The sequence below is a fragment of the Nicotiana sylvestris genome, chromosome 7 (assembly GCF_000393655.2).
Source record: "Nicotiana sylvestris chromosome 7, ASM39365v2, whole genome shotgun sequence".
NCBI classification, from domain to species: domain Eukaryota; kingdom Viridiplantae; phylum Streptophyta; class Magnoliopsida; order Solanales; family Solanaceae; genus Nicotiana; species Nicotiana sylvestris.
In genome coordinates, this window is record NC_091063.1 from 45,277,672 (window position 1) to 45,349,760 (window position 72,089).

At 36.7% G+C, this 72,089-nt stretch overlaps 1 protein-coding gene and 1 long non-coding RNA gene across 7 annotated transcripts; both read right to left on the bottom strand.

Moving 5' to 3' along the window:
- Positions 1-15,406: 15,406 nt before the first annotated feature.
- Positions 15,407-17,079, bottom strand: LOC104226515 (uncharacterized). The gene has a single exon (XM_009778523.2). The coding sequence runs from the start codon at positions 16,901-16,903 to the stop codon at positions 15,662-15,664; it is 1,242 nt and encodes a 413-aa protein (XP_009776825.1). The 5' UTR covers positions 16,904-17,079; the 3' UTR covers positions 15,407-15,661.
- A 3,843-nt stretch (positions 17,080-20,922) lies between these two features.
- On the bottom strand, positions 20,923-29,085 carry LOC104226514 (uncharacterized). 6 transcript variants are annotated; one of them, XR_710860.2, is made up of 7 exons: positions 28,744-29,041; positions 25,519-25,587; positions 23,887-25,272; positions 22,779-22,881; positions 21,976-22,130; positions 21,588-21,689; positions 20,923-21,123 (listed from the first exon to the last, which is right to left on the bottom strand). It is a non-coding gene; the product is annotated as an uncharacterized lncRNA (long non-coding RNA). The 6 variants fall into 6 exon arrangements; XR_710858.2 differs by having other exon boundaries at positions 25,519-29,085; XR_710862.2 differs by having other exon boundaries at positions 23,887-23,997; positions 24,968-29,085.
- Between the last annotated feature and the right edge of the window lie 43,004 nt (positions 29,086-72,089).

Here is a 72,089-nt window from a genome sequence, read left to right on the forward strand (position 1 = left end):
CGATCGAGGTTCATAGAGTAACTCAGACTTCAGGATCAAATTGTGCCAACAGCTCGGGTGCTCAATGGTTTCAATATGGCAAGTGAAACCACAAAGGGGAAATCATGTTGCCAGTAAACGTGGTCGGAACTATCCAGGAAACAAAGCTCCATATAATCGAAGGTGATATGAGATACAACGCGCTGCTCGGGAGACCTTGGATCCATAATATGAGGGCGGTAACTTCAACGTTTTATCAAGTCTTGAAATTCCCAACACCGGAAGGAATCAACACGGTGTATGGTGAATAGCCTGCAGCCAAAGAGATGTTTTCAATTGATAAGGTAATACCAGTATCGACACTAACATTTGCAAATGGACCAGAATCAAAGGAAAGCAGGAAGTCAAATAACAACCATAGTCGCCAGCCTTGATCAGATCGAAACAGCAGGAAACTTTCGAGGATGATGATTATGCGATACCTCGAACTTTCGTAATTCCCGATGACTCCGATGCCACAGAGTCAATGGTCGAAGAGCTAGAACAAGTCATACTGATCGAGCATCTGCCCGATCGAAAGGTATACCTGAGCACGGGGTTAATTCTGAGCTTAGGAAAAAACTCATTAAATTTCTTATTAAAAATATGGATTATTTTGCTTGGTCCCACCTTGACATAACAGGGATCCCACCGGAGATTACCACTCGTCGATTGAGGTTGGACCCAAAGTTCAGACCGGTAAAGCAAAAGAGAAGGCCACAGTCCGAGGTAAAACATGCATTCATCAAGGACGAGGTAACCAAACTTCTCAAAATAGGATCCATCCGGGAAGTAAAATATCCCGAATGGTTAGAAAACGTAGTCGTAGTCCCCAAGAAGGGGAATAAACTTAGAATGTACGTAGACTACAAAGAGTTAAACAAAGCATGCCCTAAGGACTCCTTTCCTCTATCGAATATCGATCACATGATCGATGCCACGGCTGGCCACGAGATCCTCAGTCTTCTTGATGCCTACTCCAGGTATAACCAAATACAAATGAACTTGGAGGATCAGGAAAAGACTTTTTTATTACTAAGTACGATACTTATTGCTATAATGTAAGCCGTTTGGGCTAAAAAATGTTGGTGATACTTATCAACGCCTAGTAAACCGGATGTTTGAAGAACAAATAGGTAAATCAATAGAGGTTTATATTTATGGCATGCTAGTTAAGTCCCTATGTGCAGAGGACCATTTGACATATTTGCAGGGAACCTTCAACATATTGAGAAAGTACAACATGAAGCTCAACCCCGAGAAATATGCATTCGGGGTCGGTTCAGGCAAGTTTCTCGACTTTATGGTGTCAAATAGGGGAATCGAGATCAATCCCAATAAAATCAAGGCAATCAAAAACATCACAGTCGTGGACAGTGTTAAGGTCGTACAAAGATTAACAGGGCGGATAGCCGCTTTAGGCCGGTTCATCCGAGGTCTTCAGATCGAAGTCACATATTCTTCTCACTGCTCAAAAAGAAGAACAATTTCACTTGGACTCCGGAATGCCAATAGGCATTAGAAGGATTAAAGTGGTATCTTTTGAGCCCACCATTGCTTCATACTCCAAAAGCGAACGAGCAACTCTACTTATATTTGGTAGTTTCGGAAGTTGCGGTAAGTGGTGTCCTAGTTTGAGAAGAGCAAGGTACGCAATTTCCTGTTTACTACGTTAGCCAAACTTTAGGTGAAGCCGAGACTCGGTGCCCACACTTAAAAAAATTAGTGCTTGCTCTAATAAGCGCCTCTAGGAAATTAAAATCATATTTTCAATTTCACCCAATTTGTGTTGTAACCACTTACCCCCTTCGCAACATTTTGCACAAGCCCGAACTCTCGGGTTGACTGGCCAAATGGGTCGTCAAAATTAGTGGGTACGATATCGATTATCAACCCCGAACGGCCATCAAGTCTCAAATCTTAGCAGACTTTGTAGCCGACTTCATGCCAGCCCTCGTACCTGAGGTCGAAAGGGAACTTTTGATAAAGGCGGGTACGTCTTCGGGGGTGTGGACCCTTTTCTCATATTGTGCTTCAAATATGAAGGGGTTCGGTCTAGGCATCATTTTGAAGCCGCCCACAGGCAATACAATTAGATAATCTATCAAAACCCCTAAGTTGACTAACAATGAGGTCGAGTATAAGGCTATGATTGTAGGTCTCGAGCTGGCTAAAAGCCTAGGGGCAGAGGTCATCGAGGCCAAGTGTGATTCCCTACTTGTGGTTAACCAAGTCAACAAGACCTTCGAGGTTCGAGGGGATCTGATGCAGAGGTACTTGGACAAACTGCAGGTAACCCTGTACTAGTTCAAAGAATAGACCCTACAACATACCTCGAGAGCAGAACAGTGAGGACGATGCCCTTGCAAATTTGGGGTCGTCGATCGAAGACGATGAAAGTAGCTTGGGGATTTTCGTACAACTTTTAAAGTCGGTGGTCGAATAAGGCCATGCCGAAATACACTCCACAAGCCTAACTTGGGATTGGAGGAACAAATACATTGAGTATCTAAAGAACGGGAAGCTTCCATCAGACTCTAAGGAATCAAGGACTATGCGAATGAAAGCTGCATGATTCACATTGGCCGATGATGGAACTTTGTACAGAAGGATGTTCGATAGGCCATAGGCAGTATGTTTAGGTCCGGGAGACACCAATTACGTCCTACGAGAAATTCATGAGGGTACTTGAGGGAATCATTTCGATGCCGAATCGCTGGTTCACAAAGTCATCCAAACAGGGTACTGTTAGGTCAACAGGGAAAAAGATACTAATGAGTTCATCCGAAAATGCCACAAATGCCAAAGACATGCACCGTTGATCCACCAGCCCGAGGAACAACTTCATTCAGTCTTATCTCCATGGTCGTTCATGAAATGAGGAATGAATATCATCGACCCTCTGCCATCAGCCTCAGGTAAAGCTAAATTCATTTTATTTATGAATGACTATTTTTCTAAGTGGGTTGAAGCACATGCCTTCGAGAAAGTCAGAGAAAAAGAAGTCATAGACTTCATTTGGGATCACATCATATGCCGATTCGGGATACCCGCCGAGATCGTATGCGATAATGGGAAACAATTCGTCGGCAGCAAAATAACAAAGTTCATCGAAGAGCACGAGATAAAAAGGATCTTGTCGACGCCATATCATCCTAGTGGGAACGGACAGGCCGAATCAACAAACAAGACCATCATTCAGAACCTAAAGAAAAAGTTGAACGACGCTAAGGGGAAATGGAGAGAAATTTTGCCCGAAGTCCTTTGGGCATATCGGACAACGACAAAATCTAGTACGGGGGCAACGCCATTCTCCTTAGTATATGGCACTGAAGCTCTGATCCCGGTCGAAGTTGGGGAACCAAGCGTTAGTTTTCGATACACAACGGAAGAATCAAATCATGAGGCTATAAACACAAGCCTCGAATTGTTAGATGAAAAATAAGAAGTCGCCCTCATTCGAATGGCCGCCCAGAAATAGCAAATCGAAAGATATTACAATTGAAGAGCCAATCTTCGACACTTCAAAATTGGGGACTTAGTTCTGAGAAAAGTCACCATCAACTCTCGAGACAGAAATGAGGGAACACTCAGTCCAAATTGGGAGGGACCGTATCAGGTCCTCGACATCATCGGAAAAGGGTCCTACAAACTTGGCACAATGAACGACGAACAATTGCCAAATAACTGGAACATATCACTCCTCAAACGATATTATTGCTAAGGTATGTTTTTCTCTTTTTTTTTTCATTTGTATTTTATACTAACTTATTGCATGTGTTTGGTCGAAGTTCTCTCTAAAAACGAAGTCCTTAGGTCTGAAAGCACGCGTTGTACTCTTTTTCCCTTCGACCGGTTTTTATCCCAAATGGGGTTTTTAGGCAAGGTTTTTAACGAGGTAACCATTGTTCGTGCTAACTTAGAGCAATTCAACAGTATCTGAGGCTTCTGTATAATCAACCTCGAATATTGGGGGACATCACTCTCGGATGTTATGTTTTTAAGGAAAATACTTCGTGTCGACGGGGTCTCGATAGGTAAATTTTGTAAAGGGCCAAACGGTCAAACCGTGCCCGTGTAGATTTTTCGAGCCCTAATGGCAAAACATGTATGCATGAACGATCTATTGAAAGAAGTATCTTTTCCCTACCAAATGTCACATGCCTTAGTGAAATTTCTACTTTACAATTTCATACTTACGATCTATTGCGGAAACCGGCTCAAGAGCCAATCGCGACTAAAGCTTGAGCAATTAACCCCGTTCTCCGTTACTGCCGTCCGAAAATCGACATAATCAAATTATTAAACTTCGAAATCATAAGACCTTAAAAAGGCAATCCTTGATTTTATAGGCTACGCACCCCACTCGGGGACTGAACCTTCTAACAAGTTCGAAGTATAATTGAGAAACAAACCCAAAGGGCAAATCTCAAAGTTAAAGGCTACGACCGAACTAATACGGTTCAGAGACGTCCGCATTCCGTAACAAAAATTGGCCTTCTAATATTTTCACAAAATCGATTAAAAGGGCTACCCCGATAGAATTACAAATGTTTTTGATAACATCAACCCTCCAAACCCTTAAGAGGTGCCAAATTGCTTAAACTATCGAACAAGCTTATGATAAGGCATAACAAAGTAAAAGATTCCGATAAAACTAACCCTCGAAAATCCCAACTCAAGAGCCTAAGGGCCATTATATTTCTAAGTTCGAAAATCCACCCTCACTCAACTAAAACCTAAGGGTTTTTCTACTTCGAGTTTGAGCCAAACACTCACTCGATTATAAACTATATTGGTCTGACTTCGGTCAAGTTGCCTAAGTTTCGGATCCACAAACAAATTTTTGTAAGACATTAAGTGAGTTGAAATGCTCGCAAAGTACAAAGTGTATCAAAATTTTTACAAGGCAAAAGTTGAGATAAGAAAGGAATGTTTCATATATGCAAAAATATTTACAAAGATCACTCCAGGTCTTACACAAAAAATCCCAAAAAGAAAAAAAATCCTAAATGCCTAATCTTCCTCGGGAGCCTCATCTTCATCCCCTTCACTCTCGGATCCACTCGAGCTCCCGGAATCATCATCATCAGAGGAGAGCAACGCTTTAGCTTTGGCCTCGAGTACTTTCGCGTTCTCGATATCGATGGTAAGGTCAAAGCCATGAGCATGAATCTCATCGAGAGTCTCTCTTTGAGACTGGTATTTGGCATGATAGACAACCCAGTATGATCGAGTCTGGGCAGTGTCAGCCACCTCTTTTGCTCGAACTTGAGCAGCTTTAGCATCAGCTCGATAGACGGCCACGACCGCCTCAGCTTCAACCTTTACTCTTTCTGCCTCAGATGTGGCCTTTTCAAGCTCAGCGGCCAACCGAGCCTCGAGCTCCTCAATTTTCTTGCCTTGGTCCAGGCTTTCCTCCTTCATCCTCTGGAGTTGATATTCGGCCGAAGACAGCTGGGCTCAAGCAGTATCTTTTTTCGAGGAAAGGAGGTCCATGTTTTGCTTCCACCCCAAAGTCTCCACCTCCTTCATCTTGGCCTCCTCACGGAGTTGCTCGATCTTCTCGGCTTTTTGCTGAACATGTATGATCAAAGTGTTAGTCGTCGATACCGAATTATTATGTCAAAGCTTTTAAAGATTTACATTATCTGCTCGATTAGGTCGGTCTGCTCTTTATGAGTTGTTGCCAATTCAGCTTGGAGGTCCCTGATCTCCTCTTCTCTTTGCCTACTAAGAAGTTTGAGGGCATATCTCTCCTCCGTGATTTTGAGATTGGCCTCGCACCGGCTCAACTCTGCTCGGGATTTGCAAATTGCTTCTTGATGGAGTGTCAAGGCCTATGAATAAAGAGAAAAAGTCAGGCAAGAAAAAATAAACGCAAGCACAATATTAATGAGGGGAAATAAAACTTACCCGACTCAGAAGTTGTTGAGCCTCATCGAAGATACTCGATGCGTCGCCCAAGTCGGTAACGATCTTCTACCCCCGTGAAGCAACCATGAAATAAGTTCTCCCCTTCGTGGGCCGTTCCCACATCGGGGGTCTCCATAGCCTGGGCCTCCTGAATTTTCCCCTTAGAAAATGTGGGGATGGGCGGAGAATCACCAATATCAATTGCCCCGAGCAAGGCACTTGGGGCATTCTCTTCTTTTCGGAGGACCTCGAAACCGGACCCTTCAGGCACACCCCCCGATTGTTTGTCACAGTGGGAGACATCTTCAGCCTCCGATGACTTGGGGACTTTGCTTGGACTATCTTCCGAGATCTCCTCGGTCCGAAGCTGAGCCTCCTCAACCATCACCGGCACAACTGCCTTTGAGGCTTCGGTGCTCCCCCTTTTTCGAGCTACTAGCTCGAAGTCAGCATCTTCTTTTTCCTCTTCTTCCTCCATTACTCCCTGAGCCACATCAGCAGGCAGGGCGGTAATGTCTTTCTTCGACTTGCGAGCCTTGCTCTTAAGGGCTTTGGAGTATCGGAGGGCGAGATCATTTTCCTCTTCTTCACCTTCGACTGCTTCGGGACCGGGGGTGAAACCTCCTCCTCCCCGGACGGGGGCCTCATAACAGCATCTTTACCGAGGCCTGCACGAAAGGAATCTGGGTAAGTTTAAGAGGGAAACATTTTAAGGCCATCAAGTACATAAAGGAGAAGGCTTACCATGATTTTTGGCCTCTTATCAGCCCCTTGCTAAGTCGCGCCATGAGCGCTCAGCGTATGAAGAGGTCGAAGCTAGGGTCCGAACCCAGCTCTCGATGTTCGAAATCGCACCGGGCATCCAAGCAACCGCTACATCATAGAAAAGGATGTCAGTAAAAGGAAGCAAATAAAACAAAACAATAAATAAAAAGCTAGAGGAGGGATCGAACTTACGTTACATGTTCCACTTCTCAGGAAATGGCATCTTCTCGGGCGGAATTAGGTCGGAAGTCTTCACTCGGACAAATCGATCCATCCACCCTTTGTCCTTGTCCTCGTCTATACTCGATAACAATACCTTGGTAGCCCGACATTGGAGCTTTATCAGTCCACCTCATAAAAGACGAGGCCTGTACAGTCTGATGAGATGATCGAGGGTGAAAGACGTGCCTTCCTTTTTGTTCACAAAAAGCAGGAACATAAGGATGATCCACCAGAAGGAGGGGTGGATCTGACCTAGGGTTATCTGGTACTGGCGGCGAAAATCGAGGATGACGGGGTCGACAGGGCCCAGCGTGAAAGGGTAAGTGTAAACACTTAGGAACCCCTTCACGTGGGTAGTGATATCTTCCTCAGGGGTCGGGACCACCACCTGTTTCTTGTCCCAATTACAGTCTTTTTTTACCTACTCGAGGTCACTCTCGGTTATCGAGCATATGTATCTCGACATTGATTCGCACCGGCCAGGGACAAAGGAGGTTTTCTCGACTTTGAAGTCAAAAGTGAGATCATACCCTCCCTCAGGAACACACTCCTCAGGGCGCGGGTCCACCAATGTTTTATCACAGGGCGGCCACGACGAAGAGGCCATTTTCTTTTTAAGGAACAATTTTTGATGTCTTCGCCATTTTTTTGTAAAGAAATGAGAAGAGGATAAGGTTTGGTATTTTGAGGAAGGTTTGGTAACGGAACAGAACGGGAAGGCTTAGAAGATGTGGGAAGTTTTGAAGATTTGCAGACAAACTTGAAGAACACAAAGAGATTTTGAAGATTAGCACTAGAAAAATCTAAAGTAAAATTTGAGGAAGTGAGAAGAAGACCTATTTAAGGATTCATGGCGACGGTTCAAAGGCACTAGTGGCCGACCACCAACTGACACTCATTAATGATTTTGGGAACGGTACCAACGGGATGTTTCGGTCGCTTACATCGCTTACATCAAGGATGACGTCATGATGGATCGAGGTACAAAATCGAAGGCTCAATTCGTTTCTTCTCATTACATTCCAAGGAACGAGGGGACTATCTGTATACGGTTAAAATCGGGCCTACCCGATTACGCTATTTGATCGAGGCAAGGGAGCTGCATCGAGGGATAGCCTCGTAATGAATCGGACTAGAGCATGAAGACGAGGTATCGAGTCCGAGGATCGAGGTACCTGTCGAGAGCGAGGCAAACAACGACCAAGATCAAATGTGACACACTTTGAGCAAAGCGTAGTAACGAAAAGGCGACACATCCGCGTCTGGCCGGAGATCATGGCGTAAATGTCGGAACATATCAAATCAAGGGCGGTTATCTAGTTAATCATGGGATTTACTTCCATAGTTAGAATTGTATCTTAAATAGGATTCCTCTACTATATAAAGGGGGTCCTAATCATCTTGTACACAACTTACATTCACTCAGATTAAAGCAATACTATATTCTCTCTTAATTCACGTTCTCTTGTTTATCAGCTTGTTATATTTTAACTGTTCTTGCATAACTAGCTCGAGGGTATTCAAGCTCGAGGGCTCTATAAGTGCTGATTTGCTTTATATTATTATCAATTTCCATTATTTATCTTTACGTTTATTAATTAGTGTTAGGTAAAATCACATATCCTTAAAACCACACTATAAATTTAATTATTATCCAAATTTTAGGGCAAACATATACATTTTTCCGTTGATATAAAGGTGAAATCGTTATTCAAATTTGTAAGTTCAAACTCAAAAAGAAAAAAGAAAAAAAGGGTAGTTATCTGACTCTCCAAAACAAACGGCAAAGTAGCTGACTATAGCAAAATTGAACTGTAGTTAAACTTTTATTACCTGGTCAATAATCAGAAGTAAATTGTTTTTAGTCGGTAAAGGTCAATAGGTACAGGCATACTGAAACTCGTGAACATATTATCACTTTGATTATCAAACGAGGTTAGGACTATTCATTTTAGATTACTAGGAGAATGTTAATTTGTTCATTCATTAACAATCTAGGTTGCGCACTAACTTTGAATTAGTGAGTTACTTATTTATGGGCTAAACATTAGTCTTAGTATATGAATCCATTTGAATCACGCCCTAACTTACTGAGTCCAATTAAATCAATATTACTGGGCAACTCAAGTAAAACTTTGAGAAACTTTCAGAAACCACTATGTTTTAGTGGTTATTAGCTAGTTGTAGCTACCATTTACTATATTACTTCCTATATCTATATTTTTGGGTTTTTAGAGTGTATTCGATGTATTTAAGCTAATGTATTCATGAATACAGTAGCATTTCTAGGCGTGAAACAGGGGATTGCAGCCACATAAATTTTTGTTTGACTGTATTTACAGCGGGAAATAGGGGATTACAGCTATTCTTAACGGAAAGTGAATCAATTAACATACTAGACTCCTAATATAACTCAACAAACTCAATTATAACACATAAAATTTGTATTTCCAGTTAAAAAAGATTCTCAACCGAAAAACATAGCAATCTTCAGAGAAAATATGTTGAATATTTTTTCTAGCCGATAAATACAACAAAAACAGAGCAATTTGAATACATATATACATCTGAATATATAAATTATATTAATTAAAAAAAATATATGAATACATTCATGGAATGCAACGACACAGTGAATACAATGAAATACATGGAATACAACGAGATACATTGAAATACAATGAAACACATAAAAATACAGCGAGATACATTGAAATATATTAACAAAAATTTCAAGTTGCTCAGCCCCAAACTTCGTTGTCTTTGTTCAAGAACAACCCTAATATCATCTCGTCGAGAGGGCCGCGAATCTGACTCGAAACGCCACTGTTCATGTTACCATAATACCCTCACGTGCACTTCAAAAAATCTATTCTTTACAATTGAATTTGAATGATGCTTATGGATTGGGACGGAAAACCCAGATTGGGCAAAACCCTAGAACGACGAAGAGAAGAGGAAGACGGAGATTTATATAGATTTTTGATTCTAAATTCCAGACTGGTAATATAATCTGAAGAGAAGAGGAAGATGCAGAACCTTAGAACCCTCACGTTTCGATCCGAGCAACAAACAATTTTCTGGCATTACAATGCTTTCCTCAATTTTTCTCTCTCATTCCCATTTCGATTTGTATTTGGGAGAATTGTGGTTGTATTCATGGAGAAAGACTGGAGTTGAGAGAGAGAGAGGGTGGAGAAAAATCTGAAAGAATGAGAGAGAAAAATAATACAATGCGTATTTTATGGCTTAAGAGTAAGATGGCTATAAAAATCAAAAGATAGCTATGAAATATAATTTTTTAAAAGGATATTTATTTAAAATAAATAAGGTATTAACATTTGCTATAGGATGTAAAAATTTCTATAAGTTTCAAGCAAGTTACTTGAGCAAGCCACACGAGTGGAAATAACAACATGTGTTATTTCCGGACTATGAATCTTCTACCGACAATATATACTACTCGTATGTTTTATCTAGACATTTAATATCGTAAGAATTTACTACAAATTGAATAGTTTTATTTCCTTTAAGTTGCCGTTGTCACACCTCCTTTTTACGCGCCTACCTCGAAGGATAAATGCGTGAGGGAGTTTTTTCAATTTAAGTGACAATATTCGAAATGAGATTATTTATTTAATTCAGAGTCGCCACTAGGGAAAGGTTTGACTTTTGGTGTCCCAAGTCACCGGTTTATCTTGAATCCCAATTCGAGGAAAATATTCGACTTTCCAAATGAAGTCTGCGAACCAAAAATTCTAAGTAAGAAATTCTGTTGACCCGAGGGAAGGTGTTAGGCACCCCCGAATCCCGTGGTTCTAGCACGGTCGCTTAAATTGTTGTAATGGCTAAATATCTGATTTTTATACATGTTATGACTTGTGTGCTTTTATTAAGTTTAAACCGTTTTTATTATTATTTTTTTAATAGAATTGCAACGTCGTGAAAATGCATCTCGAACCACGTCACAATCAATGCACCCGTGGTTGTTAATACGTTCCGACTCCGTTGAGATTTGGATTTGGGTCACATAAATGCGCACCCGAATTTAAGCATGTAATTTAATTAAAATCGCGTCTAAAGAGTCTAACGCGTTATTATCTTTGGGGAAAGCCGTGAAGTTCGCTAAATGGCCACTCCCGAAATCTAAGTAATTATTAACATCTATTGAGAGCCCCGCAGTTTGTGCGTCTTTGTTTGGCGAGGCTCGGCTCATTTATTTTAAGGATATCCTAAAGGGACTATATTTTTATTAAATTCGTTTCTAAAATAAAAGAGAAAAAATCCTAATTAGTTACATGCTTAAAAAAGAGGGCGTAACATATTAAATGTTAGATTAAGACAAATGTTAACGGAAAGGAATATTACTAAAATTGAAATTATATAAACTACGAAATCGACAAATAATATGTTCAAAAGAAACTAATTATCCTATAACTAGATTAAACTCGCATTGTTAGATGGCTTGAGCCGTTGGAATTAATTATTTACGACTATTTGAAACTAGAATCAATCTTAATTACTAATGCATATTCGAAAGTTTATTAAATTCAAACGTTAACTCGTCTTGTTTGAACTCAAATCATGCCATAATGCCTAATTCACGAAATTAATTTAAATTCATGCTTATTTAGCTACATGTTCACGATTAACCTACTGTTGACAATATTAAAACCTTCAAGCTAGTGAACTAACTAGTTTTACCAAGCCGATTCACTAAAGACCAACTTATGTTATTTTCCTCTTACTCCAATTGTTAAACAGTTTGACAGTAATGGGCATGCTTAAACATATACTACCTAATAACCAAACTAAAATAGAGTATTATTTAATATATCATTACAAGATGCCTAGTTATGCAAAACAACCGAAATTTACAGAATAATAATACATGAGATAACTAAACACAATCAGTAAAAGAGACAAAGGAAAAAAAAAGATAAATTAAAACTTCAAAGTTCCATTCTTCATATGTATTCATGCTTTTACATTTCAGTTTACAATATTGATAAGGTTACGACCATGTACCTGGTATTGGAAGTAAAAGAAGAGGAAGATCAGTAGAAGCAGCAGTAGCATAAATACACAGCAACAACAGGTTCAGCAAAAGCAAAACCAGTAACGACCAGTAGAATAACCCAGTAACAGATTGAAAACCAGCAGTACCAGAATGCAATCGCAGTCAAAGCAGAAGAGAGACGGATACAAGACGCAGTAGTTTACTGATTTTTGAATAACACTCAAGGAAAAGCAACCTGAAATTATTCAAGTAAAAGTTCAGCTTGTTTTTCTCTTTTTGCTCTCAAATTCTGATTTCTCAAAATTCAGTCAACTCTCTCAACTTTCTCCTCTATCATCCTCCTACACTGTGTAAAAATGACTCTATTTATAACCAAGACTCTTGTCGTGAACCACTAACCCGAAATATTCCCATAATTGCATGCCTTGCCCCCACTACTTAATGTTTTTCTTCTTTAATTCTCTTGTTCCCCATGCCTACATGTTTTGTTCCTCACTATATTAAACAAATATATTATTCCCACTCCATTATGTCTTGTTCTCCACTATATTAAATAAATGCATTATTCTCACTCCATTATGTCTTGTCCCCCACTATATTAAACAAATACATTATTTCCACTCCATTATGTCTTGTCCCCCATCATATTAAACAATGTATTAACCCCCCACTACCCTATGTCTTGCCCCCCACCATGTACTATTGTAATATTATTAATGCCTAGTGGACGGAGCACTCAAAATTAAGGCTCGTTTCCCATTTTACCCCTGATATAATTTGAAATTACCATAATACCCCCATCAGCTATATCCAAATCCTAATTAATTAACCGATTACGACAGCTATAACCAATTCCTAATCAAATTTCATCAACAAATTTAAGCTAGAAACTCAGATTATGTCAAATATCATCAAAACAAAGACTAAGGATTCTATAACAGTAACAAATTGAACAACATTTTTAACAACAAACATACTTTCAGATTCAATAACAGTAACAAATTGAAACACAACAAATAAGTAGATTCAAATCACTAGACCCAATAATCAATTGAACTTCAAATTAAATCTAACAACATTACAACCAAGATGAAGGATTCAAGTGATTAAACTAACACACTTCTGTATTTAAAACTAAACAAGAAAAATGAATAAAAACAAAACTGAAGAAATAATCAAGAAATGACAAACAAACGAACAAGAAAAGAATCAAACATATACTGATTTCAGATATGAGAATATCAAACAAAATACGGACAAAACTGAAACTTAAACCAACTAACCGGATCGGAACAACGACGAACTCGAACGGAAACAAATCTGCCCGGAAACTTTGAAACCAAAATAACTCGAATCTGCCCGGAAAATAACTCGACGAGTAGGAACGCAGCAGTGGCGGCGCTGGTTCGTTTGTTTTGACAAGAAGAAGAACGAAGCAGCAGCAACAACGCTGCTCAACTGGACGGGCGATGGAGGCGACGATGCTCATTTGGACGTGACGATCGAGCTGTGGTCGTTCGTGGCTGGAGGCGAAGGACAACTATGAAAACTGTGGGCTGTTTGAGGCGATGTGGCTGGAGCTCGAAGCAGTGGAAGCCATGGTCGTCGAGCAAGCAGTGACAGCCATGGCGATGAGGCGAAGACGAAGCAGAAGATGAAGCAGCAAGGATGGCTGCTGGAGCTCGATGAAGCTGGTTGTGTTAGAGAGGTCAGGGGTCGTTTGGTCGTTCATAGCTTGAGCTTCGCGGCGAGGGGTCGTTAGGACAAAACTGGACGAAGCAGCAACAACAACCCTGCGTTGTGGTCGACGACGAGGGTGGCTGTGTTGTGTATGTGTTGCTGTGTGTGTGTGTGTGTATGCGTGAGGATGGGGAGGCAACCATGGTTGCTGCTCGTGTTGGGGTCGTTTGGGACGACGAAGAAGAAGATAGAGGGGGGGCGCGTAGATGTTTTTTTAGGGTTTGTTTTTTTTTGTTTTTTTTTTTTTTTTCTGTTTTGGGAAAATGAAAAAATGAAGAGGGGGAGTTGGATCTTTGGGGTTATGGGGCGGACCGGGTCGGGTTGACCCGATATGGGTTCGTTTCTTTTGGGCTTGTGGTTCAAATTTGAAGAAAAGGCCCAATCCGGTTTTCTTATATTTTTTGTTCTTTTCTATTTATTCAATTTCTTAATTAATAAAGCTAAAAATGCTAAGATTAAATTATAAAACCCAAAATTATCTCAAAATACTAATTAACTCCTAATAACAATTATCGCACATTTAAGTAGCAATTAACGATAAAATCACACAATTTGGACGTTAAATGCTAAAATGCAACGTACATTATTTTTTATGATTTTTCGTTTTGTAAAAAAAACTTAAATAAATATCAAATGCAAATGCGACATATTTTTATATTTTTTATTAATTTAAAACATTAACATGCACAGACAAAAATACAAATAATTATCAAAAATACCACGAAAATTCAAAATTGCACACAAAGGAAAATTGTTTTATTTTGAATTTTTGGGAGTAATTCTCATATAGGGCAAAAATCACGTGCTCACAACCGTAATTCTCTTTCTTTATTAGGATTTGAAAATTGAAATCCCATAATATGAGCAAATTTACACAAGGGGATTGGTTGTTTATTCGTATGACTACAAATTTCCAATTTATTAGCAGCGTAACAATAGAAATGTTTATACGACATCATTAAGATAATAAGTATGGACTTTCGAGCAAAGCCTTGGAAGACCATGCATCTCTGCGATAAATGCATGAATTGACCCGAAACTAAAAGCAGCTGGCTGGAGAAAATGAACAAGGAAATTCAGCTGAAATCACTTTCAATCACGGCAATTATGTTATATTGTTTCTTTAAATATTTGCCTAATAACACTTCCTAAATTATAATTTAACTTTATTGGACGAACTGGCAGATTATTTGCCTAAATAAAAGTGTGGTAGCTCAATAGTAAAGCTACTACGATATTGTATTTTACAGTTACAAGGTTCAATTATTACTAAACCTTTTTTTCTTTCTCTGAGCCCCCCTACCCTTTAAAAATAATTAATATAACATATATTTTCAGAAAGGAATCCAGTTTAACTTGTTGTATACTTGTATAAATTGCATTAGTCAAAGATTATACATTGAAAAATGTATTAACATATTTTGAGATAGACAATCAAATCACATGTAGTTGGCATAATGTTTTCGTACTATTTTATAGTAGTAGTTATCAATAAGGCAAATCACGATTCATGTCCAGAAATTTATAAGGGAAAACGACACTGTGTAGCCGCTCTCAAAATAATAGCGAAAAAAAAAAGCGTGAAGCTTATATTCCTGCTGGGACAGAGAGATCAGAGGAGGAGGATGTTGGGAGCAGAGGAAGGTATAATAATAATAATAATAATAATAATAATAATAATAATAATAATAATAATAATAATAATAATAATAATAATAATGCAAGTTTATAATCAAGCGTGAAGCTTCAAGATCATTATAATAAGTTTAAAAATCCGAAAATATTAAACAACACAAAGTTCCCTCGGTCTGATTTGCAGGACTATACCTGAGGAAAAAATAGGCGTTTGCAGACACAAGTGGAACTAATGAAACAAACACTCAAAATAACTTAAAATTCAATCAAACTCTGTAAATTAAATCTATTTTCACGTCCCCTGCGTTTGTCCCTTTTCTTTGGACCAACTGATAATGTTTATCTTCAAGGAAGTTCATATTGATCTTCAGTGTCTGGATATTCCTGCTGTCTTTCAGATTCTTCCATTGACATTTTCTCACCATTGTTGCTATAAAAGTAGTTGCCATTATCTAAGAATCTTGTGTCACTTAATCCTTGCCTTTCCACCATATTGTTATTGTAGCTGCTAGCCTGATTGTAGTTCTCCGAGTAGCCATTTTTGTGGTTGTTGTTGTTGTTGTAATTCTCGGAGAAAGCATTATCATTATTGTTGTTGTTGTAATTCTCAGAGAAAACGTTGTTGTTGTTGTTGTAACTCTCGGAGAAGCCATTGTTGTTGGAATTCTTGGAGTAGCCATTGTTGTTGGAATTCTCCGAGAAAAAATTGTTGTTGTTGTAACTCTGAGAGTAGCCATTGTTGTTGTAATTCTTGGAGTAGCCATTGTTGTTATTTTCAGAGTAGCCATTGTTGTTATTTTCAGAGTAGCCATTGTTGTTGTTGTAATTCTCTGAGTAGCCATTGTTATTTTTGTTATTAGCATTCTCCGAGTAGCCATTGTTGTTGTAATTCTCGGAGAAGCCATCATCGTTATTGTTGTTGGAATCATAACCTTTGTTGTTGTCGTTGTTGTTGGAATCATAACCATTGTTGTTGTCGTTGTTGTTGTTGTTGGAATCGTAACCATTGTTGTTGCCGTTGTTGTTGTTGTTGTTGGAATCATAACCATTGTTGTTGTAGGACTCATCTGTATTAAATCTAGCACCTTGGAATTCCTTGGCAGGAGTTTGAGTTTCAACCTCATCAAGATTTGTGACAGTAGAAGGAATTTCCTGAGAATGAGGACCATAAAGTCCATAAGGAGTGTCAGTCAAAAGTGGTGCTGGCGCTTCAATGCCACCTTCCTCTGGATCTTGACCTCTCCCTTGTGGTGCTATTGCAGGCACAGGTACGCCGTTCACATCAGGATCTTGAACATTACCTACTGGTGCTAGTGTTGGTGCCGGTGCCAGTGTTGGACTTAAGGATGACAATGGAGGAAACGCGAAATCATTAAAAAACGGTGTTGGCGCTGTTGCTGGTGATGGGGTTGGAGTTGGAGTAAGGGATGAAAATGGAGGAAAACTAATTTCATTGATAGGAGTTGGAGCTGGTGTAGGAGATGCAGGAATGATCATAAACTTGCTTTTTCTACCTTCAATCTGCACCAATGGAGTAGAGATCACCAAGAACAAGAAGAATGTCATTTGCTTAGTGAAATGACCCATAATGAAAATAGAACAAAAGGGAAAGTAGAATATTTGATGTGTTGGTTTCTTGATTCTTGTACAGAGTTTATATAAAGTAGTAGTAGTAGTAGTGTAAGTTTTTGGTTCTAGACTCCGTGATGATGTGCGGGGATTGAGGAATTGAGGGAAAATTTGTGATTTGTGGGGTAAGGGGAAATAATGGTTTTTCGTGCATGCTGCATGTGCATCCTATTGAATATGTCCAACAAGGGAGGCACCTAAATTATAGGCAGAAAATAAAGAGTATGATTTGGTCCATAGTCAAAAGATAATTGTGTTGTGTCTTATTCCTCTCTTTTCTTTTCTTTGCTTTCTATGTACTTAAAGTCAGACTAATACTTTCAAAATGTAGGGCAATATGAAATAAAGGAAAATAAGAGGTGTGAGGGTCCATTCATAACCTCTTTAGCAGTTGAGTTTGGTAGATCACTTTTGTCAAAAGCCTCATTTTGTTTTTCATTTTGAGTTGGAAAATTCTTGAAACATGACGGTCATTTTTAGAAGTTGAGTATCTAAAATTCATTGCCTTCTTTGGGTGACTGATTGTTCTTTCATTTTGTTTACTCTTTCACCAAAATAAATATTGCAGGCTATAGCGTTTAAAACGCATATACAATATCATAAACTGCTTAATTAACCAACTGAAATCCTAATGTGCTACTTCCTCCGGTCCACAATAAGTGACCATTTTATCTTTGGTACATCCATTAAAGAAATACGAACTCCTAGTATTCACTAAATTAACCTTAATTAATTGTTACCTTGACACATTGGAATATGTAAATAAGAGCAAATTTTGAAAAAATAAAATTAATTCCTTTTTGATTATATAAATAAACAGTTATTTTGGACCAAAATATAAAATGGAAAATGGACCCTTGTTGTGAACTGGAGGAAGAAAAGTGGCTTACTCTCTTACCATAAATGGTGGATTTCAAAGTTCTATCAGCTTTTGCAGAACACATTAATGGTAAAGAAAAAAGGGTAGAAGTATTCTACAAGAAGATTAGTGCTTTTAATTGAATAATTTTTTGGCCATTGAAGTACTTTTGTTGGGGGTTGGCGACAAGGATTGATAAATTACATCCTTGGATTTAATGATACATGGACCATTTTCACATGTTCTGTGGTTTCATTTCATTTTCATATCCCAAAGAAAAAAGAAGCCAGAACACTAACAATTGTTTGCATGTCAATTTCACGTTTAATGACTTTACAAAATACTGCTTTCTTACTACAAATCCGGCTTAATATAAGCAGTGTCACTGATGCTTTTATAACTAGATGGTCTTGGGCTGTATCGTAATGAAGAAATTAACATGAGGAGATACACAAAAGATTTTCTTTTGCTTAATTTATGTTTATGTAGAGAAAATATGTGTTTTGTTTATTAAGTGGTATAAAAAAAAACATCTTTTTTTCCCAAAGTATCTTGGCTGCAAATCATTTGAAAAAAAGGAACAACGCTGCATGCAAGCTAAAATAAATGAGGAAAAGGAAAATTGTATCTCGAAATTGAATGGATTGGATACCTTTTTAGTAGATTCAGATGGAAAAAGAAAAAGTTCAGGCACATAAAAATCTTAATTGAATACGTATATATTATATAACTTAAACACTTACTATTATTTTATAACTGACACAGCGTGATGTCCGGGAAAAAGTTTTTTCTTTTTTGGTTGTCTTTTTTGTAGTTTGTAAGACATTTGAATTTTTAGAATAAACTGTTAACAATATATTGAAAAATTATATCATGACAATCATGGATTTACATGTTTGCCAACTCCAATAATTCTAAGCCGACTGTAGATTTCTATGTTCAATACTAGTTAGAGATAGCCCGTGTGCTTAATGCAGAAGATTTTCACAAAAAAATTGAGGTCACCCAATTAGCCGTCCATTCAATTGCTTAAACTAATAATAGCCGGTGGATATATAATATATGCATAATTTATGTATTATATATGTATAATTATCTATTTAATATGTAATCTATGTAAATGGCTAGAAAAAGTAAACAATAAATATGACCGGCTATTCGTGTAAAGATCTCTATATTATAAATTTGAGCTATTGTTCCAAAATATTATAAATTTGAGCTATTGTTCCAAAATATTATAAATTTTGGGTCTACATCTGTCATTGCTATTATCATAAGTATGTGTTGTGATCTACATCTTGCGGCGATACTATTATAAATTTTCTTTTGGAACTATAGATTGTGGTCTACATTTTCTAATACTATTATAAATTTTCTTTGGCAATTATTCTACATTTTATGATACTGCTATAAAAATTTTCAGGAACCATTTTTCAGAGTATAATTAAATAATTGTGATATTGATGTCTTGGTCTGTTTAACTTAACTACCAAATAGAGAAATATTAATTTCGAACAAAAATAGTGGTGTTTGCATCAATATGAAAGCGTGAGATTTGGAAATATAATTTGCTGTTGGAATGCATACATTTTAGTTTGACAAATTACATTAATCAAAAAAAAAAATGGAAAAAATTTCGATTGTGCACATAATTGATGCTCGGTAGTACTCGACAAAATGACAGAGTTAACTGACTTTATTACTTTTACTTATCTTAAGTTTGGTGAAGTCAATAAAATATTGGTCAAACTAAGGTACATAATTTTTGGTAGATAATTTTAATATTTTCAATTTTTCTTTTATTATTCCTTAAATATGCGCCAAAAAGAAGAAGTTGAAACTTGCAAATTTTCTGTATTTTAAATAGCTTTCGAGTATTTTTTTTAATTCTTTCTTTCATTGATCATGAACCGAAGGAAAATTAAAAGAGAAAGTAACAGTTCCTATACATGCATTTTTGGACACGTAACAGTTCTTATACAAGCATCTTCTGCCCCTAGGCGTTGCTCTTTACTAGTTATATTGTAAAGTAGTAATTTTGATATAAATTTATGGCAAGTTAAAATTAGCTGAATATTAAGTTGTAAGTTAGTGTTTATTTATTTCAAAAATGATGCAGGTATTACTTCTAACCCTATTGTTTATATAAATAATAATCATATCACTTACCTTTTAAGTTCATTCAGTAATTTATGTAGTATATTAAAAATTTTGATTTAACTTGTTGACTTTCGTAACGTTTCATTGTTTTAAGTGTAGTGCCTTTGGAACTTTGAGCCAAAAAAAATAATTAATTCAGTTATAATTGTATTTTTCTTTTAAACCTTATTATGTATCTTAAATTTTCAATTTAATTATCACTTACAAGGTAGTGAAGCAACTGCAATATTCTGGAGCATTATAGTACTACCATTTCGTAATGTAGTTGGCATCTATAACAATGTTATAATTTTATTTCATAAATTGTGGATTTACTCTCTATGCAATAATTTGTATTTTACGTAATTAAAATAAAGACCATTTAAAAAGCTAATCACATAGAAATGTCCAAACCAAAAAAGGTTTTTAAAATTTTATGTAAGATCACAATATAAAATTTCAAGTTAAGTATTTGTATGTTGTCTCTGAACTTTTAAACATAATGGGTTTAATTTACATATACGAACTTAAACTAAATCAAACAGACCCTCAAGTTAAATAATTACGGGATGGATAATATTACACTCAATAGTCATTAAAGTAGCTTTAGCCACGTGGATATCAAGTATAGACACTAAAGTACAAATTAATACTACATGTGATGAGAATCTGAATGGACCTCACATTACTAAATGTTGTGCCTGCCATATTTCCGAATCTAACCCTAAGCGGGACTACCTGCTTATTCCCCATAGTTCGAGTAGAGCATGGATGGGCCAATATGGAATACAGGGAAACATTATGAAATGACAAAAATGCCTTTGTGATGAAACAGACATGTTGACCATGTCCTGCTTATCCTCGCTTATATAGTAGTATATAAGTATACTAGTGAGGGTATGCCGGGGCATAGCCCGGGCCAACAACTATTTATTGTTTTTGGTGATAAATTTATATATATGCAACAGGTTGGCCATAATTGGTGAGCAATCCTGTCTCTATGTGTTATAACATCCAGAATAGGGGCATAAATGTCTACAATATTTTTAGACAACACAATTGATACGTATCAGATTATAAATGACTCAACTACAGTGGGAGATGTTGAATATAAAAATATTTAACATGATTCTCTATTTCCCTAACGCCTCCTCCACACAGAACTGATCTCTTTAGCAACCTGAGGTAAGGAAAGATATATATTTTAAGAACAAGTAACTGGGCAAGAGAATAATTTTTTTTTAACAATGGTAACATGTTCAAAGGAAAGAGTATAAGTCAAAAATGTGAACATTTTTCTTGTTATAACATAGATGGCAGAGGCAGCACAATAATTATACATCTCACTCAAATAGCCAATAATCTAGTTGGCTTTGTTCATTCTTTAAAAGTGATCTTCCTTCAGCTAAGTTGCTTAGAACAAATATTTTTTCATTTTACCAGAGCCCAATAATAATCTGGGGTTCCAAGTGATACTACATGTTCTCCAGATTTTCATAAGGCCAACTTGTGTCTTAAAGATTGGTTCCTCTTGCTTTCTATTCTACTATTCTTTTCTTGTATTTGTTGAGTTCAAAGAAGTACTGATCATGTACCATTCATTCGTTTTTAATAACCTATTCTTAATAAAATGGCTGGCGATACCTTATCTTGGGATGCCTTTGGTTGAGTTCCTATCATCGACGGATAAGCAATTGACAAAACTTCTTTGCCATTCATACTCATTTGTTTGCATAAATTAATCACCTGAAAAGGCATAAGAAAAGAGTTGAAATTACAAAACTTGAATGTAGAATTTAGCGTATGTACATTAGATATTGCAAACTAACTGAATCAAATGATTCTCATGATGAGTCACATTACTGTAGAGTAGCTAAACAACTAACAAGATATTTAAATAAAAAGTGCAGATGAGTCACATTACTGTAAAGTAGCTAAACACTTAATAAGATATTTAAATAAGAAGTGCAGAGTTGATAAACAAACAAAAGAAATAATTTTTCTACCAAAATTATCGGGCCAAGAAATTGACCTGCAATAGTCTTAGAATACTAATATTTTGCAGTTGAGAGAGATATGAACTATGGTAAATCTCCTCGTGTGTGTTCAACAACATTATGTATCTTCTGAAAGCGAACTCATATTTGGCCTCTCAGATGCTTCTTCACCCTTGTTAGATGAGCTTTCCTGCCATTTCATCAAAAGAAGATGATAAAGCTAATGCTCCTTCTGTATATCGAAGAGAATAATCTTGTGAAATTCAGTTTATTTTGCAGCATTGTAGCCTAAATGTAATTTTACTTTGTGGCTTATAGGCCAATCAAATGTAGAAATCACTACCAAAATTGAGAGTTTGCAAAACTGAATGTCAAAGGAGCAACTTAAGTGTGGAATGCATAGCTTTTAGGCATTTCTTCAGTCAAACAGGATAAGCTTAATGATATTTCATTTTGAGGCATAACTTGATCGCGATGTTATCTATCAGCGCTAAAAGAAGTCAGTTTTTGCGTGACAAAGTTGCTTAACAGGTTATGTTTCTAATTGTTATATTGATGTTTTCACTTTTAGTAATGCACTAATCGTGCAATTATCTCAGTGCAGCTCAAATATATTTAACATATTATTAGACCCTTTCCTTTTTCAGAGGAAATGTAAATACCCTACCCCATACCATTTGAGATAAATTACAATAGAAAACCGCAGAACAATTCAAACAAGTCTTGTAAAAATAATATGAAAACGTGTTTGTTATTAAAATACAATTAAAAAATATTTAAAATCCTTGCCTTTTTCCCAAATCTTGCTTGAGATGGCATAAATAAAAAGGATATTTACCTCATCCAGGTTTTTCAACTTATCTTTCTATGTGGTCTTCCCAGCCTTGTAAGTCAAGAAACAGTCGGCTCGCAGGGTCTGCTTCCGTCATCATTACGGATGCCTTCATTGGAAAAAGGCAGAAGGAAACGAAGATAGATTTAGGATTACAAATGATGACTCTTTTATATTATTTGCTTATCCAGTAATTTATGTGCACAAATTAATTTTCTTTCTTTACCTATCAAATAACAAAAGAATAGAGAACAACTAAAACTTCCTTCCCTGCTAAGAAGATGACCTCTCATTCTTAAACCATTATATCATAAATACAGCATTCTGACAAGTAATCAGTTCAATATAAAATACAATAGTGAATTAAAGTTCTACAGAAAAACAGTTCCTTGTACCAAAAAGAATACAACATAGTCTAAGGTCGAGCCTAATGGTTATGCGGGTAATTCGTATTTTAAGTGTATATATTATTCTATTTCTCTTGCGTACACCAGAATTTTAGCCTTCATTGTTGTTTAAAAGCTTGACCTGAAGGCTTGAAATAAAGAGACACTCACACATCAGAAGAGAAGTGTGATTAGAATATTTGTGGCAGGCACAGTGCAAAGCTTTAAAAGTAAAGAACGCAAATTGCTGAGTTACTTTTTCACTTCTACATCTTCTGCACTTTTTCTTTTTTATAACAAGTCAAAAGTTTGCTTCCTTCCCGGATTCACCTTTAACCAAAAAAAGAAATAACGTGCTTGTTAACCTTTTTCCAAAAATGCAGTCTAATCTTAAAGTCAAGCCTTGATCTGTAGACCGTGGTTATGGATGACCTAGATATGCCCTCCTCTCAGAAAAAGAAATATTATATCCAACATAAACCACACTTCAGTTTACATAACAGAACAAAATTACAATGATGATTTACTGGTTTCGATATACAATTCACATGTCACCAATTGCTCTACTTTAAGGGCTTTCTATTATTTCATGAAAACTATTTTTTAGAAAAATTCATAGCAGACATTATGATAATAAAAATTGTTATTCTAATAAAAGCAGATAGACACATAGAAAAGTCAGTTAATAGGAAGATTGTCGATATAGCAAAGCAAAACTACAAAAATACCTGGGTATTATGTTCAACACAATGTGCGTCAAGAGTTTCCCATCACCAATCATGAAAGCACTGAACAGATTAAACAACAGTCAAACTTGTAGACACTCTCACCCCCCTGTCCTAAAAGATGCAACACACATACACATAACATTGAATTATCGTACAGACAAAAATTCCTCATAAATAATTGCACATTATGGAACCAACTTCATTCAATGCCCCGTAATGGGAATCATACGCTATTAAGCCCAATCGAGAATAACTTTTTGCAGGAGATTTTCCTTTTTCCTCACAACTTTAAAGGAAATAATAAATTTGAGCAAAAACTGGTTCCTGTACTTGCAAATTGGCTTTGTTTCTACCAAGGGAGGGAATAATCTGGAACAGCGTGTGTACAATAACCCTACAGATAAGCATAATGGAAAAGGAAATTTGGTCCAGTACATTTTAAATTTATCATGCATTCCATGAAATGATTCAAAATCCAACCACATGCAGATATATGTGAAACGACTGTTCATACTGTTGATATACCTACTGATGCTAAAAAAAATTGACTGCAATTTATTGTTTATGGAGGTCTATGTCATTCATCTTAATATTAGAGTTTTTTTAGACCCTAATACTAAAATATTGAAGATCAACTTAAGCCAAATGGAAGAGCGAACGAAGCATACAAAAAATGCACCAACAGTTCTTCTTGAGGCTAGCACACAATATTTAAGACCAGATTATGGGGTTTTCTATTTGTATATAACAATATAAGGCTTAAGACATGAGATAATCTGAAATTTTGTCTCAACTATAAACACAACAGTGAAGAGATCATTAAGCAAGGATGAGCTGAGATCAATAATGTGCCACAGGTTTATTAGCGAGGATCGGTACAGAAGTTGGTAGGATGTAAAGGTTATACCTGGTATGAGCTAAAGGTTCAACCCTCCACAAGTAATAATCATACAAAGAGAAGGTAGAAATACAAATTCAGTCAACCAATTAGCAAATTAAAAAGGAATCTCGAGCTTCAAAGATGAGGCCTCCAAACAAAATGAGCATAATAATAATATTGCCATCTTAACCACATATTTACCTTCACAACAACATTTAGAAAAGTTGCATCTTCAATGATATCAATTTCTACCTAGAAAAGAAAGCAACTTGTATAGAGTGGTGTATATCAGTAGCAGAATCATTAACTAAAAGTTTATATAGAATGAGCACATCTGCGAAAGATTTCATATGGAGTTGAGGAACCATAAGAGCTAATAGCTGTGAGTAATAGGTAATATCAACGCAAAAGTTACTTGCTTTACATCAAAGTGTACATCCACCAACAGTGCACTTTAGAACTGTAAGTGCGGATACTCTAATTGCTTCATGTGGTTTGCTATTTAACTGCAAGTCACAAAAGAACATGCTTTAGATTTGAGGCAGATTGCTGAATTGATGGAGTTTAGAGCTCAATATTTGTAAGGCACGTCTGAATAAATAAAACTTTAAGCTTGAGCTATCCTTTTGTTGACTCGATATGGAATTTGTCCGTTTCTGAACAAGTTTTTCACACTTTTTTCATCAACTTTAGAAAAAGACAGCTTGAAAATATGCCAACATAAGTTCACATATGAATGTCATGCAACTTACACTTTCCAGTAGCAGCCACTGACTTGGAAACAGGGTCAACGACATTTTGAAAAGTGATATACCAGCAACCTTGGCTCAAAGGAAGAGGAGTACATGGTTAAATCTTGAAATTATCAGTCGGTCTTCTTGATCATCTAAGTTTTCTATACGGCATGTGTGATTGATGCCCTTTTTATTATCTCTACCCTATAGCAATATTGTTCTGTGATAACTAACTCAGACCAAAAAAAACATATGGCATTCAAATTTCCTATTACTAATTCACCTGTAAATGCTTCATAAAACAACCCTTTTTCTACCCAAAAAATGAACCTTTTAATGTTTACTACAGTACATACCATCACCGCTATTTTCACCACTTGAATAAAATGTTCAATCTGCAAACTACAAGTCAAGAAAACAAAAGGCGAGAGGTTTTTTGGCATACTTGTATCTCTTTATGATCACGCCAGATGAGTAAAACTTATCCCGTTCTATATCAATATTCTACAAACTTATAAAAGTTTCAGTAAATTAAAGAAGTTCAAAAATAAAAATATTCAAACACTTCTAAAAACAAACACTAATTTTCCCAATCAACCCCTTCTCCTTTATGACCTCATTTTTATGCGTCTTTTTCTCAAGAGAAAATTAGTGTTAACACTTCCATTTGTTTAAAGGACTTTTGGTCAGGAAAGTTAACTGGAGTGAACAACTGAACATTGTGGGATGACATTGATCAAATTAGACTAAAATAGGCATAGATTGTGTTGCTTACCATCTGCCAGTTCTCTAATCACTGAATTTCATCCTATAAATATCACGTCTACCCTAATGTTGCATTCTGAGTTTTCTTTTGTAGATATATATGCATGTATCTTTATATATATATATATAAAGCTAGGAATTAAAAAGGTGATGTGGCACCTCTTATAGCTCAAGAAAGTCCTCTATCTTTTTTCTCATTTTTTTTTGGCTTTTATCCATTATTTGGTGACTAAAAAATCTGTAGAATATTAAACATATCATATTTATGGCATCCTTAATATTGTCATTTATGGAAGGTTTAAATTATGACTATAGAAACTAAAACGAATGACTAAACCAATTCTATAATCAATTTGAAAACCGAAACGCTCCATCACTTAATAAAGGAATTGAACGGCTGATTCTTCCTCATTAAACATAAAACAATAGTACACCACTATATATAGAGACTCATATTTAGCTTGGTTTTGTACAATGTTAGTGAATTTCATAGCTTTCTATTTTCAGCTCCATTATTATTATTATTATTAGATATACGTGTTTTGCTCCTTTAGAAATATTGATGCTACGTTATTTTCTGTTTTTCATAGCTGCAAGAAATCAATAGATTTGTATTATCGTCGTTTTCTTCCAGTAACTCATAAATGTCATTTGAAATGTCCGGGGTTTTGTGCAAGTGCGATGTATGGAACAGTAACCCACAAGAAAAAATACTGAATAGATGATTGTTTTACCGTTACTGGACACCTTTTATTATCTTTCTGTTCGCTCCATTAGAGATAATGATAATCTTCCACTTTTTTAGATGCAAGACATCGGCGTTAGGACATTATTTTTGGAACAAAACCAACCATAAGGATGAAATTCTAGAGTAAGTTGCAATAGAATTGACAAATTTAATTCATGCACTTATAACTTATGACGTTAAATAATCTCAATATCCATGCATTTTGTCGGTGTGCATTTTGTTGTCACATTTTTTTTCCGTTTAAAGATTGGGCAATACAATCCTCTATTCAAATATTCATCAAGAAAACACCATGGTATTTGGAAATAGAATGGTTCACGGATAATTTATAATAGCTCGGTGGTTGTAAGATTAATTGTAATAGGGTCAAGAGTGGTGTATTTTGTGTTCCACAAATTGTTTTTTCTCTTTTTTTTGGGGATCAACCTCATATTTTGCAACTTAATTATGGTTATAATTACTGGGATATGATATTGTTAATATTATCTTCTAAACTTAAGTCGATTTACCTTTTACTTTTCTTTTTCATATGAAAATTTTCTCTTTTTCATTTCGACAACAGAGAACTACTTCAATTTATTCTATTGGGAATATGGTGGCACCCAGCTTTATTTTTAAACAAAGTAAGAATGTAAAAACCTACTACTATGTCTGTCTCTCTTTTTTATTGCATTTTCATATATCCATAATAGAATATTAACTTATTTTCTTCTGTATTTTAAAATAGCTAAATACGATTGCATATAATAATAAAAACTATTACTTTTAACAACATTTAAACATGAAATGAAAGGAGAGACGAGGTACGTACCTAGAAGTCCAAAACCTCTCGTTCAGTTACTACTCCAATATCATATTGATGAACGATTTAATGTGTTAGAAACTAGATTCATAAATCACTAAATCTTCAATTTAGTAGGTAGATCATCCCTGAATTCCAAGTATATTTGGATTCTTATCATATTTATACGACCTTTAATTAGGAAGGGAAGGCTAAATGGCTTACATCATACATTTCTCTCTCTCTCTCTGTACCGAGTGGTGCAACATCTTCTCTTCCCCAGTGTCTTAGTTCATCTACAGTTGCTTGAAATTCTTAAATAACCAAATCATCAAGTTGATTAAAATTTTAGAAGTATACATTTGTATGGTAGGACCTATTAAAGATGTGTATAAGTGATACCTTCACAATCGATTAAAGAGGTAAACCACTTCAGCAATATTGTCAAGCCAACGCACGAAATTTGCACTTTAATTGAGGTAAGTAATATCCTCAGGCAAATTGATCACCTCGATGAAGTAAAATATTATTTTTTTGTTATTACCTTAATTCATAGAATTAAATTTGTCTGCATAAAAATTAAAAAATTATTTCAATAAATTCATAAAATTTGGTAATTTAACTCCGATTATTATAAGAGCGGACAAATTTACTAGTTTTATAAATAAAATCATGAAATCTTATGTGTGCTTGGTTCACTCTTAAACAACTCAAGACTTCTTGAGCCTTGATTCATGAATTAAATGATAACCCTCTTTTTATGTGGATATAAATTTGGTCTCTGCACGCTCCTTCTTTATGAATTTGCTTCACCAACTCTACTCTTTTCATGGTGTGAAGAAAGGCAGCAATAGAACTCTTAAACAATGGATCAACAATTTACCCGATTCAAATAATGTCCCCCCAGCAGCGATTTTGAAAATCAGAAAAAGAAGAAAGCAAAACTTACCTTATAACTGTACAACCAAGCACATAGACTGAGCAGGAAGATAGAAGATTGAAAGAGACAAAGGAAACTGGAACTGAAATTGAGCGACTATGAAAATTTGGAGAAAGATCAGTGTAGAAGGCTGGGCAACGTGGAGGAAGAATAGTATGGACCATGGGCGTTCAGCTTGAGGGCCTGTCAAAACCTGAGAAAACCGTGGCTCAGGCCAAAACAGATGCAGTTTTACTAAAATACCCCTACGACCCCAAGTTGCTCAAACTGTAGGAAAGTAGAAGTAGTAGATAACTTGTGAAAATCAAATGTAGAGTAATAAGTACTTATGGAAGGAAAAATAGAAAACGGCACGCCGGATTGTAGACGTTAAAATTTACTCCATCAAAAGAAGACTTTAAAACTTATGCCCTCAAAGGTTTAAGGAGTAAAAGCATTGTGGGTCGATAATATTTGTGTAGTACAAACGCTTCTCACTAATAGTAAAATGATTCAAATCAAAAATTTAAAGTTGAAATGTTTTCAAATATAGAAATACGTCATCTTTTTTTAACAGATTAGTAAAAAGAATGTATCATATAAATTAGAAGGAGTACTAATTTACAACGTGGTTGAAATGTGAACAATAATTGTAGTAAATAGCAGTGTTTTTAAGGGGGAGAGGGCGTTTACTTAACATGGGGTGAGACGTAAGCCCCATGAATTTTTTAATTTTTTAATTTATATACTAATAAAATAATAAAATAACTACAAAAAAATAAAAAGCACATTAAAAGTTTAAGAAAATTTAAATTTTTTTTAAAACCAACAAACATAAAGTATCTTAGTATCTTTTTATAAATATAAACAATGTAATAGTGTTAAAGTTACTATAATATAAAATCAACTATAATGTTTTATCCTTCAAATAATTAAAAGATCATAGTATTTTCAAAAATATTACTATTAAACTACATAGCTTACCTCTTTAAAAGTTAATAATGGATAAACTTCATAATAACATAATTTAAAATATTACTCCTCATGAGTAAATATAAAAGTACTTTCAAATAGTAAATAATAAAAGTTCGATAATTTTGAGAGACATAGAACTAAAATATGAATACCTATAGTAAGTGAGATATAAATTTTGGTCATTCAAATGATATTGACTCTTCATCAAAGATATAATTAATAAGCAACAAGATCTTGTGCTTCATCAAATATTAAGATTGAAAATGATTTATCCCACTAATGGGTGAAAATCATTTTCTTTTACGATCTCTCAGCTCATTTTCTGTATCACTTGCACCAATTGACATTTAAATGTTACTATCAACACTGAAATTCTTGTAACACTATTCAATTTGCTTACATTATTTTTTTATCCTTTATAAATAGAGTGTTAAACATTCTTTTACTTAGTGAAGAAACATGAAAGAAAAGCTTATTTTATGTATTCCAAGAATGCATTATCATACCAAACATTTTTTTTTTGTTAACAGCAAAATGATTGTCTCAAGTCCTAAATTTTGGTAGATAATGGAGGGGTAAGGGGAGGGGGGGGGAGGACAGGACCAGAGCCACCAGCGCACTTGTGATAGTTGGGTTGGGTCGATCGCTGTTGGGTCATTTTCGACGTATTCAAATGTTGGACTCATCGGTACTTCCAACAGTACTATAAAACGGTGGTCACAACACCAAAAATAAAACGTAAACTTCAACTTGTCCCCACTGTTGTGGCTGAGATTTTTCCTCTATTTGGAAATCCCAAGGCCTTCGTTTTTCCATTTCCTTACATTTCAGCTCTTGGTCAATTCATATTGTAGAATTCGGTGTCTTTTCTATCAAATAACAATGAAAGTAATTATTTACTCCCTCTGTTAACTTTTACTCGGCAGGTATACTAAAAATAAATTTTCATTTTTTCTTGTCACTTTATGCATATCAAGAGAATTTTTTTTTCTCCTGTTATATTCACAGTATTTATTACTCATTTCAAATTATTTTCTCAAATCCAATAAAATATGGATCAATTAATATGGGTATCATGGTAAATTATGCACTTCATTTATTATTTCTTAAGGGCGTGAGAAGTCAAAATGTGCCAAGTAAAAATGAACGGAGGGAGTATAATAAAAGTTGGAACCCATAATCCTGCTTAAAAAATTTAATTTAAACTCGACTTAAGGATTTTGTTCGGATATAAATATTTATACTAAGATAATTGCACTTTTTATACCTACGTTATTGGTAAATTTTGATTCTTGTCTTTTTAATATTTGACTAAATATATACTTTGGCTTATAATTAATATTTTTAATCAACAATAAAATGCGTTCTTTCTTAAAATCTTGTATATAAGAAACGTATTATATAGCCGGACAATTTGTAAAAGTGTGTTATCTTTAAATATAGAGTAACGATATGAATTTAACATAACATGAGAGTAGTTCAATGGTTTAACAGTTAGTAATTGGTTTAATTTGTGGAAATTTACAAGTGAATGTATCTAAATAGGGGTGAAGTTATGTTGGCCCAAGGATGGTCAACCGAACATTCTTTGCTGAAAAAGTATACTACGTATAAGATAAATTTTTACTTGTTATTGATTAAATATAGACTTTGAACATCCTTTGAACTAATTAATGGGTTCTTGCCTAGTTGAAGAATGTAGAAGAAGAATGAAAGACGGGAGAAGCAGAGAGATAGAGAGAAGCGTGTAAGAGAGAAGAAATGATCTCATTCACTTAGCTCAATCTGTACAGAGATGAGATATATTCATACATGTGTAATTAGTCTCCTCTAACTAACTCTAACAGCTAGGATTAGTTGTTAATAACTAACTTAATTAACATTAGGAAATTACATAACTGCCCTTTTTTACTTTGGCTATGTTATATCTTTCTCTACACTCCCTCTCAAGCTAGGTACTGAAAACATATTGAGAACACCTAGTTTGGAAGAAAGATATTCATGCTGAATCTTGTTGAGACCCTTAGTTAAAAGATCTGCAGGTTGTTCATTAGCAGATATGTATGTTGTTTTGACTAACCCTTGTATGATTTTTCCCCTAATAAAATGACAATCGATCTCGATATGCTTTGTCCTTTCGTGATAATCAGGATTAGCTGCAATTTGCATTGCAGCTTTGCTATCACTGAATACTTCCACAGATAGTTTGATATCAATTCCCACTTCTTTTTTAAAAATCCAGCTAGTCAGATAAGTTTTGCCACAGTTGCTGCAAGGCTTCTATACTCAGCTTCTGTTGAGCTTCTTGAAACTGTGGTTTGCTTTTTTTATTTCCATGATATTAAGGAGTCTCCAGATTTGACTAGGTACCCTGAGACAGATTTCCTTGAGTATGGACAGGCAGCCCAGTCTGCATCACAATATGTTGAAATAGTACTATTGAATTTACTGGAGAGTAGTATTCCTTGTCTAGGACTGTTCTTGATGTACTTTACAATCCTGAGAGCTGCATCCATGTGAGATTTCTTTGGTCTTTGAAGAAACTGGCTTAGTGTTTGTACGCTAAATGAAATGTTTGGCCTTGTCATTGTTAAGTATAGGAGTTTACCTATCAGCCTTTGATAAGGAGTTGAATCTATCAGTTCTTCATCTAACACTGTATAGGCTTAGTTTTTCTGAGATGTTCATCATATTTTGTTGTTGTGAGCTTCATATTGACATCCAGTGGTGTAATTGCTGGTTTAGCAGCTGCAAGACCTGTTTCAGAAATAAGTTCCAAAGCATATTTCCTCTGATGCATAAGTATTCCTTGTTTTGATCTAGCAAATTCTATACCTAAGAAATATTTCAATTCTCCTAAGTCTTTCATTTTGAAAGACTGTTGCAGATTTTCTTTGGTTTCCTATATTAACCTCAGACAATCACCAGTAATAAGCATATCATCTACACAGATCAAAATCATTGTAATACCTTTTGTAATTTTCTTAAAGAACAGAAAACTACAAGGGCCATCCCGAGTGATGGTGGGTCTTATTTCTGTAACAAGGCTTTTGCCGGGCTGCTCGAAAAATATTGTGTAAAACACAAGGAGGCCACACCTTATCATCCTCAGTCAAGTGGTCAAGTTGAAGTTTCGAATAGAGAAATCAAGAATATCCTAGCGAAAACTATTAATGCAAACAGGACCGACTGGTCAAGGCAGCTAGATGATGCATTGTGGGCCTATCACACAACATTCAAGACCCCCATTGGCACTTCATCATACATGTTGGTTTTTGGCAAAGCTTGTCACTTGCCAGTAGAACTTGAGCACAAAGCTATGTGGGCTTTAAAAAAGCTAAATCTTGATTGGGCTGAGGCTGCTAATCTAAGGATGACACAACTCAATGAGATGGAAGAATTCCGTCTTCATGCCTATGAGAGTGAAACCATGTACAAAGAACGGATGAAGTTTGTTGACGACAAGAAAATCTTGAAACGGGAGTTTAATTCGGGTGAAAGGTCTTACTTTTCAACTCAAGACTCAAGTTATTTCTGGGAAAACTCAAGTCCAAATGGTCTGGACCATTCAAAGTTGTGCGTGTGTCTCCCTATGGCGCTGTTGAACTTGAGTCAGAAGATGGGACTCAGACCTTCAAGGTAAATGGACAACGAGTAAAACATTACCTTGGAACCGCCGGAGAAAGGCATGTGATAGAACAAATTGCTCTCCGAGATGATCCAACAACTGCTTCCACCAAAGATTAATCCAAAAGGAGTAAACTGCGTCGTGCCGCGACATTAAATCAAGTGCTTCTTGGGAGGCAACCCATGTGTGTAACACTCTTTTGTAGTTATTTATTTATTTATTTATTTATTTATGTAGATTAGATTGAGCAAGTTGACGTGTGTGCTAGAGTGCAGGTAAAATATCATGAACAAGGTCTTAGTGCTGAAGAAGCTGAAGGAAAAAGAGGTCCAAATTGAGCGACAGCTATGCGGTCGCATAATGACTATGCGAATCGTATAGTTATCGCAGACCTAGACAGAGTGTTTGGCTAATTTCATTGTCAACTTTGCAGTCATTTGTCATTTATGAGGACCACATGTCAAGTATGTGATCGCATCTTGCATCGCATATTTGCACCCACACGACCCAGTCATCAGCCACCGCATAACACCTATGCGATCGCATAGTATGTTATGCGGTGGACTTTTACACCGCATACTTACCAGGTATAAACGTACTAAAATCTATGTACACAACCACATTTGTACGAAATACAAGCAAGTAAAACACAAAAAAAGACAAAACAAGAAAAAAAAACAAACAAAAGAGGAGAAGAAACTGGTAACCGGAACAAGGGCACGAATCCAAACACACTCACCATTTTTCTCAATTCCATTGTAGAGTCGTCAAACCTCAAATATGATTTCCAACTTCTCTCCTCCTTTCTTCACTTTTATCTCGTTTTCTGAATCTTTCCCCTTTGTGAACATAACCAACTTCAAATGCCATGAACATCTGAAAGTAGGTGCTTAAAACGGGTCAAATTGATTTAAAATCGATTGACTGGCATAATAGGGGATTACATGTTTTTGATTTTAGTTGGTGAGGTTGAATTGAGGGAGCGAGTGTGATTTTGGCCATGAATCCAAGAGGGAAAAGTCTGAGTACCTCTCTATCTCTCTCTAACGGGTAAAATAAATCATAGCGGATGTAGATTTTTGAATGAATGGAAAAAGGAACCCACATGATTTGGGGGAAGGCTCATTTTCATTGGGGACGATGAGTTTTGTGGGCCACATAATGGCTTTGCGGTCCGCATAACCATCACATTCTGCCCCTTTCCTTGCCCTAGGTTGAACGGGTTATGCGGTCTCCTTTGTGATCGCATATCTGTTCTGCGGTCCGCATAGGTGCCGCATATTGAGGCAATATTTTAGGTTTTCTAGTGTCTACTCTGCGGTGTCTTTGAGATCGCATAACCACTTATGTGGTGGTTTTTCGATCGCATAACTGTTAATAGCTTTTTGACACTGCACAGATGCAATGGTTTTGCGGTTCGCATACTTGTTATACGACCACATAACCCATTGCATCTATAAAACAATTTGTTTTTTCTTTTGTTTTGTTTTTTTTTTCTTTTATATCTGATGTCTTCTCCTAAGCTCTTTAACTAGATCCTACAATGTTTCACCCACAGGCATGGCACCAAAGAGGTCTAATCCAATACGAACACCGCCCGGTGGTCGACAAAAATGGGCTACCAATCCTAGCTAACAAGCACAACAAGCAAAAAGGCAACGATCTCAGGCACTCTGCATTACTATTGAGAGCTCCTCCCAGTCTGAAGATGAAGAGTCACAGAGTGACCTCGGACCTACTGTTGACCTACCGGCAGAGGCACGAAGGAAGCTAGGGGAGGACATAAACCTCCGGTTTAGGCTCAAGGGCTCTATAGACTTGTACAAAGTAGGGCTTTCAAAGAGGAACATTCTAAAGGAAAAGCAATAGAGCTTAAATGGGTTGTCGGAGCACTACCCTCACATAACCAAAAACATCAAACATCGGATGTGGGAGTTCTTCACTGAGGTCCCGGATGAATACAATGAGACAATTGTGAGGGAGTTCTATGAGTGCTTCACAAAAGCGCAATAGGATCTTTTCCAAGTCTATCCTAGTGTGAGGGGTTGAAGTTGCTTGTGGTCCTGAGATGATAAATGAACGGTAATTCGTGAATTTGCGATCAGGAACAATTGAATATCATGCCAAGGTAGCCAACAAACACAATGAGCGTTCCTGGGTTGCATCAGTAACAGCAAAGGGGACACCGACCTGGATTGACCCAAAACACAAAATTTTCAAGGAGGATCTCACAAGGGAGGGTCGCTACTGGATGAGCTTTGTTACATCCCATCTGATGCCATCCAGAAATGAAACCGACATAAATATTGAGAAAACATTTCTCATTGCGTGCATCATGATAAGGATCAAGATTGACGTGGGGGAGATAATATTCCCAGATCTAGGAATCAGAGCCAATCAGAAACAAACCTCACTTCCTTTCCCCTGCCTGGTCAGTGCTCTTTGCCAAGCTGCAAATGTACCTCCTCTGCCTAGGCATGATAAAATTGAGAATGCTACCAAAGACATCGACATCATGAGAATTAGTGATGCAGTAGTAAAGGAAACTGCTCCTCAGGTTGAGACTCTTATTCCTCTTCCAGCAGATATAACAGCATCAGAGGGTCCATCACTGTCGGACACCCCTCAGTCCCCAGCTACCTCCACAACTACTCCATAACCCTCTACTGCATAGGCCCAGGTCCCTTTGCCAACCTTTTCCAAATTGGGTCTAATTGCTCAACATGCCAACGTTAAGGTAAACCGGCTCATCAAGGAGATTCCCAACCCCATCCGACAAGTATTGACTACTATCCAATCCTCCGTGACAGCTCTTCAATAGCAGAATCAGAATTATGAGGATCGCCTCAAGAGCGTTGAAGCGCGACTTGGGAAGGTTGAGAGGGGTGAAGTTGGAGGTATGCCACAACTCCGGACAGATGTGAGTGACCTGAAAGCTGAGCAGCAAAAGATGCAAAGTTTAGATTCGATCTGACAGCCTTCCTACCGAAGGATGGAGAGCAGGGTGCTGGCACTTCCGTCCTAGGCTTAGATATTGATTTCACTACACTGATGACAGCCCCAGAGGCACAGCATGTTGAGATCTCAAAGGCTCAAGGCTGCTCATATTGATGTTCCTTCAGATGAGGAATCGTCTGGAGAGACTGAGGAGTCCGATGAGGGGGAGTCAGGATATGAGGAGACAAATGAAGAGGCACTGGGTGAGGATACTAAGGGACATCCAGACAAGGGTAAGCAGGTTGCTGTCTCTACAAGGACAAAAGATGAAGAAGAAGCAGCTGTGCAGATAGCCATTGAACATTCGCTAGCAGATATGGTCGACAAGGCACATCCATCGACCACTCAGCCCTCACAGGGCGAGGCTAGCAGCTCCTAGGCCCCAGCTCCAGCTTCACAACAGGTGGAGCTTCCTGCTTTACCTTCACAGCAGCTGGAGCCTCTTGCTCCGGCCATGGCGGATATTGCTCAATCCGAGGCTCCACCAGCTATAGTTTCACTACCAGCAGCTGCTCCCACAGATGTCCCAGATCCTTCTGTTTCCCCGAGCGCCTAGTGCACCTCAGGGAGTCCCTAAGCTTTCTTTTGCTTTATATATGCATTGGGACAATGCATGATCTTTGGTTGGGGGTGGGGTAGTTATGATCATAATCTTGTACCCATGTTTTGTCAAAATATTTTGTTGTACCCCATGTTTGTATATCAAACTCTCGTAGTTTACCAATGAATTCCCTTTGGTTTTTCTTCGCCTGGTTCTTTTCCAAAGGTGTAATAGTAGAACTACGACAATAACATGAAATGTTTTGACTTATTTGGTGTTGACTGTGTAGCTTCAAGCATGTGCCAAATGTTGTGAATATATGATACCCTTCCTTCTTTTGAATCTAAAAAAACAAAACAATGTATTGGTATTCTTGTGAATTTGAGGCTCGCTCTGCTTATTCAGAATCTTACATATGTTGAGATGAAAGTGTTGAGTTGCTTTGTGTCACTTGAGTCCTGAAACTATGTTGAGTTGAACAATTCATGCATTGTGAGTGAGTGAGGATTTGTATGAATAATGCACATGTCTAACTTGTAATGTCTAGAACTTGCCCGGTTGGTTTTTCAACGCTAATGTTAGTTATGTTTGGTTGGAGGGATGACCTTAGGCATTTTTTGTGATATTTGTAAAACCTCTTTAGCCTTTCAAGCTTACCAATGCATAAATACTATCACTAGTACCCTATTTGAGCCTTCAACCTTTTCTTTGGCCACCTCATTACAAACCTTTCCCCTTTTGTAAAATAATTCCCTATTTTGAACCCGTCCCTCCTTGAACATTGGGAATGAGGCAAAAAGCCTAAGTTGGGGGTATAGTATCAAAGTGAAAATTGGTAAGGTTGTACATTGAGTGTAGGAACAAATACCTCAAAGTGTTCATATACAATTATTCAAGCTCCAAAAGAAAAATGTATATATATATATATATAAAATAAAACAACAACCCAGTATAATCCTACTAGTGGGGTATGGGGAGGGTAGTGTGTACGCAGACCTTACCCCTACCCTGGGGTAGAGAGGCTGTTTCAAAATAGACCCTCAGCATCTTTCCCTCCAAGAACTCCCCACCTTGCTCTTGGGATGACTCGAACTCACAACCTCTTGGTTGGAAGTGGAAAAGAAAAGAGATAAATATATGTATGTATATAAATATGGAGCCTTGAAGAAAAATAGAGCCTATGAGGCTATGTGGTTGAAAAGACACAAAGTGCAAAAAGAAAGACAAATGTGAGTAGTGTTCAAGGAGGGTGTAGTCACTTGTATCCCAAATACTTATCCGACCCTTCCCTAAACCTACATTACAAGCTCAAAAAGTCCTTATGGGATCTCCAACCGAATGTTCTTGAATAAGCGATGAATTAAAATAAGGGCAAGCATATGGACTGATACTTGTAGCATGTAGCTTTCATTCTGAGTGTTAGAGTGTTTTGATTGCATCCCCTGTATATATTTGTGAGTGGGGATTTTCTTTGTTGTGAGTACCATGAATTGTAAGACTTAGCAAAGGATAGGTTCTTGAAGTAGAACACAAGTGCATTCACTGTGAATAACATTTTGTTATTTTGGTCGAGGCTCTAAGGTCATGAATTGATTAGTCGAATGATTGAATGATAAGTTGTTTTTCAAGAAGGGTAAATAAATGGGATCACATGCTTGTTAGCTGTCAGTCAAAACCATCTTGTTAGCTGTTTTGTGGATTGTCGGAAATAAAAGTAGTATAGAATAGGATAGTTTTGTTTTAGTTGCTTGAGGGCAAGCAAGAGTTTAAGTTGGGGATGTTGATGTGCCGTGGAATTTCGGCACAATTGATATCAATTACTTAGATTTTATCTTGTCTTTTAATGCATTTGTAGTTAATGCTGATCAAGTTTGGTTGTTTTGTAGTGCATGAGCTTGAATACCCAAAAACATAAAAAAGAAGTCAAAAAGTCACAAAAAGACGGATATGCTGCAAGTATGCGGTCGCATAACTCACATGCGGACCGCATAATTGTCCTGCTGATCGCAAATAGAGACAGTCTTTGGGCCAACTGAAGAAGCAAATATGCAGTCCATTATGCGGTCGCATAACACCTATGCAAGCCGCATAATGGTCAAATAACTCAAGAAGAAGGCAGACCTCAGCATGATATGCAGCGAGATATGCGATCGCATAACATGTATGCGGTCCGCATAACGGTTATGCGATGGAAGCTAGATCTGGAACTCAGCAAGGATGCGATGGAATGTTCAATATGCGGTCCGCATAACTAGTATGCGACCAATATACGATCGCAAAAGTCGTCTGAAGGGGTGTTTTTGTCCAATTTTGACTACGACTTTTGATCCACTTTAAAGAGAATAACTAAGGTTTTTGTGGGGTATTCAAGTCTGAAACAAAGGTCCTACTTAGAGAGCATTGAATACTTCATTTATTTGGAGGATTGTGAAGAAGGAATCTTGCACTTTTGTAAGCTTTATGGTTTTATTAAATACTTTGTTCTTGTATTTTAGCATGAGTAGCTAGTTTTAAATACTAAGGTTGTGGGCCCTAAATGGGTGTAATATTAATGAGTGTTTAACATTGAATATATATATATATATAATGGTTGGTTAATATTTATTCATTTCTTGTGCTTTATTTATGGTTGGTGGTTGCAAACATTAATCTATTCCATTTTGCTCTTTCTTTACTTGGAAAAGTGAGTTAGGGTTTGGTAGAAATGAATATCAAGAACTCAAGACTTTAAATCTTGTTTAATAGAATCACTTAGGAATAAGTGGATTCTACTTGACATAAATTGGTTGTTCTTTAATTGTAACTCTTTTATATTTGAAAAAATCATAAAGAGAAACTACTACCCAACTATTGGAAAATATTGGGTAGTCATTTAAAAACCATTTGTATATCAAAGGACCTTCCATTAGAAATATATCATATTAACACCGATAGCATTACATTCCATTGACAAGGACACAAACTTGGTTTCCTTAATCAAATTATTTACATTCTCATATCGCAATTAGTCATCTCGTTAATTCTCAACTATATCATTCTCTTGTTACGTTAACCGAATAGAATTACGACTTAAGTCAAGTTCCACACTACTCAAGTAAACTTTTCACACCATATTCCCTGTGGGATTCGACCCTAACCTTGTTGGATTATTATATTTGACACTGACCGCCTTACACTATTTAATTAAAGTGTAATTTGAGCGTATCAGTCATGCCAAAAAGAAATAAGTGATAGACTTAACATACCCGGGGTAGGAAAAAATCCGTATGATATTCTTGAAAAAGGTTGCACCGTACTCCGTTTGAATTGCAAAATTTTTACGTTGTTAAGCTTCGGATAGCCCTCATTGGATTTTGGTTGAAAAATATTTTATTGAAAGCTTGCTAACGTTCTGGTAAGGATTTTTGGTTGAATGGCTAACGTTCAATCTCTGGTTGAAAGAAGTCTTGTAGTATGCTTAACATTCTAATCTTTAGTATGGGTATATGTTTGGTATGGAAAAGAAGTCTTGTTGTAAGAATAGAATGATTGTGTAATATGGTGCCACCTTTTAATTTGTGGTATGAGTCATTCCAATTGCATGGGGGGGAGGCTGCCACCTCATGCTTTTTTAATACTTATCCAATATATCCCTAATTAATTAGGTAATGTCCCGTTACCCGGTAATTAATTAATTACCCGCATAATTAAGAATTATCTCAACTTACTTAAAATATTACTCTCTTTTAACATACCTTATACACCTTACTATCACGGCCATGTTGTAACTTGTATGGTACTAGTCCATAAATATCGGGTATTTTAGCTCGGGCCGTATTTTATCCCAAAATGTAAAACTTCGACGAAATTCATTTTCTTTGATATGCTTACCTTCCCACTTTCACGAATTTACCCATCACTTGTTTGAAATAGTATAATCCTTATAACCTCCAAATAATCTTTTCCTTGGACTGATGTCAATTGCCTTACGACAAATTCAACGTACAATACTACAGGGTGCAACATCGTCGTAATTTAATACTGCGAAATGCAACATCTTCATAATGTAATACTGCAAGGTGTAACATCATCATAATATAATATTGCAGGACGTAACATCATCGAAATATAGTACTGCAGGACATAACATCATTGTAATATAATACTATAGGACGTAACATCATCGTAATATAATATTGTAGGACGTAATATCGACATAATATTGCGGGGCGTAACATCATTCCCCCTTTGGAACATTCATCCTCGAATGTTGATTGATGGTCTTATCATTTTCATAACTTATACTCTTGTGGATACCTTAATACTCTCCTTGCCATTTAGGCAGTTGTTCTGTGAATAAATCCAAAGGCCAAGGCATTCCTCCCTTTAGGCCTCTTTCTCACGCCATGACCTGTGATCGAATTCCTTCCAATCTCGTAACTGTTACTACCTTCTATCATACAACCTCTACGATATTAACCTTGTAAGTGTGCCTATGCCACTCTTCTCTCCTCTTTCCTCCAGCTTTTAGCCAATCTCTAGGCCTTACTTCTTAAACATATACAAGGCTTAATAGGATGTCTCTCTAGGCATCTATAGGTATACTAAAGTTCTTCGCTCGGTACTTTGTAGAACTTGCAAATATGGCCATATCTTATTTCATAAAAATTATCCATTCATATGACTTTACTGCATCTACATAAGTCATACTATACCATAATTCTTACTTCGATTTATCGTTACTGAGGTCTGCAACCAAGTCCAGGTTACTCTCGTTGCTTATTCTTAAGATTATTGGTCTAATCTCATCTCATACTATTGAACTTTTATCCATCTATTTTTGATTCACCTTAGTGTTGATTCATCATGTACCACTGATAACTTGACCTTTTATGTAACATCACCGCTAGGGCTCGCGTCTCATCGGGGACATCTGGAGCAATTAGATTGATCCACCTAGGGGTGATACTATACTTCTATAACTGTATTTTATAGAATCCCAATGGTCACCTTATATGGTTATTTTAGTCCCTTACCATTCATGAAATCCTCTTCCCAACCTTTTTTTTCTCTTCTTCAAATCATTACTCAAGTGAAGGCCCAAACGTCATCCTTTATTTATCATAATTACACCCCCATTCTGCTATCAGGGCAACATCCCATCACTTCTAAATGCAACTAGTCTTAGACTCCTTTGAGTTCATTCCGGCTATAGTGAGGTTTGTATAACTTAGAGAAACCATATGCTCTTCTTGTTTTCATGAGCTTAATCCTGAGGACTTATCCATCTTGTTACTTTCTCACTCGACTGTTCTTATCCTTACTCCTGTCTTCTAGAACCTTGTCGCTTCATCATACAATAGCTTGCAACCTACACATCTCTATTTATATTACTTGCAACCTTTCAACTTGCTTGCATCATAGATTTCTTTATGTTATTTTGGAACGTCAAGCGAGACATCACATCGTCTCTAACTCTTCTTTACTCTCTTAGTTAGGATTTTCGATACCTAGACCATAGGTTGGAAGATATGCTACTGACGATGCTGCTATCATTCCTAGTAATTGAATCCCCGTGCTTCTAGCCTTTTATTCGAGGAATAGACTATTCATGATCTTCTGCCTTTGAGTATCTCATACGTTGCTTAGACCTTACTTACTTTAAATTCTTGCATCACATCTTCTATCTCCTTTATGACCTTTCTTCCATATAGGCAGAATTCATATCCACAACTTGAACTCCTATTATAATACTTGCACCTTTTTACATGATTCGTTAAGAGATTTATACTATCTTCTTATGAGGCTGGTATTCTTCTAACTGGACCTCTGATATTAAGAGTTACTCTGCAATGTTCTCAATCACAATTTCTACAATTTCTGGGTCCAATAATCGGATTCCTGATTTACTTCGTTGATGTAACTCTTTAGTTTTCTCCTTCTTCTGATCGACCTTTATGTAGGCTTAAGCTATCTTCCGATCTATGGCTCATGATTTTAGTTATTACTTTTAGCTTTTCATGGCGCTATGGAATATCCATGATACAATCCTTTATCAATTCAATCCTTTGTTTACAAACTAGGCTCAATTCTTCCTTTTAACTTATACCAGAACTTTCTACGGCTGTATGATTGTCAACATATATGCTGCATAGATAATACTCCAAACTCTCAAGTGCGTTCATAACGTAACCAACTCTGGATCACTGATTGAATGATCCCTTTGTTCCTTCTCAATTTTCTTTAAACATAAGCCATTACCTTTCCTGGTCTTTCTTCCCCCTTGTTGGGTGCATACTTAGCTTATCTTAGCTCTCACGCATGCCAAAATTTTCGTATAACTCATATGATCTTCGAATATTGCTTTTGATTTTACTTCTCGTTCACTAGTCACGGTAGGTTCCTCTTTCTTATGGAGGATGTACAATGTTGTTGTGAAATTGTTGTTACAAGACCATTTCCCCGTTAGGTCACTGTGCTTAGGTTGAACCTTCTTCCTTATTTCCCCAGCTAGTCTTTCACTATAGTACTTAGAGAGGACCCTCTGAATCTTGTAAAGCTGCGAGCTTATTACATCGTATACCTAATAAAATTGTTGATGTCCTTTCTCGCCTACAATTATCCATAGTTACTTACCTCCTCACCCTTGTGCTGGTAGGGTTGCTTCTGAACTGATATTTGACTGTCTTCCTAGTGACACTCTCTTTTATCCCCGTAACACTCATATGGTACCTTTAACTACCCCAACTCTTATCTAAATATTTCTCAATGATCACGATGTCATAACTGCGAGGCTGAATTCACTATGTTTTACTATGTTTATCCTACACGATTTGCTGACTCGTCTTTAACTTCCTATTTAGCCATAACTAGGCTCTTCCCGAACCAATTACTAACTACTCTTGGCCCATTCTCATATTAATGTTTCTTGTAATCTTTCTTGGGTTATGTCCTTTGTCTTAACTTACGTCTCGCACTGGCTCCTTATTTATCAATAACATCTCGGGCAGGGACCCTTACTTCCTTTCCTTGATGTTGTGTTTGCATAATGTTCTAGAATCGTAGCATATCTGTAGGCTTTGAATAAGTGCAATCCCATTTTTATAACATTCTTCCTTTATCATTCCATAATCACTAGAATCACTTAATTCTTACTTAATGCCACATCACACCATATTCTCCCCTTTAGGGGGGTACTAAGACTTGGAGCTATGACGACCTTCCTGTAGATGTTTTTCCTCTTTATCTTTGGCATCCTTTCACATCATCAATGAACCTTACTCACCTTGCGGTAATCCTTATGTACCAAGGATAACAAAATTCCTTGCTCACGAGGGTGACACTTAGTATAACTGGCACATACAGTCCCTTAGGCTTAACTTTGCTGACATTGCTTGCTTTAGGGAAGCGTCTTCCTAAATGACCATTCTCTGAATTTCTCGTGAATCTTCTTCTGTTGTCCATTCTATTATTGCCGGAACGAAATATGAAATTCTCATGATGCCGACTATTATCAACTCACGCAGTCCCTAATTCATGTTTAGCTTATATTGTTCACCAATCCATACTAGTTTCTATTACTCTAGGGTCTAACTTTTTCTTTTGGTAATCGCGTCAGAGTTGCGAACTTATTTCCCGAAATTAGGACATGACTGTATGGCCTATATTCTTTTGTTGTCCTAAGGCCTGTCACCTCTCGTCTCTTCCTTCACTTGACTATAGATTCTATAACACTGTCATCTTTTGATCTACCGTTCTCATACATGTATCATATCTTACTCATAATGCTTCATTCACTCTTTTCTTATTTCCTGCTAATATTTATGCCTATCACCTTATTCTGAAAACCCGAACAAGACATTATTTTTCTTTTATCTCGCCTTTGCTCCATCCAGTGGCTCTTCAGGTTGCTTAACGTCCTCGCTCTACTAGGGACGTGAGCCACACTAAGGTAATATTTATCCCTTCAGGCTTCCAGTGCCTATCTTCTGATTTTTTTCATGCTAATATCCACATCTAATTGTAATATTCTAGAGTGCACCATCTGGGTACTTCACAAAGAGATCTATTAGCATATTTGCAATATCCTTTGGCAATGTCAACTAACGCAAATAATTCATCCACCATTTTGGGTCACTCTAACCCTAGCCGGATCGTGATATTATGTCATTCTCTTAAACCATATTTGTTAGCTCCCATAGAGCATAACTTAGATCGGTGTGGCCAACTATACACCTCTGTTATTGTTAAAGGTAACTCAAAATGCTTATATCTCTCTTCCTGAATGGTAAATAAGGATAATCTTCATTAGCTGGGTACCTCGTACCCTCTTTCACCTTGCTTCCTTTACTTGTTGAAACTTGTATTTATCTTCTGAATCTCTCATTGTCTTTCACCATAAAGGTGGATAGATATTTTTGCCTTAAGGCTCCTTTTCCAGAAGCTCACATGGTTCTTCTGACTCAACTCTTTCACAACCGCATTCAATTCCTTACCAACCATCTTTCTAAATATAGGCATCGCCGTATTATGAATAAGGTCGAGTTTAGAAAATTGTGTTCTTACAACTAAGATCTACCATACGATCTAGAGTAAGAAGAAAGAGTGACAGTCCTAAATGCCCTGTAGCCTCCTGCTTATAAGTGTGGTGCACGACACACTCATAAACAAGACTATACTAGACACGGCTTGTAGACTCCCTAGGACAGAACTGCTCTGATACCACTTTTATCACGACCCAAACCGATGGGCCGTGGTGGGTACCCGGTACCTTACTCAACCGAGTACCAACATAACGTATCTTTTCATGTCATACTATCATAGATAACTAAGCCGGAAGGCTGCCGTGAGATAAGCAGAATACAACATGTGATACCAATTTATACCTAAGACATACGGGCCTATAAGGCCAAAATAACCACTCGTACACTAAATATAGGCTGATAAGACCATACAATCTTTTATGTACATGACATCTATCTGCAAGCCTCTAAGAATGCATAATTTTCATAAAGGTCGGGATAGAGTCCCGTCATACCAAACAATACATGCCTAAATCATACTAACCAAACAAGCAACTCTGAAGCAAATGGAGCGCACCAACATCTTCCGCTGAGCTGATAGCCTACTTGGAGGGCTCTCAACCTGTCTATCGGGACCTGTGGGCATGAAACACAGTGTCCCCAGAAAAAAGGGACGTCAGTACGAATAATGTACCGAGTATGTAAGGTACATAAATAAGTACATAACAGACATGAAAGAAATATAGAGTAAATGACTCAACCTGTAAGTCTGGATAACTCTGTAAATCATGATATAATGTCATACATATGCATATGAATGTCATGTCGTGCATAGGTACATGTGTTCATAACATCATCAAGCCTCTGAGGGCATCCTATCATATCATCTCGGCTATTTTGGACAAATCATCAATGTATACCAGTTGATCAGGTGGTGGTGCGTATATAATGCCGTAACCTTTTCCCATATCCCATATACATATAATATACATATATATGCGTATATAACGCCATCTGGTCATGGGTCAATGTACATGTATAAATGCATGAGATGCATAAGAAATTCGTTAATATGATTTTCTCGGAATGCCATAAAAATTAATATGCCTTGCGGATAAACTTTATCAAATACATATTTTTCTGAGACCCATGAACAGAAGATATAATAATAATAATTCACACGGAGAATCAAGAACACACAACCCCCTAGGATTTCTATGAATAGAGTCATTTATGAAAGTTGTGCATTTGCTCGTTTCGTTTATTTCGTACGGGTCATGCCAAAAAGAAATAAGTGATAGCCTTAACATATTCGGGGTAGGAAAAAATCCGTATGATATTCTTGAAAAAGGTTGCACCGTACTCTGTTTGAATTGCAAAATTTTTACGTTGTTAAGCTTCGAATAATCCCCGTTGAATTTTGGTTGAAAATTATTTTATTGAAAGCTTGCTAACGTTCTGGTAAGGATTTTTGGTTGAATGGTTAACGTTCAATCTCTGGTTGAAAGAAGTCTTATAGTAGGAATGCTTAACATTCTGATCTTTAGTATGGAAATATGTTTAGTATGGAAAAGAAGTCTTGTTGTAAGAACAGAATGATTGTGTAATATGTTGCCACCTTTTAATTTGTGGTATGAGTCATTCCAATTACATGAAAATCTGTCACCTCATACTTTTTTAATACTTATCCAATATATCCCCAATTAATTAAGCAATATCCCGTTACTCGGTAATTAACCAATTACCCGCATAATTAAGAATTATCTCAGCTTACTTAAAATACTACTCTCTTTTAACATACCTTATACACCTTACTATCACGACCATGTGGTACCTTGTATAGTACTAGTGCATAATACCGGGCACTTGTTTGAAATAGCATAATCCGTATAACCTCCAAATAATCTTTTCCTTGGACTGATGTCAATTACCTTACGACAAATTCAACGTACAATACTATAGGGTGCAATATCGTCGTAATTTAATTCTGCGAAGCGTAACATCATCGTAATGTAATACTGCAGGGCATAACATCGTCATAATATAATACTGCAGGACGTAATATCATCGTAATATAATACTGTAGGACGTAACATCATCGTAATATAATACTGCAGAACGTAATATCGACGTAATATTGCGGGGCGTAACACATTCCTTGCCAGTTACTGCTTTATTTTGTTTCGCTCTTCTTTCTGCTTTTATTATACAATGTATGCAGGTTATATTGTAATTGTCCTGCCGTTGCCTCGTCACTGCCTCGTCGAGGTTAGGCTCGGCACTTACCAGTACATGGGGTCGGTTGTACTGATACTGCACTCTGTACTTTTTGTGCAGATTTTGGAGCTGGTAGTGGCTGATTGAGAGATTGGCTTCAGACTTCACAGTTAGGAGACTCAAGGTAGTCCTGTTGGCGTCTGCAGGCCCTAGCGTCCCCTTCTACCTCGCTTTATTCCTGTTTTATTTACTTTCAAAATATTTGTAATTTCTTTCATATCGACGTTTATAGAAAATCATAGTATGTTCTTGGATTGTGACACCGGATTCTAGGTAGAATAGCAACATTATTGGTATTAGCATATAAAAAAAGAGGTTGTTCACTTATTTCCGCAATTATTTATACTTGTTTTAGTTTGTTTACATTTAATCATTGAAATGTAATGGAAATTGGTTAATAATACTCTAACATTGACTTACCTAGCAAGTGTGATGTTAGGTGCCATCACAGTCTCGATGGTGGAAATTTTGGGTCGTGACAAGTTGGTATCAGAGCACTAGGTTGCCTAGGTCTCACAATTCACGAACAAGCTTAGTAGAGTCTGAGGGATCGGTATAGAGACGTCTGTGCTTAGCCCCTAGAGGCTATAAAGTTTAGGAACAATTTCACTTCTATTCTTCTCTGTCATGCGATTTGATCTTTCAATGCTAATTAAACTCTCTACTATTGTTCCTTCGCAGATGGAGAGCACACGTACCGCTTCATCAGCTGAGCAGCAGCTAGAGCCCCCAGTGGCAGCTCCTACGTGTGGCAGAGGACGAGGCCGAGGTCGTGCTAGAGGCCGAGGCAGGGGTAGGGCTCAGCCCATAGCTCGAGCAGCAGCACCAGCGGTGGAGCCTTAGGTAGAGTTTGATGAGGAGGCTCCAGCCCAGACCGTTCTAGTAGGGCCAGTTCAAGTTCCAGAGGGGTTCATCGCTACCCCCGTACTTCAGGATGCTTCGATCCGTCTAGTGGGCTTTATGGAGAGTGTTGCACAGGCCGATACATTCCCTGTAGCACCAGCCGTCTCTCGGACTGGGGGAGGAGCACAGACTCCTACTACCCACACTCTGGAGCAGATGGCTCCTCAGTTTCAAACTCTAGCAGCTCAGCCTGTTGGGGTAGTTCCGTCGAGTGTTACAATATAGACCGGTGATGGGTCAGCTATGTCTTATGAGGCTTTGTGGAGATTGGATAGGTTTACCAAGCTTTTCCCAGTTTACTATGGCGGTACATCTTTAGAGGATCCCCAGGACTATTTGGACAGTTGTCATGAGGTGTTACGAAACATGAGGATAGTAGAGACCAATGGGGTCAACTTTGCTGCATTTTATCTGCATGTTCTGCCACAAGATGGTGGAATGATTTTGTGTTGACCAGACCAACTAGGTGGACTGCTTTGACTTGGGACTAGTTCTCTCAGCAATTTCTCGAGAAGTTCATTCCTGTTACACTTAGAGAGGACTATCGCAGGCAGTTCGAACGTCTCCAGTAAGGCAGTATGTCCCTCACTCAGTACGAGACTCTCTTCATTAACTTGGCCCATCATGCTCTTCTTATACTTCCTACCGAGAGAGAGAGAGAAAGAGAGAGAGAGAGAGAGAGAGAGAGAGAGAGGGTGGGGAGGTTTACTGAGGGACTTGCTCAGCCTATCAGATTGCAGATGGCTAAGAAGACAGGGAATGAGATTTCTTTCCAGGATGCAGCCAATGTGGCCAGACAAGTTGAGATGGTTCTATCTTAGGGGAGTGGTAAGGGGTCCGACAAGAGGCCGCGACACTCCGGTGGATTCAGTAGGGCTTCATTTGGAGGTCGGGTACTTTCGGTAGGGTCCGTCCTCCCAAGCCGTTTCATTCAGCACTTCAGACATCCCATGGAACTTCAGGGAGTCATGTTCCTTATGTACCTCCTTCAGGGCATCCAACTTATAGTGCACCACCAACTCCTATCAGAGCACCTCCTCTTTAGGGTTGAATAATTGATATTGATATGGTAGGATTGGGATGCGCGCCGCCTCAGTTTATGTGTTTATGTATCTTTCTTCTACTGTGTAAGTTATTCTGTAGTGTTACATTTCACTTTAGGATTGGTTATAGCTGGATATTGATAGAAATACTTGAGTTCTGTATCCATTCCTGGCTAGTTACTGCTTTATTTTGTTCTGTTCTTCTTTCTGCCTTTATTATACATTGTATGCAGGTTATATTGTAATTTCCCCACCGTAGCCTCGTCATTACTTCATCGAGGTAAGATTTGACACTTATCAGTACATGGGGTCGGTTGTACTAATACTGCATTCTGCACTTTATGTGCAGATTTTGGAGCTAGTAGTGGCTTATTGAAAGATTGGCTTCGGACTTCATAGTTAGGATACCCAAGGTAGTCTTTTTAGCGTCCGCAGGCCCTGGCGTCCTCTTCTACATCGCGTTATTCCTGTTTTATTTACTTTTAAAATAGTTGTAATTTCTTTCAGACCGATATTTGTAGAAAATCATAGTATGATCGTGGATTGTGCACCGGATTCTGGGTAGAATAGCAACAGTATTGCTATTAGCATGTAAACAAAGAGGTTGTTCACTTATTTCCGCAATTATTTATACTTGTTTTAGTTTGTTTACATTTAATCATATAAACGTAATGGAAATCGGTTATACTCTAATGTTGATTTGCCTAGAAAGTGTGATGTTAGACTCTATCATGGTCCCGATGGTGGAAATTCCGGGTCGTGACATATACCCCCAAGTGAGCCAGTACTAATAGAGTTCATTAACCAAGAAAGCACAATTGCGTTTACCCTTTCCCAATTATTCCACATACTTTCTGGGAAACTTTCTTTGGAACAAGTTCCATCAACTAATCCCAACTTGTTTCTTCCTAACGATGCCATTCTCATGGATCGAAACTAGAGGGAATAGTTTTCAATGCCAGTTAATTGAAAGGATATAATTTGCATACCACTTACATCTGATGGGCTCATAAACAAGAGGTGATTGTAATCAATTCCTGGAGCAGGTGCATGCAAGCCTCCTTAACTCGAATTTGCAGTCTGATTTCCAGGTGGACCAGATTGTTCATCAATGGCCATAGCAACATTCCTTCAAGAAACGGAATAATCAACAATTGATTTAAGCTTTGAACAATTTTGCGGAAACGAAGAATAACATAATCGAATTTCAAGCTTTGTGAATCAGCTTGATTGTGCTCTAATACCATGAACTAATTAATGGGTTGTTGCCTCGTTGAAGAATGTAGAAAAGAATGTTACACCACATGTTTTCGTATGTGGAGGTACGCCATAAGTAAATTGATATAAGCTTGTTAATGAGATGTTACATTCCGTATTTTCGTACGTTAAAGTTCGTTGTAAGCTAATCTACGTAAGTTCGGGAATGAGATTATTTTGAGATATAAGCATTATGCTATTTCAAACAAATGATGAGTAAATTTGTGAAGGTGAGAGGGTAAGCAAATCAAAGAAAATGAAGTTTCGTCAAAGTTTTACATGTTGGGATAAAATACGACCCAAGCTAAAATACTCGGTATTTATGGACTAGTGCCATACAAGGTACCACATGAACATGATAGTAAGGTATATAATGTGTGTTAAAAGTGAGTAGTATCTTAAGTAATTTGAGATATTCTTAATTATGTGGATAATTGGGTAATTACTGATTGGAATGGGAGATTAGCTTATTAATCAAATTTTTTTGGATAAGATTAAGGGGGGGCATTACCCCTTAACGTGGAAGCCCAAAAGAAGTGACTTTTAAGTCACATTTCAAGGTGGCAACTTAGTGCCTTAGTCATCCATAAGTGGGGCCCACACACACCACAATTTAAAAGCCTCTCTAAATCATTCAAGGAAATGTTGATGGCAACGTGAGCTACTTCTTAAAAGAGATTTCTCAAATTCAAAGAGAGACATCATGTGAATTTGAATGGAAATGTGAGTTATTTCAAAAATTCATACGAGATTGTATCTTAGCAACGTGAGATTTTGCAATTTTAAGAGAGTACGATGCAATCTTTCTTAAGAATATTATACGGATTTTCCCCTACTTTGATCTGCCATTATGTGTTCTTCGCAAAAGACGTGTGTTAGAGGGATTGTCAAGAGAATCGGCTCAGGTATATTAAGGCTATCCATTCTTTCTTTTGGCATGATCCATAAGATACAAACGAAACGAGCAAATGCACAACTTCCATAAATGACTCTATTCATAGAAATACTAGAGATGCCTATGTTCTTGATTCCCCATATGTCTTATTATTCTATTATTTTTTCATGGGTCTCAGAAAATACGTAAATTGATAAAGTTTATTTCATGATATTAATCAAAGGCATAATGGTCTTATGACATTCCAAAAGATTTTATTGACATACTTCTCATGGACTGCATTCATTTATACATATGCATTAACCCATGACCAGACGACGTTATATACGCGTATATATGCATAATATATGTATATGGGATATGGGAAAAGGTTATGGCATTATATACACACCACCACCTGATCAGTTGGTATACGTTGATGATTTGCCCATCATCGCCGAGATGATATGATGAGATGCCCTTAGAGGATTGATGATATTATGAACGCATATACCCATGCATGGTATGACATTTATACGCATATGCATGACATTTTAAATATTAAAGGATTCACAGAGCGATTCATACTTACATGTCGAATCTTTTACTCCATATTTCTCTTATGTCTATTAATTACTGATTTTTATTCCTTACATACTCGATACATTTATTTGTACTGACGTCCCTTTTGCCTGGGGACGCCGAGTTTCATGCCCGCATGTCCCATAGACAGTTTGAGAGTCCTCCAAGTAGGCTATCATCTCAGCGGAAGGTGTCGGTGTGTTCCATTTGCTCCGAAGTTGCTTATTTGGTCAGTATGATTAGTACATGCATTGATTGATATGGCGGGGCTCTGTCCTGACCTTTATGATATTATATACTCTTAGAGGCATGTAGACAAGTGTCATGTATATGGATACTTGTATGGCCTTGTCGTCTTATGTTTTGAGTTTACAAATGATCATGTTGGCCTTATAGGCCCGTATGTCACATATGTAAGTTTCTATATTAGTTTGGGTCGTTCTATGTCAAGTATTCTCTCATGTTTATTCTACTTATCTCACGACAGCCTCTCTGGCTCATTTACCTATGATAGTATTATATGAAATATACGTTACGTTGTTACTCGACTGAGTAAGGTACCGGATGCCCATCGCGACCCATCGGTTTGGGTCATGACAAAAGTAGTATCAGAGCAGTTTTGTCCTGGGGAGTCTACAAACCGTGTCTAGTAGAGTCTTGTTTATGGGTGTGTCGTGCACCACAATTATAAGTAGAAGGCTACAGGGCATTTAGGACTATCACTCTTTCTTCTTGCTCTAGATCGTGTGGTAGAGCTCAGTTGTAAGAACTCACCTTCCTAAACTCTATCTTATTCATAATACGATGATGCCTACATCTAGGAAGACGATTGGTAAGGGATTGAATATGGCTGTGGAAGAATTGAGTCTGAGGAACTCGATTTTGCATCATGCGTATGATGAGTAAATGTAAGGTCTCCAGCAGAACATGTGGATACTAAGACGTGTAAGCTTCTTGATAAGGATCCCTAAGGCAAGAATATCTATTCACTCTTACGGTAAAAAGGAATAAGAGATCCAGAAGATAGATATAAGTTTCAACAAGTAAAAGTAGCAAGGTAAGAAGGGTACGAGGTACCCAATTAATGAAGATTAATAGTATTTACGATTCAAGCAGAGAAATAAGTATTTCGAGTTACCTTCAGTTGTAACAGAGATATGTAATTGGCCACACCCATCTCAGTTATGCTCCATGGGAGACAACAAATATAGTTAAGAGAAGGAGGGGATATCAGGATCCAGTTGGGGTTAAAGTAACCCAAAATGTTGGACGGATTTTTTGCGTTAGTTGACATTTTCGAAGGATATTGCAAATATGCTAACAAATCTCCTTATGAGACACCCAGATGGTGCACTCTCGAATAGTACATCTAGATATGAATACTAGAATGTTCAAATACAGGCACTGGAATCCTGGAAGGAATAAATATTACCTAGTATGGCTCTCGTCTCTAGTAGAGCGAGAATGATTGGCAACCCAAAGATCCAATGGATGAAGCAAGGGGAGCTAAAAGAAAAAGAATGTTGTTGAAGTTTTCAAAAGAAAGTGATTGGCAGAAATATTAGTAGAGAAATAAGAAGAGAGATAAGGAAGCATTATGAATAAGGTGTGATATATCGATGACAACGGTAGAAAAAAATGACAATATTATAGAGTCTATAGTAATGCTGCACTGTGGGCCGGTCCCGAACCGGACCGGACCGGGCCCGCGGTCTTAACGGGCCTCACAGGCCTGGTGGTCTCTTAAAGCCCGAGGCGGGCTGGTCTTCTTTGGTAAACCCACGAGCCCGGGACCGTTTAGCCCGGGACCGGCTGGCGGGCCTAACGGCTATAATTTTATTATTATTTTTTTTTAAAAAAACAGCCCAACGACCATATTTAAAAAGTAGCCGTTTGGGGCTTTTTTTGACCGTTTGGTAGTTTAGAAAATGGCCATTTGGCCCCCAAACTTTATTTTAACCCCAAACTTTATATAATTACACTTTTCCCCATTTCTCAACTATAAATACCCCCTCATTCTTTCATTTTTATTCACCAATTCATCAATATCTCTCAATCTCTCTCAATCTCTCTACTACAATTACTTAATTTATTGTTGAAATTTCGTGAAAAATTGTGAAGTTGTTGAATTGAAGTTTTCAAGTGTTCAACGATTTTCAATTTTCAAGAAGTTGTTCGGCAATCCGGTAAACTCGTTTCAACTCTTACGTTTTAAGAATATATTTTTGTGTGGTTTAGATTGCATAATTATAATTAATATGACATTTTCTTTGAAAAAAATATTTGGTAAAGGAAAAGATAAAACCGGTGAAAGTAGTGGCCAACCAACTACCCTTCCCCCGGCTCCCCGACCTAGAAAAGATAAGCAAGTTGAAAGTAGTCGCCAACCTAGACGTCCTCCTCCTTCTTTAATTCTTGATAGTGATCACCCTTGTTTTCAATTTACCGATAGTGAATTTTACCATAATGTTGCACCAGGTGAAAGATTAGATGATGAAATTATGAATGCTCTTTATCCTAATGAAACCATCTTAGAAAATAATGAGGAAAATGAGGATGATGATGAAACCCAAGCACCGGATTTAGATGATACACCTACTAGTCCTCTTAATAACCCAACTGATGCACCGGTCGACCCACCTGTAGAAACTCCTACTTTTAATAGAGAACCTGCTAAACGCCTAGAAACATCATTAGTTTGGAATTTTTTTACTCAAGTAAGAGAACAAAATAAGGCTAAGTGTAAAACTTGTGGGAAATTAATGGTGCATAAATATACTGGAGACCGTAGCGGCACGGGTAGTTTGACTAGGCACATAAAAACACACCCTAGAGATAAGGCTAGATTTTTTCAAATGAAAGCGCAACTAGAGGGGACAAGTGTAGATTCTGCGGTTAACCCTAGTACAGGTTCAAATCTAGTTCAACCAGGAATTAACACTGTCACCGGAGGTATTTTATATTACGATCCAAATAGAGATCGTGAAGAATTAGCAAAGATGATTACTGTTATGTGCTTACCTTATACTTTTGCTTCTAATCCTAATTGGGTTCATTATATTAGAAGAGTTTTTAATCCTACTTATAAAGGTTGGCCTCGCGCAACAGTTAAGAGTGATATTTATAAATTCAAACATGAATATGAACAATATTTGCGGTATTTATTTACTCATATACCTAATCGGATTTCTATTACTACTGATATTGGTAGAAGTGGTAATGATTGTGATTATCTAACTGTTACAAGTCATTGGATAGATGAGGAATGGATAATGCAAAAACGCATAATTGCATATAGAATAATTAATTCGCGTCACACAGGTAAGTTTATAGCTAACACTGTTGCAGATATTTGTAGATATTTTTGCTTTAGCGATAAAATAATGGCAATTTCTATGGATAATGCTTCTAGTAACACTAGTGCTATAGGCATGCTTACAACAACACTAAATCCTGCATTTACTAATATTTTCCATGTTAGATGTATTTGTCATATTTATCATTTAATTGTCGGTGATGGTATGCAAATTTTAAACATAGAAATTGAAAAGGTTAGAATGACTCTTAATTGGCTTTTTTATTCAAACCGTAGAAGTAGACTTAAAGAGTATTTTAAAAAATGTGATGAATATGGCCTTAGAGAAAGAAAAGTTCCTAAACCTTGCCCGACTAGATGGAATTGTATGTACGAAAGTTTAGTAGTTGCATATGAATATAGAAACCCAATTAATGCAACGTTTAATTCTCGAGTAGGTGGTGAGGATGATGATGAAATGCTTACTACTCAAGATTGGACGAATGTTAAAATTCTTTTAGATTTTTTAGAACATTTTCAAATTGCTACAAATGCATTTTTTGGGCAATATTATCCTACTATTTCAAACTGTTTAGTTTATATTGCAGCACTATCTGATTTGTTTGTTGAATTTGGTGAGGGTGGGGACATTTATGAACTTGCTATAAATGAAATGAAACAAAAGTTTAAAAAATATTTTTTTCCTATCCCTCCTATTTATGGTCTTGCTGCAATGTTAAATCCTACAATGAAATTGGGAGGTCCTCATTTTTGGTATTCAAATATTTATAAGGCTTTAGATCTTTCAAATGAGGAAGTTGCTACACTTGCAGATGCAAAAGCCTCAATTAAAATTAATGCTCAAACAGTTTATAATGCTTATCAACTTGCCTTAGAGCATGCTAGGCCAACTATTCCAACCCCTACTTCGTCTAGCTCACAATCGTCTAAAAGAGCTGCGGGCTTAAAAGCTCTTAAATCTTGGACGGAGTTCAGGGGTTCTCAAGGTGATAATTATGATGAAACTTCACATCTAAATGAGCTTCAAGTTTATTTGTCTCAGGGACTTGAAAAGGAGAATCCAGACGGCTCTTTTGATCTTTTGGAATGGTGGAAGGCAAGGGAAAAACATTTTCCGGTTCTTGCAAGGATGGCTCGGGATATTTTATCAATTCAAGCTTCAACTGTTGCATCAGAGAGCGCTTTCAGTCAAGCAAGACTGCAAATAGGTGATCATAGAGCGTCTATGAGGGATAGCTTGGAAAAATCAGTACTGTTTAGAGATTGGATCCGCTCGGAAAGAAGAAACTTTGGAATTGCAGAAGCACAACCGGCGATAGATGAAGCTTATGAAGAAATGATAGCGGAACTTGCGGAGGATTCGGCTTCGCCCGGAAGTGGTGATGAACAAGCTTCTTTTCCACCACCACCAACGCAACCTCCTCCGAACCTTGAAGGATTTATGAGATTTGTTAGAGATAATACATAGACTAATATGTAACTTGTATTTTGGCACATCTTCCTTAGTTTTTTTCCTTCTAATGGTGGTATTAGTACCTTGTTGTGCTCATTCCATTGGGGGAAGGATGACTAAGAAAGATATGCCATTTTTGGTAATAAAATTTATTGCTTCTACCCTTGAATATCTTTTCGCAATATTTCTTTGTCTTTACTTAGAATTATTTATAAGCTACAATATATACATAACATACAATATATACTACAAGAAAATATATAAGAGAATATATATACATAAGATACAATATATACTACAAGAAACTATATAAGAGAATATATATACATAAGATACAATATATATACTACAAGAAAATATATAAGAGAATATATATACATAAGATACAATATATATGCTACAAGAAAATATATAAGAGAATATATATACATAAGATAAAATATATATACTACAAGAAAATATATAAGAGAATATATATACATAAGATACAATATATATACTACAAGAAAATATATAAGAGAATATATATACATAAGATACAATATATATACTACAAGAAAATATATAAGAGAATATATATACATAAGATACAATATATATACTACAAGAAAATATATAAGAGAATATATATACATAAGATACAATATATACTACAAAAAAATATATAAGAGAATATATATACATAACATACAATATATACTACAAGAAAATATATAAGTAATAAGTTATAATATATATACATAAGATACAATATATATACTACAAGACAATATATTATGCATGACAATTTAGTGTATAAGATACAATATATATACTACAAGAAAATATATAAGAGAATATATATACATAAGATACAATATATATACTACAAGAAAATATATAAGAGAATATATATACATAAGATACAATATATACTACAAGAAAATATATAAGAGAATATATATACATAAGATACAATATATATACTACAAGAAAATATATAAGAGAATATATATACATAAGATACAATATATATACTACAAGAAAATATATAAGAGAATATATATACATAAGATACAATATATATACTACAAGAAAATATATAAGAGAATATATATACATAAGATACAATATATATACTACAAGAAAATATATAAGAGAATATATATACATAAGATACAATATATATACTACAAGAAAATATATAAGAGAATATATATACATAAGATACAATATATACTACAAAAATATATATAAGAGAATATATATACATAACATACAATATATACTACAAGAAAATATATAAGTAATAAGTTATAATATATATACATAAGATACAATATGTATACTACAAGACAATATATAAGAGAATATATATACATAAGATACAATATATATCTTATAAAAATATATAAGAGAATATATATACATAAGATACAATATATATATACTACAAGAAAATATATAAGAGAATATATATACATAAGATACAATATATACTACAAGAAAATATATAAGTAATAAGTTAAAATATATATACATAAGATACAATATATATACTACAAGACAATATATTATGCATGGCAATTTAGTGTTTTACTATTGTTTTGTTATTTTTCTTTTTCGTCAAGCACTTTAATAATTAGATTACATATATACTACATATATATCTTTAATATACCCATGATATTACAAGAAATTGCCTTAAAAAAAAAACCCGCTAGGCCCGCGAAGCCCACGAGCCCGGCCCGTTAAGCCCAGGACCATGTGGGCTTAGGCCCGTCACGGGCCGGTTCCACCCGTTGAGCCCACGAAGCCCGGGACCGCCAGGCCCGGGACCGCCAGAGCCCAGGCCCACGAAGCCCGGCCCGTTTTGCCCACGAAGGCCCGGGCCCGGCCCAAAATACAACACTAGTCTATAGTCAGGTGAAGGAAGAAACGAGAGGTGATAGGCCTTGAGACAACAAAAGAGTATAGGCCATAAAGTAATATCCTTATTTCGAGAAATAAGTTCGTGACTCTAACGTGATTACTAGAGAGGAAAGCTAGACCTTCAGAGTAATAGAAATCAGCATGGGCTGACGAACAAGATAAACTAAACATGGATTAAGGACTGAGTGATTTGATAATGGTCTGATCATGAGAATTTTAGATTTTGTTCCGGCAATAATAGAATAGACCACATAAGAAGATTCATGAGAAATTCAGAGAATGGTCAATTCAGGAAGATGCTTCCCTAAATCAAGCAATGTGAGCAAAGTTAAGCTTAAGGGACTGTATGTGCCAGTTACACTAAGTGTCACCCTCACGAGTAAGGAAATTTTGTTATCCTTGCTACATAAAGATTACTGCAAGGCAAGTAAGGGTCATCGAGGATGTGAAAGATACCAAAGATGAAGAGGTAAAACATCTATACGTAGAACAACATAACACTAAATCTTAGTACTCCCCTAAAGGTATGGAGTGATGTGACATTAAATTAGAATTAAGTGTTTCTAGTAACTATGGAATGGTAAAGGAAGAATGCGAAAAAAATAAGAAAGGAATGAGATTGCACTTATTCAAATCCTACGTATATGCTATGACTCCAGAACATTAAGCACGCACGACGTCAAGGAGAAGGGTTCCAGCCTGGGATGTTTTTGATAAATAAGGAGCCAGTGCGAGAGGTAAGTTAAGACAAAAGAAATAACCCAAGAATGATTACGCGGAATACTGATACGAGAATGGGCCAACGAGTAGTCAGTAGTTGATTTAGGAAGAGCTTAGTTATGGCTAGACACGAGGATATAGACAAATCAATAGATCGTGCAAGATAAACACAGTAAACCCCAACGTGAGGAATTCAGCCTCATAGATATGACATCGTGACCCTTAAGAAATATTCAGATAGGAGTCGGGGTAGTTAAAGGTACCGTATGAGTGTTACAGAACAAAAAAAGAAAGTGCCACTAGGAAGACAGTGAAAATATCAAGTTCAGAAGCAACCCTACAAACACAAGGGCGTGGAGGTAAGTAATTATGGATAATTATAGGCGAGGAAGGACATTAAAAATTCTGTTGAGTATTCGATGTAATAAGCTCACAGCTTTACAAGAGTCAGAGGGTCCTTAAGTACTACAATGGAAGACTAGCTGAGGAAATAAGGAGGAAGGCTTCAACCTAAGCACAGTGACCTAAAGAGGAAATGGTCGTATAACAACAGTCTCACAACAACATTGTAAGCACACCAAAAGAAAGTGGCACCTACCGTGTCTAATGAACGAGAAGAAAAAAAATCAAAAGGTGATATTCGAGATCATATGAGTTGCACGAAAATTCTGGCATGTGCGGGAACTAAGATAAGCTAAGTATGCACGCAACAAGGAGGCAGGAAGACCAGGAAAAGTAATAGCTTACGTTTAAAGAAAGCTGAGAAGGAACGGAAGGAATTATTCGATCATTGATCCAGAGTTAGTTACGTTATGAATGCACTCAAGATTTCAGAGTATTATCCATGCAGCATATATGTTGACAATCATACAACCGTAAAAGACTCCGGTATAAGTTAAAAGAAAATTGAGTTCAGGTCATAGACAAAGGATTGAATTGTTAAAAGATTGTATCATGGATATTCCATAGCATCCACGGAAGGCTAAATAATAGCTTAAGCCTACATAATGGCTGACCAGAAGGAAGAGGAAACTAAAGAGTTACATCAACTAAGTAAATCAGGAGTGTGATTATTGGACCCAAAAAATTATAGACATCATGATTGAGAACATTGCAGAACCACTCTTAATATCAGAGGTATAAGGACATAGTACAGTAGCCATATTCTATAACGGCTCTATAGTAAAGCCTGTTAGAAGAATATCAGCCTTATAAAAAGTCAGTATGAAGCTTCCATCGGATTGTGTATGCACCAAAGGTGCAAATGTTATAATAGAGCTTCAAGTTATGAATGTGAATTATACCTATATAGAAGGGAGATCATGAAAGAAATAGAAGATACGATGCAAGATTTTAAGGTAGTAAGGTCTTGTGAACAACGTACGAAATACTCAAATGCAGAAGGTTGTGAATAGTCCATACTTCTGATAAAAGGCTAGAAGCGCGGGGATTCAGTATCCAGGAATAATAGTGGCATAGTTAGTAGCATATCTTCCAACCTATGATTTCTAGGTACCGAGAGTTCTAGTTAAGAGAGTAAAGAGGAGTTAGAGACGATGTGATGTCTCGCTTGATGTTCCAGAATAACATAAGGAAATCTATGGGGCAAGCAAGTTGAAGGAAGGTTGCAAGTAGTATAAAAAGATATGTGTAGGTTGCAAGCTAAATGTGGTAGAGCGACAAGGTTTTAGGAAGGCAGGAGTAAGGATAAGAAAAGGCAAGTGGGAAGGTGACGAAAGTGGATAAGCCCTAGGGATTAAGCCCGTGAAAACAAAAGAGCTGATGGGTTCTCTAAGTTATATAAAGCTAACTATAGCCTGAATGAACTCAAAGGAGTCTAAGACTAGTAGCATTTAGAAGAGATGGAATGCTGCCCTGGTAGTAGAATAAGGGTGTAATTGTGATAGATGAAGGATGACATTTGGGCCTTTGATTGAGTAACGATTTCATGAATTGTAGAGGATTAAAATACTCACATAAGGTAAATCACATTGGGATGCTATAAAATACGGTTATGGAAGTATAGTATCGCCCCTAGGTGGATCAGGAAAATCACTTCAAATGTTCCTCAATGCAACATGGGCCCTAGTGATTACGTAAGAAGTTTCAAGTTATCAGTGGTAAATTGTAAATCAATATTGGGGTGAATCAACAATGAATGGACAAAAGTCAAAAAGTATGAGATGAGATTAGGCCATCAGTCTTAAGATGAACAGTAATGAAGAAGTGTTAAAGGACTCAGATTTATACCTATAGGATAGGTGATCAGCTCTAACCTTGCACCACTATATAATGGCAAGGAGTGGTCGATGCAGCTTTTACCCAAAAGGTCGGGATCGATATCCACAGGGAGTTAATATTGGTTGGGAGTTAGGTTTCTATCTAATCTAGCTATGCATGTTGCTTTTAGTTGCACTTCTAACCATTCTTGGATTTGTTTCTATTCTACATTTAATGCTATTGATTGCTGAAAATAATCTAAGTACAATGTTTTTGTAAGAGTTTTTTCAATTGATAAAAAGCACTAGGGTAGTGACTTCCACCTAGGTGGATATCTAACGGGTATCGAGAATTCAGGGCAAGCTTGTTATGACTGGGATAGTGATATAACCATCACACATAAGTACTCACTCTATACCTTTCGGTAGTTTGAGTGACTTTTCCCAATTTGGCTTTCTCAAGTCCAAATGGGTGTTCATGCAATACAAATGATATTGGCTCAAGTCGGGTATTACTATCTCTAGGTTTAACCCTTTAATTAGGGCTATCAATCTCTTGAATGCACTTCAATTCCTTGTTAGCGTAACTTTCCTAGACTTAGTCTCTCTTTCTCAAGAAGAGTCTAAGTCATAAAGGCACAAATCAGTGTTTGCAACTACCAATTCTACAATTAAAGCATGAATCAAGCTAAATATCACTAACCCATAAGCAAGTAAGCCCTAAAATTCAAGACCCATTAAATACCCATACTAGGGTTGGGTCAAAACTCTAGCTAATGGGTTTAGCTACTCATTATCAAGGTAGAAATCAAAGATAGAGATAAAATATAAGCCATAAAAGTCGATTACAAGAACAAAATCTAAGAATATAAGCTAAAACTACTCTAATACTCTAAGTGGTAAAGTACGGCTGTTCACGAGCTCACTGATACAAAAGATAATCTAAAAATATGAAAAACATCTATTTATACACAGCTGAAATTACTGGGCAAAAATACCCCTACGGGGGTTCCGCTGTTAGCTAAATACTGGGTGCCTAAGCGCATGGACTTTCGCGGCCGTGCAAGAACAAGCGCGAACCACGTTTCTTCAATTTTGGACTTGGACTAGGTAGGCTTTGCGGACAGCGTAAAGTCTACCGCGTCAACGTTGGCTTCTATCATGGCCGCGTAAAATGTTCGCGGACCGTGTTCCTCATTTGAGCTCATATTTCAAGGTCTCTGATTCTCTATCTCCGCTCTCAGTGCAATTTCACTCGCGGACGCGCCAATGGTTTCACGTCCGCGCTTTTCTAACGCGGTCAGTGGCAGTGTTAGCACTTGGCTGCAGCTTCTCTGAACATCACTTTCGCTGTAGAATATTTCAAATTGCCTTAGCAGAGGGTCTTACGCGACGACGTAATAATAGCACTGATAGCGCTCCAGTTCCATTCTTTGGGCTTGTGCAAGGTCGACTACTTTATGAGTTTATTTTGGCTTCTTTGCCTCATTTTGACCAAAACCTGCAAGTAGCATACCTTAAGTTAGTTTTCGGGAATACTTTTACACATTTTTCATCCAAAACCTAAGCAAAAGAGAGCATGAGATAAGCTAAAATCCATAGTTATCAACTCCTCCAAACTTATGTTTTTGCTTGTACTCAAGCAAACAAAGTAATTCCCACTTCCATGAGACAAAAGAAAGGAAAATTTCAGCTGTCCTAAGGTGACTTCATCAAGCATCAATTGGGACTACAATTACCCTCAACACAAATGCATTATCAACAACACACACCCTTTATAGTACCATAGTTCTAGTGCAACACAAAAGCATCAAGAGTTGACTGAATTTACCAAGAGCTCGATCTATTACGTAGGTCGTTGTGGAACCCAATCTCTTTCTCCTCTACTCTCCATAAGCAAATCTCACTTAAGAATTGAAGCACTCAAAACAAGGATTGTGAAGAAGCACATTCATCTCTCATAAGGGAAAGTCACAAGTCCGGCTTCAAGTACCATAAACTTGCCCCTTATGTGAATCACCACTAATACAAGCTCACTCAACTCGAGATCCTATAGGGCTTTTGCGGGAATGTAATGAAGGCTTTTGGGTCAAGGTAGGATAAATTGGTCTATGAAGGTTTCATCTTTCTTTAAGCATTTTATTTTCTCATTTCGGCTTGCACTTTCTTGACTCTTTGAGTCATTTTCTTCTTCCTTAGGGGAATTAGAGAGACACACTGTCATTCTTTCTTGTTCATGACAATCATTTTCTCCTTTTCTAATCCTTCCAAGCCTTTCATCATTATTTCCATTGATTCCCTTCATTTTTTATATTATTCACTTTCTTTTTGACTTTTTGGCTTTTCTTTCTGTTCTTTTGCCTTCCCTTTTCTTCATTTTGTACCTTTAATAACTTTCACATTCCTCGTCTCTCCCCCTAAACTTATGCTTTTGCCAATTGTGCTAAGAAAAGATCGGGTGCCAAGAGAGGGTCATTTTAAAACGGATAAAGGCTTGTATCATGGTTATTGGAAGAACAAGGTTTTTGGCTCAACGGGGTTGACTAGGGATATCATATTTGGTGGCCTATGGATGCTTTTAAGTTTCAACTTGGATCAAGGAGAGCCTATATTCATTTCTCAAGTCAAGCACACTTAGAATTTCGCCTAGACAAACATTCAGGGCAAGTTCTAGATTTATTGGTACGAGACTTGGACTTGCAAATTAATACCTCACCTCACAAGTTGTTGGATTGCTAAAGAGAACAGAGTCGAGGGCCCATAACAACCTTAGCTAAGATTGAACCGCACAAATGGGCCCAAAAAGCCACTCGGTGATTGATTAGTTAACACAAGAGTCTAAAGGTCACAACTAGACTATTCTTTGCCAATCAACTTATTTCTAACCATAAGGTCAAAGGTAAATGTGATAGGCCCATGTGAAGTGTTACACCCCACGTTTTCATACATAGAAGTACGCCGTAAGTAAATTGATGAAAGCTCGGAAATGAGATGTTACATTCTGTATTCTCGTACGTTAAAATTTCGTCGTAAATTAATCGACGTAAGTTCGGGAATGAGATTATTTTGGGATTATAAGTATTACGCTATTTCAAACAAGTGATAAGTAAATTCGTGAAGGTGAAAGGATAAACGAATCAAAGAAAATAAATTTTCGTCCAAGTTTGACATATTGGGATAAAATACGGGCCGAACGATAATACCCGATATTGATGGACTAGTACCATACAAGGTACCATATGATCATGGCAATAGGACGTATAAAGTATATTAAAAATAAGTAGAATTTTTAGTAATTTAAAACAATTCTTAATTATGCGGGTAATTGGTTAATTATCGGATAGCGGGAGACTACCTAATTGATTATTGGATAAGTTTAAATTCACCAATAAAGGGATTACGTAGCAGCAATCCACTTTCCGAACAAGTGACTCTTAGTCACTTTGGATTATGTGGCAACCTAATTTATAATAAAAAACTCCTCATTCTCACCTTTTGATTAACAAAACTTGTAAAAGTAATTTGAATACAACACTTCACATTGGAAAGACTTCATCAGAACGCTAGCATAGCAACAATTCATTCTAGGATCTTGAGTACAAGACATTTCAATTCAAACAAATTCCAATACAAAACAATGTTACAATAAGAAGTGAATTCTCATAAATTTTCAACGTGAATTCTTGCAACTAAAAGGAATCCAACGAGAATTATTAGCAACGTGAAATTTTGCGGTTCTAAAGGAGTACGGTGTGACCTTTTCCAAGAATATCATACGGATTTTTTCCTACTCCAGGTATGTTAAGGCTATCCCTTCTTTTCTTTTGGCATGATCTATACGACACGAACGAAACGAGCAAATGCACAACGTCCATAAATGACTCTATTCATAGAAATACTAGAGATACTTATATTCTTGATTCCCCATGTGTCATATTATTTTATCATCTATTCATGGATCTCAAAAATATGTAAGTTGGTAAAGTTTATTTCATGATATTAACCAGAGGTATAATGGTCTTATGACGTACCGAGAGATCTTATTAACGTATTTCATATGCATTTCATGCATTTATACATGCACATTGACCCATGACCAGATGACGTTATATACGTATATATATATATATATATATATATATATATATATATATATATATATGAATATATTTGTATATGAGATATGAGAAAGGTTATGGAGTTATATACGCACCACCACCTGATCAGCTGGTATACGTTGATGATTTTGCCCATAGTGGACGAGATGATATGATGGGATGCCCTCATAGGCCTGATAATGTTATGAATATGTACCTATGCACGACATGACATTCATATGTATATGCATGACACTATAATTATTTCATAATTTACGGAGTTATCCAGACCTACAGGTTGAGTCATTTACTTTATAATTCTTCCATGTTTGTTATGTACTTATTTATGTGCCTTACATACTCGGTACATTATTCCTACTAACGTCCCTTTTGCCTGGGGACGTTGTGTTTCATGCCCGCAGGTCCCGATAGACAGGTCGAGAGCCGTCCAAGTAGGCTATCAGCTCAGCGAAAGATGTTGGTATGCTCCATTTGCTTCGGAGTTGCTTGTTTGGTTAGTATTTTTTAGACGTGTATCATTTGGTATGGCAGGACTCTGTCCTAACCTTTATGAAAATTCTGTATTCTTAGAGGCTTGTAGACAAATGTCATATATGTAAAAGATTGTATGACCTTGTCGGCCTATGTTTAATATGTGAGTGGTTATTTTGGTCTTATAAGCCCCTATGTCTTATGTATAAGTTGGTATCACATGTTGTATTCTAGTTATCTCACGGCAGCCTTCCGGCTCAGTTATCTATGATAGTATGACATGAAAAGATACGTTATGTTGGTACTCGGTTTAGCAAGGTACCTGGTGCCCGTTGTGTCTCATAGGTTTGGGTCGTGACAAAAGTGGTATTAGAGCAGTTCTGTCCTACGGAATCTACAAGCCGTATGTAGTAGAGTCTTGTTTATGGGGTGTGTCGTGCACACACTTATAAGTAGGAGGCTATAGGGCATTTAGGACTGTCACTCTTTCTTCTTACTCTAGATCTTGTGGTAGAGCTCACTTGTAAGGACTCACTTTCCTAAACTCTATCTTATTCGTAATACAACGACGTCTACATTCAGAAAGACGATAGATAAGAGATATAGTTGTGGAAGTGTTGAGTTAGAGGAACTCGATTTTGCATCTTACTTATGATGAGTAAATGAGAGGTCTTCAGCAGATCATGCGTGTGCTAAAAGTTGTACGTGGTACCCAGTTAATAAAGATTATTCTTATTTACCATTCAGGAAGAGAGATATAAGCATTTTGAGTTACCTTCAATAGTAACAGAGGTATGTATAATTGGCCACACCGATTTGAGTTATGCTCTGTGGGAGCTAACAAATATGGTTTAAGATAAGGACATAATATCACGATCCGGCTGGGGTTAGAGTGAGCCAAAATGGTGGATGAATTGTTTGCGTTAGTTGACATTTCCAAAGGATATTACAAATGTGCTAATAGATCTCCTTGTGAGACATCCAGATGGTGCACACTAAAATAGTACAGCTATATATGAGTACTACAAAGATAGGAACTGGAAACCTTGAAGGGATAAATATTACCTTAGTATGGCTCCCGTCCCTAATAGAGGGAGAATGTTAGGCAGCCCGAAGAGCCAGTAGATGGAGCAAGGGAAGGTAAAAAGCGAAAAAATGTCTTGTTAAAGTTTTCAGGATAAAGTGATAAATAGAAATATTAGCTGTTGATATCCAATTTTTCCTTATAATATTTTTAAAATGCATATATACCTCCAAAACTATTTATTAGCATCAATTAATATTTTTCCATAATTTATGCATTTTTTTAAAGGGGTTTTAATTAATTTATCCTAGTATTTTTATTTATATAAGCAATTACAAATTGCATCACAAATAGTTTTATAATAATGTGGCTTAATTTTATTATTTTGCACTAAGTTTTTAATTATTTCATAAATAGCCACGTTTGCATTTTTTGGGGTTATAATTGCAATTGCTTTGCAATTATCCCCCATGTATGCATTATTACTTTATTTTACTAGAAAATAGCTTTTTATATTTTTTAAATACTAAGTAATTATTTTAAAATATTTCTAGGCATGGAAACCATTTTTATAATATGTTAATTGGTTTTAAAAATTATTTTTATCAATTAAAGGGGTATTTAACAAACAACCCTTTTTATTTCGGACCTAGCCTAATTAAACAGCCCAATTTCAATTCCCCCAACCCCAATTAAATAAAAAACCAAGCCCAAAATCCACCCTAGCCCAAACCTAAGACCTCTACCCGACCCCAAACCCTTTTAATCCTGGTCGTTGATCATAGAGATCAACGACCACTATCACACATTTCCTTTTTTTATCTCCAATGACCCCTAACCCTAATTCATTTGTCTACACCCGCCGCCCCTGAAACCCTCTCCTCTCTGATTCTCTCTGAGACCAGGCTCTAACCCTAATCGCCACCACCCGAAACCAGCTCTAATATCTTCAATTCCTACCCGTTCCATGGATTCCCATGGCCGTTTGAGACTCCTGTTGGTCTCCTACTTCTCCTAGTTGCCCGATTTTGTTATTTCATGGAAAGATCTCGAAAAAATCTAGCCAGATCTTGTTCGAGACTCTTCAAGGGTCCGCCTATGGTCTGTGAGTGTTACCATCTCGATGTTTGTGGTTCAAATTTCTAGTTCAAGGCCAGATTCTCTTTACCCCTTTCCTTTTTCTTCAAAACCCTAATTTCAGACATGAATCCACCCAGATCCTTGTAGATCTGAAGCGATTCTGAGTCCATCAACAACTTTTCTTTAAAAGTTCTATTTCTTTACTGTTAATCGATTTCTTTAAGCACTTTGTTATATTAGGGTTTGGTTTTCTCATTATTTATTGGTCGAACCTCTGTGTATCTGAAGTATTTTCAAGTTCCATGACCGTTTTCCTTAAGAATTTTCTGATTCCCTATTGTTAATCAACTCTAAGTATTTTTTAAAATTAGGGTTTCTGCTTTGTCTATTTTTGCAAAGGGTTTTCTGAAATTTCTCATGTTTAGTTTAATCTTTCTATAATGACTATGTTCCAGGCTTGATTGCTTGACTGTTCATTGTTTGATTTTAACATTTTTATCCATTATTGTTTGAATAATTGACTGATTAACTAAATTATCTAGGGTTTCATTGGCGTCTCTTGCCTATTTATGGGTTGATTGACCCTTGATTGGTCTCTAATTATCTATGATTGCCTTATTCGTGTGATTTATTGCTTGATTTATGGGTTCTAACCCTAATTTGCTGTTAAACCCACTTTTTGCCTTATTTGAAACTCAATCAAAGTTATTTTCCCCTAATTTTCTATCCCTATCGAACTTGATTGATTATTTCCATTACCTTATTTACAATATTTACCTGCCTTTCCTTAATAAGTTATCCGTATGATTTTGGGGATTCTTACTGATTCCCTATTTGGTATGATTTTGATTCCTTACCCTAATTAACCCTTTTTTGTTGTTAAGTGATTACCCCTAATTAAGAGGTCTATTCCAAACTCCCTTACATGAATTGATGCTGTAATTATTTTGATTGCCCCCCTAATTGACTGACTTCTGATTCCCTTTACCTTATTTGCTCTACTCTCTAAGCATTATATATACACTCTTGTTTTACCTCTTAAGGATACGAACAATAGTTCACACAACACTGACACTTAAAAATTCTTGCTATCTCTATTGCAATCTACTGCTACTATCTGCTGCACTATCTAGTCGGCTGGAAGCCAATACTAGATCTTGGATCCTCTTTACTTCATTCTTTTATTGTGAATTCCCAATTGGTATGCCTCTACTATTGCCATTCGATTAACCTATGTGTTTATTAGCATGTTTACTTCTATTTAAATCCATGTGTTTACCAGCATGTTTATCTCTGTTTGAATCCATGTGTCTATCAGCCTGTATATTTTTGTTTAAATCCATATATTTACCAAGCATGTTACTTCTGTATAATCCATGTGTTTACTAACATGATTGCTTCTGTCTAGTCTATGTGGTTACTTCTGCTCAATCTGTATGTTCAACTATGTGTTTCCTAGCATGTTCATTAATGTTCAATCTATGTGTTTATTGCACTAGCATGCCTACTGCTCCCATACATGTGTTTACTACAATAGGATGCTTACTTCTATTTTAATTAGAATTATGGGCTCATGTTTTCAGCAAATTTGCATGTTTATCCATGTCTAAATTGGATCTATTACCTCCCACCAGCCTCCATATTCTAAATGTTCACTACTCCTTATCCCTGCTTCCCTTTTGCATGTGGCTGTTTGATCCTTAGCATGCCTTGCCTTGTGTTTGGTCACTTAGTAATAGCTAACTTAAGTAATTTCTGAATGTTGTTTGTTTGTGGAACCTTTGCCTAAGTTCCAGGAATTGAATGGTTCTATTTGCTAAAACTGCTTTTCTCAAAACTACTCTTGTAAATCACTATCCACTTCAAACTCTTAGAATATCTAGGGTTCTGCCCCTCCAGTATGAGCATTACTTTGGAGTCCATGAGACCTCTCTGAACTTTGACACACTGGGGCTGGCTATTCCACACTGCACAAGCTGTTTATCTTTAAAAGAGGCCTTGGTGTGAGCATTGCCCTGGGTCTTTGATGCCCTTGGGAACTTTGACTTACCAGGATACTATTGGATGTACTATGAGGTCATGGCACTTTTGTACTGGTTGAAGGCCTGGTCTGCTAGGTTTATCTTTTGGGCCTATATTCAGGCTCCCTATAGTTGTAGCAATGTCACTTCTGTAATTCATTCTTAATGTTGGTCTATAATAATAATTTCTTGGAAACCGATATTGGGAAAATTAGTAAAAGGGAGGAATTCTTATACATATCCTGTTGGGAAAGGGTAGATACCATGCCTATAGGTTGTTACAATATTTGTTCATTTAGATACCATGCTTATAGGTTATTACAATATTTGTTCATTTAGATACCATGCCTATAAGTTATTACAATGTTTGCTCATTTAGACATCATGCCTATAGAGTTTAAAAATCGATCCTGCATTTTAGATAACATGTCTGTAAGTTTGTTGCGATGCTCGCTTAGATATCATGCCTATAGGGGGTTTTAAAATTAACCCGTCCTTCCTGTAAGTTTGGAAAGATCAGTTTCTGTATATTAACAAGGTTTAAATCAGTCTTCTGTATGTTTTAAAACTAATTGTTGCATTTAGATGCCATGCCTATAGGATTCTAAAACCAATTTCTGCATTTAGCTGCCAGTTTCTATAAGTCTAAAATCAGCTATTCAGCACTTATGCAGCATGTTTGTAGGACTTAATAAACTCAAACTATTTTAAACTGATTCCTAGAATTCTGATTGCATTTAGACAACATGTTTATAGGGTATTATAGATCTACGCCTAGGCAAGCCTATAGGTAATCAAGGTCTAATAAAACTATGGAACTATACATTGCTTACTTGTAACTGCCCAGATTCAACAGGTTTCAAAAATAGTAGGCAAAGTGATTAGGCCTTTAACGCTTTACCTTAACCCAATGCTACATATTCCCTGCTCGCTATGCTCACCTAGTTATCCTGTTCTAAGGCCTTTCTGAAATATCTAAAATATGTTGTTTGAGATGTCCACTTACTTGCTCTATTAGTAGAGGTAAAATGTGAGCCTTTTAATTGTTCTATTCTTGGTCCAGTCCTACGTGTTTTGCTTGTCGCCTAGAGTTTTCTCCTTTTAATTACTGTAGGAGAGTCTAGATCCACCTTAACCAGAAGTCCTAAAATACCTCCGGGACTATATAAGTAAAGGGACGGGTAGTGCACGCATAGGATACATCTTAAGGTTGCTAGAATGCTGTAAGCTATGACCAAGGGGAGAGTAATTGGGTAGTACAGGATATGATGACATGTGTGCTAATGCCACGTGTAACCCCTCTAGTTGATGAAGGCTTACCGGGTATTGTACAGATGTGATCCTATAGGCTAACAAACCTAGGACTCCCCTCATTTTATTTTTATATGTGTGCTTAGACTACTTGTCTATTAAACTTCTTTTATTTTATATGTGTGGTTAGAATGCTTATCTGTTAAATGACTAA

Bases quoted from the DNA above. Each gene is read 5' to 3' on its own strand.
- LOC104226515 (XM_009778523.2), bottom strand. From the start codon at position 16,903: ATGGGTCATTTCACTAAGCAAATGACATTCTTCTTGTTCTTGGTGATC.